The sequence below is a fragment of the Triticum aestivum genome, chromosome 5B, assembly GCF_018294505.1.
Source record: "Triticum aestivum cultivar Chinese Spring chromosome 5B, IWGSC CS RefSeq v2.1, whole genome shotgun sequence".
Lineage (NCBI taxonomy): Eukaryota > Viridiplantae > Streptophyta > Magnoliopsida > Poales > Poaceae > Triticum > Triticum aestivum.
This window is the reverse complement of record NC_057807.1, coordinates 662,618,969-662,679,916: the sequence shown is the minus strand read 5'-3', so window position 1 is coordinate 662,679,916 and position 60,948 is coordinate 662,618,969. Positions and strand designations below refer to the sequence as shown.

The 60,948-nt window shown below is 46.9% G+C and overlaps 1 protein-coding gene and 2 long non-coding RNA genes across 4 annotated transcripts; 2 read left to right on the top strand and 1 right to left on the bottom strand.

Moving 5' to 3' along the window:
* The first annotated feature begins 15,964 nt into the window (after positions 1-15,964).
* On the top strand, positions 15,965-20,036 carry LOC123114003 (uncharacterized). Its single transcript, XM_044535346.1, has 3 exons — positions 15,965-16,398; positions 16,496-18,257; positions 18,982-20,036. Exons 1-3 carry the CDS (start codon positions 15,965-15,967, stop codon positions 19,894-19,896), a joined length of 3,111 nt encoding a protein of 1,036 aa, XP_044391281.1. The 3' UTR covers positions 19,897-20,036.
* On the bottom strand, positions 17,003-20,808 carry LOC123114005 (uncharacterized). Of its 2 annotated transcripts, XR_006456370.1 has the most exons (3): positions 20,359-20,807; positions 19,381-19,653; positions 17,946-18,207 (listed from the first exon to the last, which is right to left on the bottom strand). It is a non-coding gene; the product is annotated as an uncharacterized lncRNA (long non-coding RNA). The 2 variants fall into 2 exon arrangements; XR_006456369.1 differs by lacking the exon at positions 19,381-19,653 and having other exon boundaries at positions 17,003-18,207; positions 20,359-20,808.
* A 95-nt stretch (positions 20,809-20,903) lies between these two features.
* LOC123114004 (uncharacterized) lies at positions 20,904-28,079 on the top strand. Its single transcript, XR_006456368.1, has 3 exons — positions 20,904-21,156; positions 21,535-21,593; positions 27,975-28,079. It is a non-coding gene; the product is annotated as an uncharacterized lncRNA (long non-coding RNA).
* The last annotated feature ends 32,869 nt before the right edge of the window (positions 28,080-60,948 follow it).

Here is a 60,948-nt window from a genome sequence, read left to right as displayed (position 1 = left end):
CATCGTCATAATTATAGTTCATGACTTCATCAATTTGGTCGTCGCGATCGAATATCATATCACCCTCTCCGGTGTTGTTTAGAAATTCGGAGCCGTCATAATCTTCTTCTTCATTCTGATCATCATCTGGCCCGCGTATCATATCGAACATGGTCTGTTCTCCCTCTCTGTCGGTATTGTCTGCCATAGCTTTTATTTAACTAATCCAAAAGAAATATAAAACAATTTAGTATTCAAATTACATCGTCTCGAATAATAGATATAATCTCGAATACATCGTCTTGAATAATAGATATAATCTCGAATACATCGTCTCGAATAATATATAATATTGAATAGTACATCACTGGCTAGGTAGCTAATTAAAGATCGAATACTACAGAAGAATCTAGGACACTCGCGGTTCCTGCGGCGCGGGCGGTGGACACCCAAAGAGAAGGAACCCTCACAGGATCATAGCTGAAGTGAGATTCCCGAAGAAACTGCCAGGTATTGGAGAACCTGCCGCCTTCTAACGCAACCATGTAGCGATGGACGTGCTCGTCCTCCTCCCTGACACGGCGACGTACCACCTCCGGCGGGGCCGGGTCCCTCCGCACCGAAACTGGCCCACGCGAACGCCACCAAACGAGATCAGGGTCGACGACGGGACCCGGGGCCGGGTTCCTCATCAAGCGGCGCGCCCCTCCAGGCAGCACCTCCCAGTGCCAGCCCGGCGGAGCCCAGTCCCGGACATGGGTCAGCCGGACGTCGTCGCGGACGGGTCGACGGCGAGGATGCGGTCCGGGCATCGTCGAGAACAAATACTAGCTATATGCCCGCAAAAAGTAACATTTTTTTAATGATTGGATTTTGATAACTAAAATTTCTAACATTTCTATATAACACTAATTACGCTATCATTGCATATGTCAAAAATCTATATACTATTTCATACTAATTAAGCATCTAACACTAAAAACAGAAAACACAACTTCTATACATCCATTAAAAAACTGAAAAACAACATTATATAAAATATTCCATACTAATTAAACACTAATTATATCCATCTAACATGCATTCATACATATATAATAGTGAAAAAGTAATAATCTAAATAATCTAAACTAATTAAACATACAAAATACGTATATACTAATATATACATGCATTAATTCATACATATGTACGTGTGTGTGTGTGTGTTCATCATGCTTGTGTGTGTGTGTGTATGGGCTCGGGGAGGGGCGACACCCATGATGGCCGCCGGGGGCGAGGGAGAGGGGTTAGAGGGGGAGAGCTCACAGCGGGGCGACGGCGACGGCGAGGCGACGGCCGGGGGCGGTGATCGGCCGGGGCGTGACGCGGGGGCGGCGACGCGGGGACGGCACGACGGGGATGGGCCCGGGGCGGCGACGGGGACGGGGGCGGCGACGAGGACGGGGGCGGTGACGGCGACGGCGTCGATCGATCGGGGCGCGCGGGCGGTGCTTCAATGGGGAAATAGAGGAAGAAACAGAGGGAGAATGAAATTTTCACAAGTGTTGTATATATAGGAGAGGCCTTTAGTACCGGTTGGAGCCACCAACCGGTACTAAAGGCCAGTTTTGGTCAGCCCAAGCGGCGGGAAGCGACCCCCTTTAGTACCGGGTGATGGCACAAACCGGTACTAAAGGCCCCCCCTTTAGTACCGTTTGGTGGTTCCAACCGGTACTAAAGGCCTCGCGCTGCCACCCCAAAGTTTAGTCTCACCTCGCCGGTCGAAGGGCAGCCGCACTGATTTATAAACCCAGCCGCGGCTACCACTTCGAACTCCTCTATGTAGCAGGCTTGTGGGCCTAAACTCTGCGCGCTGCCCTATGAGTCTGCTGGGCCTTCAAGGCCTTTAATTACACACCTGTGGCCTATCAGGCCCACAGGGCAGCGCCCCAATTTTTTTATAGTTTTTTTCTTTTGTGCTTTATTTTCTTCTATTTATTTTTGCGTAGTTTTTTGTAGTTTTCTCTTTTCTGTTATATTTATTTTCTTCTATTTATTTGTGAGTAGTTTTTCATCTAGTTTGCCAAAATTCAACATTTTCAGATTTCATTTTGTAGTGATTTTCAATTTCACGGTCATTTTGTAAAGGATTGAAAAATAGCAAATATAATTTTTTTCTTTTCTGCTTTATTTTTTCTTCTTTTTATTTCTGAGTAGTTTTTTCTTTTCTGCTATATTTATTTTGTTCTATTTATTTCTAAGTAGTTTTTTATATAGTTTTTTTTTCAGCTATAGTTTTTCTTCTTCTCTGCTATTTTTTCTTTTCTGCAAAACTTGATGGTCAAAGTCTGGAGTTATAACTTAAAAAAAAGAAATGTCGACGTGCAATTAGTTTTTGCCATAACAGAAGAAGTCCGGAGTTGTAATAAGTTATTAAAAATAAAAAAGAGGTGCAATGCTCGTTAATTTGCTTCAAGCCTTTCGGAATAGTGTAAACTGCACTGCGCATAGCTCCGTGGAGTCTACCGTATTCCTGAAGGCTTGAAGCTAAGCAACATGAGCATTGAGCCTCTTTTTCATCGTCTCTGCACTCAGGGCTTATAAACCGCTCCTAGTCCCTCTCACTTCGCGAGGTGGGACTAAAAAACAGCTTACGTCTGGTTCATCCATGAACCGGTACTAAAGGTGCTCGTGGGGCCCCAGCCTTACCTGACACAACCTCATTAGTACCGGTTTGTGGTACGAACCGGCACTAAATGATGATGGTGGGGCCATAGCCTGACCGGAGACTGACACAGCCTCTTTAGTACCGGTTCATGGCATGAACCGGTACTAAAGGTTCGCCACGAACCGGTGCTATTGATCGCCGCCACGAACCGGCACTAGTGTACACATTAGTGCCGGCTGAAATTCCAATCGGCACTATTGTGCTTCACATTTGACCCTTCGCCACGACCCGGTACTAAAGGGGGTGCGCTGGCGCAGGTGCGGTGCGGCAAGTTTAGTCCCACCTAGCTAGCCGAGGGGCGACCGCACTGGTTTATAAACCCCCTTGCGGTCGCTCTCTCGAGCTCCTCTCCTAGCAGGCCTACTGGGCCTACGTGTTCTTTGCTGCCCTGTGGGCCCACTTGGCCTTTGCGGGCCTGCATCCTGGCCCAACAACAGGTTGGGTTTCTAGTCGTATGCAGGCCGCTCTGGCCTAGTAGGCGGGCTTTATTTTTATTTTTTTTGCTTTATTTATTTTTGTGTTGTTTTTTTGTGTATTTAGAGTTTCTTTGTGAATATTTTTGCTTTAGGTAAAAAAAATTACAAACTTTCTGTTAGTGCGTGTAGTTTTCAAATTTGAATAGTTTAAATTTTGAATTATTTGAAATTAGTGTGAATCACTAGTTTGTGAATAACTTAACTTTAAAAATCAGTAAAGGCATGAAAGAATTTGTTTGCACATAAAATTTCTTCGCGTTTCAAATGCCAAAACACACAACTACCCTAACTATTACAGAGATTCCCCTCTGGGTGTGAAACACAGAAGAAAGTGATGATAGTGAAGCCGATCACATCCCAGATCTTTGGGTGTGAAACTTTTTCTTCGCGTGTGTCCCTTTGCGCCGTAACCATGGAAAATCTTCATCATTTAACGGGATGCTCGGGTCAATATTCACTGTGAATGGAGCAATTTCATCAGACTTTTCATAATCTTCTAACTTGTCTGTCTTTTCATCCACTCCCACGATGTTTCTCTTCCCAGAAAGAACTATGTGCCGCTTTGGCTCATCGTACGATGCATTCGCTTCTTTATCTTTTCTTTTTCTTGGCTTGGTAGACATGTCCTTCACATAGAAAACCTGTGCCACATCATTGGCTAGGACTAATGGTTCGTCTACATACGCAAGATTATTGAGATCCACTGTTGTCATTCCGTACTGCGGGTCTTCCGTTACCCCGCCTCGTGTCATATTGACCCATTTGCACCGAAACAAAGGGACCTTTAAACCACGTCGATAGTCAAGTTCCCATATGTCCTGTATATAACCATAATATGTTTCCTTTCCCATCTTGGTTTCTGCATCAAAGTGGACACCACTGTTTTGGTTGGTGCTCTTCTTATCTTGGGCGATCGTGTAAAATGTATTACCATTTATCTTGTACCCTTTGAAAGACATTATATTTGAAGATGGTAACTGGGACAGCAAGTACAGGTCATCTTCAATAGAGGTGTCATGCATGGTACGTGTCTGCAACCAGCTGGCAAAACTCTTGGTTTGTTTACGTGTAATCCAGTCATCAGACCGCTCCGGGTGTTTGAAGCGTAGCAAATTCTTGTGTTCATCCATATACGGAGCCACCAAGGCGGAATTCTGTAGAACTGTGTAGTGTGCTTCAGTGAGAGAATGTTCGTCTATACATATTATTTGTTCCCCTCCTAGCGTGCCTTTTCCATCCAGTCTGCCCTTATGCCGCGATTCAGGAACACCAATCGGCTTAAGGTCAGGAATAAAGTCAATACAAAACTCAATGACCTCCTCATTTTGATGGCCCTTGGAGATACTTCCTTCTGGCCTAGCACGGTTATGAACATATTTCTTTAAGACTCCCATGAACCTCTCAAAGGGGAACATATTGTGTAGAAATACAGGACACAAAACGTTAATCTCTTCGCATAGGTGAACTAGGATGTGCGTCATGATGTTGAAGAAGGATGGTGGGAACACCAACTCGAAACTGACAAGACATTGCACCAAATCATTCTGTAACCTTGATATGATTTCTGGATCGATTACCTTCTGAGAGATTGCATTGAGAAATGCACATAGCTTCACAATGGCTAATCGAACATTTTCCGGTAGAAGGCCCCTCAATGCAACCGGAAGCAGTTGTGTCATAATCACGTGGCAGTCATGAGACTTTAGGTTCTGGAACTTTTTCTCTGCCATGTTTATTATTCCCTTTATATTTGATGAGAAGCCAGACGGTACCTTAATACTGAGCAGGCATTCAAAGAAGATTTCCTTCTCTTCTTTGGTAAGAGCGTAGCTTGCATGACCCTGATGTATGCCGTCTTCTCCGTGCATACGTTGCTGGTCCTCCCGTGCCTCAGGTGTATCTTTTGTCTTCCCATACACGCCCAAGAAGCCAAGCAGGGTCACGCAAAGATTCTTCGTCACGTGCATCACGTCGATTGCGGAGCGGACCTCTAGGTCTTTCCAATATGGCAGGTCCCAAAATATAGATTTCTTCTTCCACATGGGTGCGCGTCCGTCAGCGTCCTTCGGAACAGGTTGTCCGCCAGGACCCTTTCCAAATATCACCTTCAAATCCTTGACCATATCATGTACATCAGTACCAGTACGGTGGCGAGGCTTCGTCCAGTGATCTGCCTCACCTTTGAAATGCTTGCCTTTCTTTCTTACGGGATGCCTGCTCGGAAGAAATCGACGATGTCCCAGGTACACATTCTTCTTACAACTATTCAAATATATACTGTCGGTATCATCCAAACAGTGCGTGCATCCGCGGTATCCCTTGTTTGTCTGTCCTGAAAGGTTACTGAGAGTAGGCCAATCATTGATGGTCACGAACAGCAACGCCTTTAGGTCAAATTCTTCCCCCATGTGCTCATCCCACGCACGTACACCTGTTCCATTCCACAGTTGTAAGAGTTCTTCAACTAATGGCCTTAGGTACACATCAATGTCGTTGCCGGGTTGCTTAGGGCCTTGGATGAGCACTGGCATCATAATGAACTTCCGCTTCATGCACAACCAAGGAGGAAGGTTATACAAACATAGAGTCACAGGCCAGGTGCTATGGTTGCTGCTCTGCTCCCCAAAAGGATTAATGCCATCTGTGCTTAGACCAAACCATACGCTCCTTGCGTCATCTGCAAACTCCTTCCCGTACTTTCTTTCGATTTTTCTCCACTGCGACCCGTCAGCGGGTACTCTCAACTTTCCGTCTTTCTTACGGTCTTCTCTCTGCCATCGCATCGCCTTGGCACGCTCTTTGTTTTGGAACAAACGTTTCAACCGTGGTACTATAGGAGAATACCACATCACCTTGGCAGGAATCTTCTTCCTGGGACGCTCGCCCTCGACATCACCATGCTCATCGCGGCTGATCTTATAGCGCAATGCAATCATTAGGGCATGCATGTATCTTCTGCACCTCTAACCCTAGAGGGCAGACAGCCTTCTTTGCTTCGTACGTACTCTCGGGCAATTCGTTGTCCTTTGGAAGCATATCCTTTATCATTACCAGCAACTTTCCAAATCCCTTGTCAGATACACCATTCTCTGCCTTTCATTGCAGCAATTCCAGTGTGGTGCCCAACTTTTTCTTGTCACCTACGCAATTCGGGTACAATAATTTTTTGTGATCCTCTAACATGCGCTGCAACTTCTTCTTCTCCAAATCACTTGCGCAGTTTCTCTTTGCATCGGCAATGGCCTGACCTAGATCATCAACGGGCTCATCTGATGCCTCTTCTTCAGCTTCTTCCCGCATTGCCGGCTCAGCTTCTTCCCGCATTACCGGCTCAGCTTCTTCCCCCATTGTTGTATCATCGTATTCAGGGAACCCATGGCCAGGATAGCTGTCGTCGTCCTCTTCTTCTTCATTGTTTTCCATCATAACCCCTCTTTCTCTGTGCTTGGTCCAAACATTATAGTGGGACATGAAACCGGACTCAAACAGGTGGACGTGAATGGTTCTTGACGTAGAGTAATTGCGATCATTCTTACAGCCAGCACATGGACAAGGCATAAAACCATCCGCCCGCTTGTTTGCCTCAACTGCAAGCAGAAAAGTATGCACGCCGTCAACGAACTAGGGAGAGCATCGGTCATCGTACATCCATTGCCGGCTCATCTTTATTACACAACACCGAATAGACTAAATTAATACAAGTTCATACATAAAGTTCATACAACACTTAAATGCAACAAACAGATAACTCTCTAGCTAAAGCATTTAAATGCAACAACAAATGCGATCAAGATCGCAACTAACGTAACATTGATCCAATAGCATAATGATACCAAGCCTCACTATCAATGGCATATTTTCTAATCTTTCTAATCTTCAAGCGCATTTTCTCCATCTTGATCTTGTGATCATCGACGACATCGGCAACATGCAACTCCAATTCCATCTTCTCCCCCTCAATTCTTTTCAATTTTTCTTTCAAGTACTCATTTTCTCTTTCAACTAAATTTAACCTCTCGACAATAGGGTCGGTTGGAATTTCCGGTTCACATACCTCCTAGATAAAAATATCTATGTCAACTTGATGGGCATAATTTGTCATAAACACGAAATGCAACAAATAGTTTTAAAAGAGAATATACCACATCCAAATCATAACAAGGACGAGGGCCGACGGGGACGGATATCAAAACCATGGCACTATGTATAACAAACAACGTACGGGTAAGATAATTATTATACGAGTAACTATATATCCAAATCACACAAACATCAATTTTTTATATAAAATTTCATGAACAAGAGGCTCACCACAAGGTGGTGCCGGCGACGGGACGGTGCCGGCGATCGACGGTGGTTACGACGGAGATTTAGAAGGCACTAAGTAAACCACACCTACATATGCAAACTAAGTGTTATTTTGACCTCAAATTGCATATAAATCAAATACTACCACATATAATTCCTCCCAAATTACTAAAACCCACAATTAATCACTATATAAACCAATTCAAGAGCTAATCTAGCAATGAGAGATGAAAGGACAAAGTTGCTAACCTTGGTGATCATTTGAATGGATGAGGGCCTGCAAATCTTGACAAATTTGGGGCAAATTTTGTGATGAACTCGAGAGGAAGAAGGGAAGAACAGAGGAGAGGGAGAGGGGAAAGGGGGAAGAACAGAGTGCGGGTGGACGAAGGGTTTATATAGGACGACCTTTAGTACCGGTTCGTGCCACGAACCGGTACTAAAGGTGTTGGAAGGGCCCCACTCTGACAACATCCTACCACCACTTTCTTTAGTACCGGTTCGTGGCATGAACCGGTGCTAAAGATTCGCCACGAACCGGTACTAAAGAGCTCCTCCCGCCTAGCCGTTGGAACCGGCACTAATGGACACATTAGTGCCGGTTCTGTTACAAACCGGGACTAATGTGTCTCACATTTGACCCTTTTTCTACTAGTGTTATGTGTGCCAGGATCAGGATCCACATCAGCTTAATTAAATGCCGGAGGAAAGCCGTACAACATCAAATGGCACCATATCAAAACTGAGTGTCTTGTTACTGCTAACCACCCATGGCTATTTGCTATTCAACATTCCAAGTTTCCAACTAACATATCAAAGGAAGGATACAATAAGACTAGAAGAGGATACCTGCCAGTCGTCGGAGTCATGTGGTCGCTCTCTCTTCCGTTTGGCTCTGGCCGCTGAAGCTGCTGCCCCTGCCACAGCCGCAACATCTTCGACAGCAGCAGGCTCAGCCTCAGCTTCTTTGAGTTTGACAGCAGTAGCTAAACCTATCCAATCCACCTCTTCGCCGGAATCCATCTCTTCGCCGGAATCCATCACCGGCACTGCCCCCACTGCCACCCCCGCAGCTGGTCCGACCTCCAGCACCAACACCTCCCCCACTGCCACCCCCAGCCGCTGGCTCGACCTCCAGCACCAGCCCCCTCCCTCGCCGATGCAGGAGCGAGCAGATTCACACGCCGCACCCCGCGCCCGGGAACCCCTAGCCTCTGGCTGCGGCGCAGCAACGCAACAGCGAGCAGCTTAGGTCGTGACTAGTGAGGAGAGGGGGGGGGAACGAATTGATGGGATTTCTGGATCGAGGAAAGGAGATGTCTGTGTGGGCCTCTCAAGTGGAGAGACATTTGGTTGGGCATGTAGGAGATAGCCCAGTCCACCAGCCCAAATATCTTTCCTCTTACCCATTCGCTCGCTGGCTGCCGCACATACAGAAATGCTGCCGGCGCTGGTTTTCCGATCGCGGTGATGCCTGCCGGAGGAAGATAGGTAGGTCGGGGTCGATCCTCCGCCGCCGGCGACCCGGGGCAGCCGCCCCAGCTCGCCCCAATGGTGGGTCCGTCACTGTGTAGTGCCAAAAACGCTCTTATATTATGGGATGGAGGGAGTACTTATTTGCTTCAGACCTATTGTTGTCACCTCGTAAAGTGTGTGTTTAGTTTTATGGAAAGAGATGTGCTTATGCTTGCTCTGCTTCATAACATTTTTGTGTTGGAGATTTTTTTTGCATGATAATACGTGTCTCCTTAATAAAATAAAGATTCAGTTACAAGCCACGTAAACATCGACATTACAGGACTGTAAAGATAGGATAATCCTATGCAAAAAACCAGCGTCTGTCCCTCTCCACAAAGGAAAAGGAGACAGATCACCACTTCACCTGAGCTCGACGCGGCTCCATCGCTGATCAGCAGCTTTACGGACCTCTAAAGTAGCTTGTTTGAAGCAAAACCATTGCCGTTGAAAGAATCAGACTAGGGCAACATGTCCCTGGACACGCCATCAAACTCCAGAACTGACACCCCCACACGACTATGACACCGGAGGAGGAAACCAGAACTGTGAGCCTTCAACCACAGACTCAGCACAAGATGCACCATCTTCAAGCTGTCACTTGCATAGACAACCATCTGCGCGTACTCCTGGATGACAAAACCTCCCTGCTCCACCATGACGTTGGAGACAACGCCGCAGCAACGGAGACAGAGCAGAAGAAGAGACACACCTGATAGAGTCGCCGCCGCCGCCTCGCCGACACCATCGATGAACCCTAACACCGCCGATCTGAAGGATCAGCAAACACACGATGCCATCAACTCCGAGACACGCCATGATGAGCACCGCCAGTGTGGGAGTGGATTTGAGCAGATTTATTCGCCCGGGCATCGCTCCCACCACCCCAACGACGCACCACGACCTACAAATCCAAATCTTAACTACAAAGCGGAGGAACGGGGTCCCCCCTCCCTCCTGCTGCCGGAGCAGCAGCCGGAGGGAGAGGGGACCAACGTCCTGGATGGTGGAGATCGGTGGAAGAAGATCCGCCTCCCTCGTCGCCTGGTTGTGGCGGCGGCTAGGACAGGGGAAAACGCCTCCTCGAACGAAGCTCACACTTGTTATTGTACAATGTTTGCCCTGTGATTGTGACTGTGAGGGAACAAGAGTGTAGTTATTGAAAAAGTTTCTCAAGGATCCACGTTTTTCTACTTAACAAAACAGAAGATTGTTCTCTGTTCCGGAGCTATGCCTTTCATGATTGCTCAAGTAACTGGGAAGCTATGTCTAGTGGCCTCCTAAATAGCATGTTTATGTATCAAAGGTACTACTATACACGCCGTACGTAACTGCCAATGCGTCGCCAAGCTAGTGCTGCACAAAACGACCTAGAGACATGCTATCTCATGAAAATGAACGACCGAGGACTTTGCCATTATCACTTTTGGAAAACATCACAGATGATTTCTCTGAACACCATCGAATTGGAAGCGGTGGATTTGCGGTGATTTATAAGGTAAGGCAAGTCTCAACTGTCCTTGGTTGATCCGAGAACTCAAGTTGATGTTGACAAGGCATCTTGTTATTTGCGGGGAAAGCTTGAGAATAAGGTTGTTGCTGTGAAGAAACTGTCTCAAATGCTTGATATTTCTGATGATAAATTCAAAGATGAGATTGGTTGTTTGATGAAGGTGAAGCACCAAAACATTGTACGGTTTTTAGGATATTGTGCTAACATACAAGGCGAAATGGTAGGCTACAATGGAGATTTTGTCACGGCAGATGTACGTCAAAGGCTACTCTGCTTCGAGTACGTACCGAAAGGAAATCTTGATGAGTATATGAAAGGTAGGATCACACGGCGTGCAACTTCAGTTTCCAATTTGAATGTATATATTAATGTTTATTTAGTTCTAGACTTCTAGCAGCGGACAAATGTAATGACACTTGCGATGTCATTGTATCTAGTACTCTCTCCGTTCCGATTTACTCGTCGTGGTTTTAGTTCAAGGAGTATTACAAAACTAAACACTCCAGTCTTTGAATATGTCAAGTACTAAAACCACACTTTCTTCAATTCTCCCTCCTTTATAGATGCATCTTGTGGACTTGACTCGATAAAGAGCTACCAGATAATAAAGGGAATTTGTGAGGGTTTACATCACTTCACTAGAATCATATTGTTCACTTAGATCTCAAGCCCGCAGATATTCTACTAGATGACAATATGGTGCCGAAGATTACCGACTTTGGCCTCTCAAGGTGCTTTGATGAGAAGCAAATCCGAGCTATTACCAAAAATATGGCCGTAACGTGGTAACTTGTCAAAGCCTCTGAATCTTTTTTTTTATCTTAGGTAGAAGCTGCATTATTTTCCATTTTTTCCTACATTCGTATGATTACAAAATTTCCTGCAGGGGGTATATGCCACCAGAGTTCCATAGTGGAGACATATGCATAATCACATACAAATCAGACATATATAGTCTTGGTGTCATAATTTTAGAGACGCTGGCAGGAAAAAAGTGGTAGCCTGACGGCCCTGGTGCGCAACGGTGACGACACCAAGATCTGGAGCCGCCACCGCCTGTCAGCGCGGAGAATCACGAATTGAGCATGGTGGATAGGTAGTTCGGAGCAGAGTGCCAGCTGTGAGCGGATAAGGGTTCAGAGAGATGCAATATGGATGAGGTCAGAGCACGGTTAAATAGGCGTGGTGGCCAAGTGAAGGGATAGGAAGCAGGCTTCAATGCGGTGCATCAGCCGGAGTAGGCTTCTCGGTCGTCGTTCTACATTGAAGTGGCAGCGTCCACTCGTCCGGTTCTCGCTCTTTCTGGCATAAATGTCGCAGAGTCACGTCCACCCTGGAGCGGCGCTGACTGGCATGAATGCGCGGCAACCGCTTCGCGCGGAGAGTATTTTTCTGGCATGAGGGTTTTGGGTGGGACCTGGATGGTTGACGCGTGCGTGGCAGCATCCTGGACGCCCACAAAGCCTCCTGGTCCAGACGGATGCAGGCGGTTTAGGAGTCCGCGTTGGAGATTCCATTTGCATCGTATTACAAGATAGATTCAAATGAACCAGGAGCAGAAGAAAATGAGATAAAGTTAAAAACAACACAAGACAACACAACAAGGAGCAGCGCCGAGGAGATCGAACCGCATCAGCCAGCCGAGACCAAACCATGACAATGCACCATCGGCGTGAATCGCAAGGCGACAGGCAACCGAGACTACACAACACCACAACACCATCTATCGCGGGGTACATTTGAAAGGTCATGCGAGACCGAGATGGCGCCACGACACCTTTGTGTCATCGATGTAGTCGAAGGGCATCACCAAGCAAAGATCTCTCAGAGTACACCAAAACATCGCCAGGCCGGGATCAAAACAACGTCATCAATATAGAACACGGCACGGAGCATCGGCGTAGCCTCAGCCAGCAGCAACTGACCGACCATGGATCTTTCCCAATCCCCATTCACATCCCCCACACGATGATCACATCACAGCTGCCAATAGCGTCGGGAAGCGCTAAAATGGGCGACCCCAGATCTAGGAAAATCCAACCGGCGAGGCGTCCCCGGCGAGCAGAGCCACGAACGGCGACAACCCATTGGAAGAGCTGGGAGGTGGAGGGCTCCAATGTCACTGGAGCCGTGATGCCACCTTCGTTGGCGAGTGCACGGAGAGGAACAATGACGACCAAACTCCGGGTGGTGGAGATGGTAGATGTGGCGTTTGGAACTACATGAGGCGGGACGGAGGGTGTCGAGCACGCTAGAGTTGTAGCCGTCGATGTGAGCAGTTGAGGGCGGGCAGTGGCGGAGTCTAGTGCGAAGACGCGGAGTAGGGAAGTGGGCGCAGGGGCCAGCCCTGCAGGCTTCTGCCACTGCCAGATTTGGCGAGGACCAATGCGGATGAAGAGGGGGCCTGCAACGAGCGCATAGGCGGATCCCGCTGCCGCCAGCCGCCGCCGGGCTTTGCTCGGTGTCGTTTGCTGGCGGCAGCAAGGGGGTGGTGGCCGGTGAAGTGGGCTGTGGCAACAGCGTAGCTGAGGCCAGGCAGCCCAGGCAATGGCCTGGGGAAAAAAAATCCTAGCCTTATATTTAGAAAAAAAATCCCTCCCCTACCCTGCCATCCTGGACTTTGGTCAGCGACTCACACACGAAGGTATCCCCCATCTTACGCTATCCCAAATCCCAATTTCATTTGCTAGATGTCTCTGTTTGATTGATTTTTTTTTCAAAACTATCACTTATTTTATAGCAAATTCGGAAACTATAGCACCCAATGGAAAAAATATCAAAACTATGACCCCGTCTACCTCGTGTGGGCCGAAGAGGTTGTTTTCGGTCAGCTTTTGACCGAGAAGAGCTTTCCGGCCTTGCCTTGGCCGAAGAGATGCGTAGCTGGGCCGAAAAGGACCTTTTTGGTCAATAGTGGCCGAAAAGTTATTTTTTGTCAACAGTAGGCCAAAGAGTCCTTGGGCCCCACTTTTTCACGCCAACGTGTGGCCGAAGGTGCATGGCTGCGCTCTTTGACTTATGTTAGGCCGAAATGGTTTTTTTATTTTGACTTATGATTGTTGTGCAACCATTGTCCATCTTAGACATTGGAAAGATATATTTTCGCGCAACCTTTTCCTCATTATTTTCCTGCCAACTCTTTCCCTTCATATGTTCCCACAACCCTTTCCCTCCACATCAGGTGGCTATGACCCCGATAAAACAATCTCGTTAGCAACTTCACTGCCCTGGTCGGGTTCATACCCCCTGTGGAGTTGTACGATATTCTCCTCCTTCGCCACATGTTGTACAAGGGCATATGGGTGAATTTTTCGGTCTTGACAACGTCTTAACAGGGTCAACCAATGTTGGCTCCTATCTATCGGCATCAACTCCCACTTGACATTTTTACAGGATTTGGTCCACAATGCATGAATACTGACGAAACATACTCGAGGATCCAACCAACTAGTTGTCAACCAGTACTTCAACTGTCTGATGTCCAGTCTGTCCGGGTCTGCTAGTGTCATGACGCCATTTTTAAACTGCTAAGATCAACCCCCAACTCATTATATCGAACATTACCAGCGTTGTAGTAAACAGTCAAATTTACTGGTTTAGACATTTTCACCTGTCAGACATTGTCATCTTCTCATTAATCACAACGAACAATATTATTACCCGCTATTGTAACTATGCACTAAAATGCCTCCACAAACATATTAACACTACAATTCGCAATATGACTTATCTACACTAACTAAACTATACAATTCAGAGAAAATTTGTGACTCGACATGGTTATTCCTTCGAAGCGTGTGTCCCTAGCTTCTTGCTCCTCTCTTCCACTCAGCGGCACCGGCCACCTCGCGGAGTACTTGCACCACCGGACAACGACAGCGCCGCCCCCTCGACGACCAGAGGTTCAACTTCGGTCACCCCCCAAGCCGCACCTCCTCCTCACCACCTCCACCTCCACAGCTGCTGCTCCTCCTCACCGCCACCTCCTTCCCAACCACACCTCCTCCACCCCACCATGGCTCCTCCCCCCAAACGCTCAAAAAACTACCCCATAGCAAAAAAAACACCGTAGGCCGTTGGAGAATGCTATGAGCTATCTATTATGTGCCTTGGATGTGAAAATGCGTGCAAACTGGAGGAGATCGGCGCGGGCTTGCGAGGTCTACAAAGAAGAACGAGAGAGAGAGAGAGGAAGAAACAGAGGCAAGCACGAGAGGAAGGAGACGACGGCGTCGGCCTTATCCAGACCTTTTCGGTCAAGGTCTGGCCGAAAAGCTCTTCGGCCTCTGGCAGGCCGAAAACAGCCCATTTCGGTCGCGCGTAGGCCGAAGCTACTATTTCCGGCCAACCCGCCACCGAAGCCACCTCTTCGGCTCAGATGAGCCCTTCTTCGGTCAACTGCTGGACGAAAAGCCCTTTTCGTCCAAGTGCGGACCGAAAACACCCTCTTCGGCCCACACGAGGCCGACGGGGGTCATAGTTTTGATTTATTTTTTTTGCATTGGGTACTATAGTTTCCGAATTTGCTATAAAAAAGTGATAGTTTTGAAGAAAAAAAATCGGTTTGATGCTTGATTGAAACATGATCTTTAATTCTTAATGCCTTCCCCTTTCCATGTTGTTTCCCTTAATTTAGTAATTCTGCAGAGAACTTAAATGTGGAAACTGATTTAGTAAAAAAATCAATGTAAGTAGCTAAATGACCGTGCGTTGCACTGATTTGCATTTCAAAATTAATCTTCTAAGGTTTAGCTTCTTCTATTATTGAAGATGTAATCATGGAAAGTTCGGAGCAATCAATCATTTGATTTGGTACAATATTTTGTATCATCTATGTTATGTATGGTCTTTTAATATCAACACAGATCTTTGGAACATAGGGGCACCAATGCACCTCAAATGGGAAAAACAATTTTAGGAAAATCAAAGAGTCGAAATTTTCTGAAACTTTTTTGTAACAACTATGGTCTAACATAATACTCATGTGAACAGTTTCACGGAGGAATGACTCGTTGTATTCTGGGTGAAAAAAAGCAAACTTGTTACTATATAAAAGTTACTACTCACGGCTTTTTGTAATCGCAAATTTGTTTTCTTGATCCTGGAGTCGGTCGAAGCTATTCCTTCGCGAACATTTTCACAAGACTCATTGGCTATTTCCGTTTCAATATGTCTTATTTTATTAGTTGAACCATCATTGAGCAAATACTGCAATTGAATATTGTGTTAGAGTTCTTATTAGTTATGCAACATTTTTACCAGCTGCAATATGATCCGGATCGGTTGATGTACATCGCCGTCGTGGTCGTGAATACCCATGATTAAGATATCATAGTGGCTGTTGTAAATAATATTTATTTCCAAGTTGGCTATAGAATAGTAACGCAATGAGACAAGAGATGGTATATGAAATTCGTACGCGTTAATACATGGTGGTTGTCTCTGTGATTCTAGGATATATGTATGCGCTTGCATTCCCAATTTCCCAGACAACATTTAGAGCTAAAAAAGACTAGAACACTTGATAGAGGAGAACGAAGCTGCTTGGTTCAACAGACCGCAAGCAGGATGGAGATGGCGGTAGGGGCGGCTTCGAGGGTGGTGGTGCAACTGGTGCGTGGAGTCGTGGTCGTCTTGAAGGATGCACTCCAGCTGCAAGGTGCTCGAGGGCTGGACCTTGAACGGCCAACGAGCGGAGACACGCCCTTGCACCAGGTACCGGAGCTGCCGCTTAACATCTGCATGGTATCCGAGATGTTCCTGCAGATCCTTGCCACGGGGCTCGGCGCCCTCGCCTTGGTCTGGGCGACCGTCGTCCTGCTCGGCGGTTTCTCCACTTATCTACACAAGGCTGATTTCTGGGTCATCACCGCTATCGTCTTCATCCAAACAGCCAGGTACCTCCTCAGTCCTCGCCCTCTTCTTATGACTGTAGATGACTAGTCCTGTACTACAAACAGGTCCAGTAATTAGTTTGCCTCTGTTGAGCAACAGGGTCGTGGGCATAAATGTAAGCCCCGAGGCAGAATTTTTCAACCAAGTTCCACAAGCATTCCTCGAATTGGGCGCCGAGCACTACACGAAATGGGGGCGACGAAGACCCCTGACTGGCCGAGCAACTGGCCAAAACTTCGTTTACTATCTCATGCTGGCACTTGGAAGTGCAAGGGATTTCATAACCATTGTGGCCTTCCTAGCAATATTGGTCCTTGCAGTTCCGATGATCGCAGGGTTAGGCTGCATATCACTTTCCATCTATCGTCTCGTTGCCCTCCTGTCGAGACATCATGGCAATGACAATGTGTTTCGTGCACTCATCTTGTTCTATGCTCTCGTGCTTCTCCAAGGTGGATTGTTCATCTTGTGGTTGTTTCTGAGGCTGTATCGTTCTTATCTTGCAAACCACGTGAGCTTCAAGTATGGACTTGAGGACAAGAGAGAATTGATTGACAAATATATGGGCAAAACCTTGAGCACGGCCATAAAAAATGGGGTGGCAGGTACCATCAACAGGAACCTGGCTTCCTTCGCAGCAGAAATGATGAAATCTGAGTACAGTCAGGACCGCATTGATGCAGTTTTGGTGATGCATAGATTGACATCCCAAGAGGACCATAGAACAAGAACACTATCCCAGATACAATCCTCACCGCTCTGTGTTTCCAGGCTGCTTGACATGGTTACCTCAAACTCAAAGAGCCGCACTGATCAGAGGACAAGAATATGCATCGCAGAAATTGTGGCACATCTTGCTAGCAACTTGTGCCTGGCTGACATATCAGGAGCAACAGAGTCCATATCTTCCATGATTGATCCCTACTTTATGAAAATATTAGCACCAGCTACCAATGTCAACATTGGCCATCAGACAGCTATTGACATCACAACTGACCAGCAGGGGGCTATTCAGTCAGCCAGCGCTACCAATGGAGGAGAAAGCATCGGATTTTGTATTTATCTTAAGAAATTAATGGACATGGTAGCTCCGCATACTGCAGAATTCATCAGAAATAGACAGCAAGAAACTCCTCGATCCTCCAGGACTACCAGTGGAGCTGAAAGCAAACCTCTAATTATCCATGGCCTGTTGATTCTTGCCAAGCTTGCAGTTAACCCGGACAACTGCAAACACATATATGATTACAAGGGTCTCTTCTCCAAGATCATATCCCCAGTCAAAACTAAAGTGTATGAGATCCTCAGAGATGATGGTATCACCATGGAAATAACTGAGAAGGCACTGGAAGTGGTGAGCATGCTTGTCAGTGGCACAGATGAAACCAGTGAAAAGATACGCCGAGATATTTGTAGCAACGGGATAGTAGCACAACATATCTGCTCAATCTTGGAAAAGGACCACATGTACAACAAGCTAAAGGTTCCAGCAACAAAGATCCTAATGGAGCTATCTTTGGATACGTCCACTCAAGCTACCCTTGGACTTGATGGCGTAGCTGAATTCATTAATGACTTGATGGACATCTTCTTTGATGCTGCTAATGAGAGTCAAGAACTCAAGAAGACCGCAGGGGAAGCATTGGCAGTACTGGCAATGGACAATGCCAATTGTATGACGATCACGAATTTCAGCTCAGAGACAAAAACTTCAGTTCAGCTGCTCACAGATATGATTCCTGCGGTAAACGCCAGATTATATCAAACTACCATAGCACAACTGCTGATGCAACTTTGTGCAAGTTTTAACCCTGCAGAAAGGGAGGAGCATCTCGCATCAGTCAAAACAATTCTACATGAGGTAAGAGTACATGTAAATATCCATATTATTTTTCCAATAATCTATTAGTACTCTATATGCTTCACAGATACGAAAGAGCAGTTCGGAATGGTGAATTCACTTATTTATTATATCTCATTCTTTGTCATCTGCATCACATTTTTCAGATAGAGGATATAATTAACATGCGTGATGAAACATAACACAAATTTGTGAACTTGTATCTAAAATTTCAGTAGACTTTTTCTTGAACTAGGTTGATGTAGTATCCAAGTTTGATCTGACACAACGATTCGTAGTCCGGATCTTTATTGTGGTGTGCCACCATGGATCTGTTTGCTACAGTCGAATGTCCAAAGATCTATAGAAGTTCAAATGGGGGCTAGCATAGAGCAGATCCAAACGGAATCTGAAAGTTCAAAAAAAAAATGGATTTCTTTTCTTCACGTGTTTTGGACAGATGCATGCCAAACGGGACACAAAAGTTCGTTGGGACCATGTGTACTCCATAAGCAGAAATCCCAATAAAAAGGCATGAGCCTTAAAAAAATCTTTATACAAAAAAGTAATGACTAATGAATATTATCATATATTGTTTTTTAATTAGTGCACATCATGAGTAGGATATGCACGACCATTTCCCCCTTTTACTTGATGTAACATTGCTGTTGAAATATCTCACATGTACCCTTTGTTCTTAGAATAAGAGGTTTCTTCTTTACTAAATTGTTTTTTGGCATGACAGGTACTCAAAGTTATATGCAACATTGAACAAGCAGCAAATGCAAATCAGGTGGGTTCTCCCCAGCATAACCTGGGCCAGCAACAAGCAGCAAACACAAATCAGGCGGGTTCTCCCCAGCATAACCCGGGCCAGCAACAAGCAGCAACCGCAAATCAGACGGGTTCCCCCCAGCATAACCAAGGCCAGCAACAAGCAGCAAACACAAATCAGGTGGGTTCTCCACAGCATAACTCAGGCCAGCAACAAGCAGCAAACGCAAATCAGGCGGGTTCTCCCCAGCATAACCCAGGCCAGCAACAAGCAGCAAACACAAATCAGGCGGATTCACCACAGCAAAACTGGGGCCGGCCCCCATTTTCTCGGGCATTTTATCGCTTGAACAGTTTTCTCGGGGCTCACCACTCTCACGCTGCTAACAGAAACAATCCCAATGACAATTTGCCGGCTGTTACTCAGCTTGTAGGTGCTAGAAGAAAATCCCTGGCAGCCTTCTTAGGCCTTACATTGGAGATATGTGACAAACTGGAGATCAGTCCAGATGATTTTGATGATGCGCTTGCGCTCATTCCTCTTTCCATGGATGACTTTGTGGATAAACTGAATCATATAATAGAACAGTGCAAGGGCCACTCTGTTGATAGCTTGGAAGGGAAGGGCCCCTCAGTTGAGTATCTGATAATAATCAAGGCAGTGACAAAGTTATGTACATGGATGATGGAAAGCAAGCCAGACTGCATTACAGTATTCCAAAACAAGAACACTAGCACAAAACTGCAAGGTGCCTTGGAGGATATGAGAGACCTGGAACTAGGTATGCTCCTTACCGGCAGTGCAGGGGACATGGCTAATTACCAAACCCTTTCAAACATCGTGGGTGTTGCACGGCAGATGATGGATGCTAATGTGCAAGTTTAAATAGGAATGGGTGGAAAAGAATTACAAGTGTGGGGTTTTCTTTCGGTGCCTACTTTTCAGAGAATTGTTTTCTCCATGTGTCTCCCCACGTGTAAGAATCAAGATAGCTACTTGATTTTTTATCTTCCCGGTTTACAATCTGCTTGATTTTCCGTGGATTAATTGTGCTTGACTTTTGCTGTGTTTGTCAAATAGCCTTTGTATGACCGTTATCCGCATTGTGGTACCGAACTTGTAAAATTAGTCAGATTTGTGTTGTAGACTTTTGTAGGATAGAGAGATGCATCCCACATTCATTAAGCAAGAACAACAAGGAAAGAATATTAAGCAAGAGCAAAATTAAGAACACACGTTGCACCAGGTTTTAGCATTGTTAGAAATCACCGTTCGACTACAATCTCATTTTTATACCTCAGGCACCGCCAACAACAAAACATCCACATAAAAGAAGGGAGAAGGTACCATGTTGCTCTTCGAATAAAATTCCTTCAGTTGAAGCACTGGAACAGCCCGGGCGAGGGCCCTCCAGCGTTCGGCCGCGGCGCCCGTGGCCCTCGGCCGGGCTCCTTCCGACGATTGGCTACGCCATAGCACGACTCCCTCAGTCCCGCCCGAAGCGGCGCACTCCAGCTGCGGCGCCATCCGTCGCGATACGGCGCCGCGATAAGAGCACGAGGCCGAGCCGCTGAGTGGCGGAGGCAGCGCCGGCGTCGAATCGGCCCAACGCGGAGGCTGCTCCCAGCACGCACGGCGGCCTCGGCCCCGTCGCCTCCCCACCCCCACACCCCAGGTGCACGGCGCAGCGGCGTCGCCTCGATCTCCTGGCGGCGGCCTGCGGCGATGTGACGTGGAAAGAGCCAAACGCATTTTTGGAAATTCTATTCAGTTGAGAGCAGCCACAACCACACGATCCTAGGTGGCGTTTGGTTATGTGGCCATCCACCCTGGGACAGGGATAGCCGATTTTTCTGGGGATGCCACCCGTTTGGTTGACCAGCCAGCGGGGATATGGATAACCATATGCCCTCGAATATTCGCCCAAAACCTGGTTAAAGAAAGTTGTGAAATTCTGGCGGACGATGGCAGCCACCCGCGCACGAGTGCCTCTTTTTCCCACGTTGGTCGCCTCCCAGCCCGTGAACCTGTTTCGTTTCCTTCTTATCTCACCCCTCACTCGAGACCCTAGCATCACAACTCCCTCTCACGATAGAAGAAGCGGCGGCGGCGACGCGATTCAGCTTGGATTCCGGTGCAGCGGAGGTACAGATCCTCCTTGTCCTCATTCCCCTCTCTATCCTCTCTGTTCTATGCATCTCCTGGTTGAATCGGACGGCCAGGGCGGGCTGGAAGAGTGGAGCGCTACCGGGAAGAAACGCACGGATCCGGCCATCGGGAACGGGCAGATCCGGCGCGGGGGAGGGGGGGGGGGGGGGGGGGGGGGGGCGCTGGTTTCACTGAAATGGGAGGGTTTGGCAGTGGGGAACGGGATGGTTTGGTAGTGGGGAACGGGAGGGTTGGTCGCTGGATTCACTGAAGCTTGAGCGCCGACGGGAGGAACCTCTCTATTCGTTCGTTTGTAGCATGTATGTTCTGTCCATATATATGTATAATACTTTTCTTCCTCTCCTTTATTTTCAGCGGCTTGGACAGGAGGCAGTCTTTTGCATCTTGTTTGGAACTTCTCTGCCCTTCTGAAGGTATAAATTGATGTACATTCTACCATCAACATATATTTGCTATGTACTTCTGCCATGAGAATACAAGCAAGATTTGAAAGCATTTGTTATATACTTCTGCCAAGAAAATGTACTTGTTATGATATTTCAATTCAGTGGACATTGAGCAGGTTTATATCAATTTATTATTGTTTCAATGTTGCATTGTAGATGGACAACAAGCAAAAGAGGCTAATATTTGCGGTTGTGTCATATATGCTTGTCTCGATGATGACATTAGTAGTTCAGTCTAGAAAAAGAAAAAGGCATGCTATCATACGTTATGGGCCAATAGATGAGAGGGGTAGGATGAGAAATGAGTACCTAGATAATAAAATATGGAGGGATGAAACAACATGTGTGAACATGCTTAGGCTTGGAAGAGGGCTGTCAGTGTCAAAACCGGCGGATCTCGGGTGGGGGTCCCGAACTATGCGTCTAAGGCTAATGGTAACAGGGAGGAGGGGGACACAATGTTTACCCAGGTTCGGGCCCTCTCGATGGAGGTAATACCCTACTTCCTGCTTGATTGATCTTGATGATATGAGTATTACAAGAGTTGATCTACCACGAGATCATAGAGGCTAAACCCTAGAAGCTAGCCTATGATTATGATTGTTGTTGTCCTACGGACTAAACCCTCCAGTTTATATAGACACCGGAGGGGGCTAGGGTTACATAGAGTCGGTTATAGAGAAAGGAATCTTCATATCCTAACCGCCAAGCTTGCCTTCCACGCAAAGGAGAGTCCCATCTAGACACGGGACGAAGTCTTCGATCTTGTATCTTCATGGCCCAACAGTCCGTCATATGCATATAGTCTGGCTGTCCGAGGGCCCCTTAATCCGGGACTCCCTCAGTAGCCCCTGAACCAGACTTCAATGACAATGAGTCTGGCACGCAGATTGTCTTCGACATTGCAAGGCGGGTTCCTTCTCCGAATACTCCAAAGTAGATCTTGAACATAAGAATCATGTCCGGCTCTGCAAAACAAATTCCACATACCACTATAGAGAGTATAATATCCCACGAGTCCAATCTGCTGACAACTCATAGTGTGACATCACGCCATGGCCCGGTCTTTATTCGAACCGCTTTTATCCCGTCCCTCCGTATTTTGAGGCGTTGTTTCATTGGCACGTCTTGTCAAAGCGGAGATCATATCCCCTTATCACGGGATTCTAATCAATGCGGGCATGGGTAACTCAACCGTGCCATATGCATGGTGCTTGGTGAATAGGCGGATTTTAAGGCAAGGGGGGAGGCGCACGACTTTAACTGTCTTTATAAGGGGATAAGGATTCCTCCTCGTTTACCCACGCCTTCTCCTTCCTCTGCCCATTCATCATTAAGCTCCAACGCCCAAGCTATCACCTTCTCTGCCCGAAAACGCACTCCAATCATGTCCGGATCCGGAGCTGGAGGCAAGTGGATGGCCTCCTCTATCAAGAAGGAGGAAATCAAGAAGCTCCGGGAGGCCGGATACTTGTCCAAAGACATCGCTCATCGGCTTCCGGCCAAGCGGCAGATCATCCCTACCCTGGAGCCCCAAGAAAGGGTGGTGTTTCTCTCCCACTTCGTTCGCAGGCTGGGATTCCCCCTCCACCCATTCGTCCGCGGACTGATGTTCTACTACGGGCTGGACTTCCATGACTTGGCCCCCAACTCCATCCTCAACATCTCGGCATTTATTGTCGTGTGCGAGGCCTTCCTCTGCATCCCACCTCACTTCGGCCTATGGCTGAAGATCTTCAATGTGAAGGCAAAGGTGGTGAGCGGCCAACAAGCGGAGTGCGGAGGCGCCATGGTGGGCAAGATGCCCAATGTCACCTGGATCGAAGGCTCCTTTGTGGAGACCGTAAAGGGGTGGCAATCGGGGTGGTTCTACATCACCGAGCCGCGCGGCACCAACTGGGCAGCGACCCCTCGAATTCTGATCCGGAGTCCCCATGCGGCTCACCTCCTAGCAAGAGAAGGGTTTAGCCTGGGGCTCAGTGGAAGAACTGACTGGGCTCCAGACATGTGTCCAGAACATGATAAGCAAGAAAGTCAAGCTTGTCAACGTGGTCCAGGTTATGCTCTTCCGCCGGATTCTTCCGTGCCAGAGCCAGACTTGTAATTTGTGGGAGTTCGACCCGGCCAAGCATCAGACGCTGCTGGAGCTCTTCGATGCGACACATGAAGACATCTTGATGTAGGGCAGAACCCTAGGTGGATGATCTTTCACGTTTGGAGTGGATCCTACGAGGAATCACGAAGAACACGCGGAAGCACAAAGGGGAAAACATGGGGAAAACGAGAGAGAATCACGAAACCGACATAGAATCAATCACACGAGTGCTAGATCACCGAACACATAGAGATACATATGATCCACAATCAACAATGGTAAGGATACAAAGGAGCCGTTCTTCTCCGAGAGGAGGTCTTGAATCCACGAGGGGATCTTCCCATGAGGGGGGTCTTGAATCCGCTTGGGGGATCTTCTCCGAAGAGGTCCTGAACTCCGAGGAGAAGTATCCAAGTGGATGAGCAAGGTCTCTCACACAAATATGAGCTAAACCGTGACACCTCAAAATTTTGACCTTGTTTTGCTAATTAAAATTTTGCCAGGAAACTTAAACTTTTATTTTCTGGATTTCCTTCTGATTTCAGAAACTTTATCTTTCTTATTATTATGGAGTTTTTACCCATTTTCCCCTGAGCTTTATTTCTTTAAATTGGTTTTCCATAAGTTTTAGGGTTCCATTTGCACTGCAACCCTTTGATAAATTTATTTAAAAATCCCACCAAAAATTGGAGATGTCATGTGATGTTTTTGAATCACTTTTGTGCAAAAATATATTTCATTCACTTAATATTTTGAGCTCTACACCAAGTTTTCAAATCTGGTCCAGTGGGAGATTTTACACTACAACCTATTTAAGTATTGCTCTAAAACTTCTACCAAAATTAGGGGAGGTCAGTAGGGGCATATTATTCCACTTTGTGCAAAAACCCATTGATGTTCTTTGAAAAATTTGAGTGAATCAACCCCTTTTGCTTTCTGGTCCAGTTTGGCTATTTCTACTGCAACCCTAGTTAAATTTGCTCTAGTACTCTTGAGCTTTCTCCTGCTTATAGCCCATGCTACAAAACCCTTAAGTCTAGAAGAGTGGACCCATTGGAGGATTTTCAGTGCATGCAACCATGCCTTTTTTTTCTGTCCAAAACTGATGTTTTGCAAAACTTGCACTAACAAGTTTTTGATTTTGTCAAACTAACCTCACCACCCTCTCTTTCAACTAAAGAGACCCTGATCTGGAGAGTTTGTCCACCCCAAGAATTGCCTAGATGCCTTTGGCATTTTGTCAAACACCTTGTGTGCATGGCCAGATTTGGCATGATTCCAAGTTTACATTATGAACTTGAGCCCCTGACCAAACCACCATGTCCCTTGATCCCCTTGCTAACCCTAAACTAGTCCTGTTAACTGCCAGCCCCTCTCAAGCACTCTAGGCTACCCTGGCATATTGTCGAGCACGTAGCGTGCGTGCTCTGGGCGCGCCCAGAGCGCGCGTTTTGCACGTGCGTGCGCTCGGGTCGCCGCGTCACGCCCCGGCCCTTGCTCGCCTGCAGAGCCGCAACCCCCGACCTCATCCGCTCGCAGGAACCAGCCAAGCTCCCCCTGGCGCCCTACAGCGCTGCCGTCAGGTCGGCAACAGCGGCTAGCGGGCGGCCATAGCAGCTTCTGCCATGGACGACACCGCCTGAGACACCAGCGCTCGCCAGCTGCCCCCTTGAGCAGCTCAAGCTCATCCGCAACCTTGTCCACGAGCCCTTGTCGCCGCCACGTCGCCCCAAGCTACAGAACGACGGTCGCCGGCGTTCTTATCCTCGGCCATCGACGGAACCGCCCCCGATCGCTATATAAGGACCCCCGAGCTCACCACACCCTCAAGCAGTCTCCCACACTCCCTCACCGATCCGGCCGTAGCAGTAGAAAGGCCAGAGGGGTCGTCTTCCTCATCTCCGGCAACCACGGCCGCCGCCACTGTCTCGTCCATTCCGGCGCCACTAGAGCCTCCCCCTCCCCACTCTCTTCACCAGAAGCTCTCTCTTCCTCCCGTGGACCCATCCCCCTGCTCGATTTTGATCGGGAACCACCATAGCCCCAAACCCACTTTGCTCCCAAAGCCTCCTCCGCCGCATAGCTCACCGCCGGTGACTCCCTCCACCCTCGCCGACCCAGCGACCACTGGGAGGACCGCCCTGATCTTGCAGATCCACCCCGACCCTCTGGAGCCTGCCGGGAGCCGCCGTTCGCCGGTGTTGATCGCCGTTGCCTCGCCTCCGTTCGGGCAGAGGAAGAGGGGGGAGAGATGGACTGGTCAAACTTGACCAGTGGGCCCCCTGGACCCACTGTCAGAGACCCAGCCCCACCTCCACGTGTTTTAAGTGGAAGCACAAACCCCCCCAGTACGTCTCCCCTACTACGAAAGCGTATTTCTATCTGAAACGTTTTCTTTTTTTGTTTTAATTTAAAAACAGAGTTTGACTGCAACTTTGACTGGCTATAACTTTTTAAATATAAGTCCAAATGAATTGATTCTTTTTCCTACCTCTCTCAAATTTCACCTAGTTTATTTTAAGATTTATTACAAAAATAATTAAGGCAACTTTTTGTACTGTTTTTAAAGTATGTGTTGTTTGCATATTTTCGAAAATAGGATTTTGGAGAGAGAGAAGAGAGCTTTCAAAAAAGTATTGGAGTGCACCTCACCTCTCCACACCTTGTAGGCAAGCATCTTAAACCCTGTCATAACACCACCTTATTTCGGGGAACTCGTTATTTTATGTGGTGACGTGATCATTTGCATGAATGCATATTGGAGATTTCCTTCCTGTTGGAAACAGATATACTTGTGATGATTTTCACCCTCGAATGCCTTCCGTGCATGCCGGAAAGAAACCCGGGAAAGCCTCTGCCTTGGGTAGGCGTGAGCTTGTCTCCGGTCTCCGTCGGGACGGTTATGTCTGGTATGGCATGGTGAGGAATAATGAGTGGTGATCTTGTTGGTTGGAAGTATATTGGTTACACACATCATGCAGGGAATACTTAAACCTCCTGAGTCGACCGTAGATCGAGTCTTGTTCCAGTAACCCCCACACTTGTTTCGTACTACCACTTGTCCCTGCCGTAGGTAGGGCCCGGTTCAGTAAGTTGTCAACCCCTTTCTAGGACACACCGTACAGAGGGGCCGAGATGAGGGTACCATGGCCATGGATTAAAGCCAGTCATCGGTCAGGGGGCATGGGTGTTTCCGGTTGGGACCGAGAGGGGAGGCCACCCCTTAGAGCGTGCGATATAAATTTGATCCCATGCTACGCGAGGTTGTAGCCTCCCCACTTAGAGTTTTACTTGACTGGTGTCGTGGGTGATTCCAGACACCGGTAAGTTAAGCTGGTGTGTGCAAGTCAGGTGTGTTTTCAATTAAAAGACCGTAGACGGAATTAGTCCCGATGGACTAAAGGAATCTGTTATTCGTGGGTAAAGAGTACACCCTCTGCAGAGACTAAATCTATTCGAATATCCGTGTCCATGGTTAAGGACTACAGTCTGGGATGGGTCAAGTGTCGGTCTTAGTGTCGGCCTTCGGAGGAGAAACTACTAAACAAGAATGTGGATCATGACTGATGACTTGTGATAATTGTGTTTATTATTATTATGGACTAACCCATTATATTATTTGGAGTATTGAATGTCCCTGGGACGGTTCTACCTCCTGGATATTCACTATGATTGTTTTTCTTATAAGCCCTTTATGTGGTGTCGCTTAGACGTCCGACTGTGGCATGCTTGTTATTCATTTACTTTATAAGCCCTTTATGTGGTGTCGCTTAGACGCCCGACTGTGGCATGCTTGTTATTTATTTACTTTATAAGCCCTTTATGTGGTGTCGCTTAGACGCCCGACTATGGCATGCTTGTTATTCATTTACTTTATAAGCCCTTTATGTGGTGTCGCTTAGACGCCCGACTGTGGCATGCTTGTTATTTATTTACTTTATAAGCCATTTATGTGGTGTCGCTGAGACGCCCGACTGTGGCATTGCTTGTTATTTAATTTATTTATAAGCCCTTTATGTGGTGTCGCTGAGACGCCCAACTGTGGCATTTTTATTCCCACCCCATTATTGCATATTCATGTTGCATATAAATAACCGGCTTGCATGCATAAAAGATTTTTTATTTTATGACTGACGATGTGATCACAGAATATTTCAGTGCATGATTATCATTTATATTATCCCAGTGTTCATAATGTTTGCGAGTACATTCAAAGTACTCACTAGCTTGTCCCTGGCTATTGTCTTGGCCAGATTTCTTGCTTGGAGAGGAGCGTTGCGACAACAACCCCGGAGACTAAGCAACGGTGATAGCAGCCTCGCGAAGATAGGAGTTAACCTGGTCAGCTGTTCCTGTGTGAAATGGAGTCCCGTAAACGCTGATGATCCACAAACCGCTTCCACCATCAACCACTAGAAACCATTTGTTGTACTCACAGGCCAGAATGGTCTTGTACTACATATTTTGTACTTTGCTTGAAATTTCTGTATCAAGTTGGTGCCTCATCAGCTAACAGTTATCCTGGGGCTGGTGAGCACAATGGCCATTTTCTGGGAAATTAATTACCCGGAAAACCGGTCGTGACAGACTTGGTATCAGAGCCAGACTGACCATTGACTAATCCTATCTTAGCCAGGTCAAAAAACCTAGGTTAACCAACCCACCAGACCCTAACCAAAACCTCGGCCAAGCTTCCCGTGCAAGATAACCACACAGTGAGCCTGACACCTTTTGGCAGTCGGTGCCCAACCTATCAACCTAGCCTGTCGATCACGCGCTAGTGACCGACGCCTGAGACGTCTCATTCACAAGCGTGCGAAGGAAGACTTTGTCCCCTTTTCTATAAAAAGGACACGCTAGCCTCAACCCAACACAGCACAGCCCTACCCAAACCAAGCCATAATGCTTGGCCCCGTCGTGCAGAATGGGACCACAACAACCAACCTTGGAGGCTTTGTGACCATACTCGCAAACCTCACCCGTCGTGCCTATGCGTCAGAAGAGCCTCCAGAATATGTTGTGTACCAAGGACCCATGGGCGGTGAAAGCTGTCAATTCTGGACCACTGTGCATATCTACGGTAGGGGTCTATCTCCAGAACGCCCCTACAGGTTCACCGGAAGGACAACTTCCTTTGAGCCACAAGCCATCCAACTAGCTGCTCGAGAGGCTGTAGTTCAACTCCGGCACTTGTCGCCCAGAGTTGACTGCCGCTCGTTCTACTACTACCCCAGCCATGAAGGGTATGGTAGGCCATCCCAGGTTGCCAACGGAGATCACGAGACGGATCCTGCTTTGCTGCATCTAGCGCGCTATGTAAGTGCGCTAGAGACACTGTTCGATCAAATCACCCTTGATCTGATCGCAACACGTGGAGAACTGGTTCACCGAGCCCCGACGAGAGGAGAAAACAAGCCCGGCGCTGACAATCCAGTCATGCTGTTCGGACACCCGATTGAGTCCCTGAGGTCTGCCCCAGTCACCGACCAAGGCGCTTTGATGACCCCAGAAGTGCTTCATCGCCTTTTGGGAACACGCTCCAACGGGACTGTGGCCAACAATCCCCGAGATGGTCATCATCGCTACCCCGACCCTGCAGCCCCTCAACCCCCTCCAGCTAATCCCGACAGTGAGACCCGAGGAGAAGCCTCGACACCCACAAGGCACGCCCGCTTGGATATAAACGAGGTAGACTAAGTCACCCGAGTAGTGCCGAATCCCTAGTGTATCCTCGCATTGTAATCGTGTGACCTTGTGAATAAACGCAGCCTGTTGTGGTGCCTCTGTTTTTAAATAGTAACCTTGCAAGGATATATCCGCCTGCAGTTGCATATTTTATTCCGGGCACAGCTACCAAGACCAACCCCGACGGCACCCACAGTACCACGTCACTCTTGTGAGATATGTGTATCTGTGGCTTTGACCCCGACCCCAGGAGAGCAGAACCGACAAACTAGTACCCCTCACCGCGGTAGATAACCTAGCCCAGATGCTATATAAAAAGGCCACCTCGTGACCTTGCCAAGCACCCCTCTCCTTGTGCACCATTTCTTGCCATGCCGAGCCCTAGTATTTATCTGAGAACCCTAGATGCAACCCCAGGAAGTTTTGTCAAAATATTGTGGGATCTTACCCGCAGTACCATGGGTTCTACCCAGCCACCCTAGTACGAGCTGTTCAAATCGAGAATCACCCCTTCCACCTCGAAATATTGGGCAGCAGTACACATCCCTCCCGTAGACTCAAACCAAGACCCAACGGAGGTCTCCTTAGTGGGGAAATCTATGCCGACCGCACATATGGCCATAGAAGCTGCCGCATGCGAAGCGCTTGCTCGCCTTCGATTCACGGTACCCTATGCCAGCGAACAAGGGTATTATTACTTCCCGAGCTGTGCAGCACCCGGAGAAGTAACATCCTTCCCCGGTGGACGAATTGAGAGAGACCCAGTGCTGGCCAACCTTGTCCAGTACGTCATGGCTCAAGAGAATTTAACCCAACGTGTGATGGGTTATCTACAGAGCCTCGCGGAGTTAAATCCTCAGATCGCCATCGGCAGACCACTGAGGCCCGACCAGGAGGGGCACATTCATCGACTGGTCAATCCACTTCCCCCGATAGAAGAAGAGTGTGTCCCAGGACCAGAGACGTTTTCTCGGGAACCCGTCCAGTTACCGTTCCCATTTTAGACGTCACTACTCTGTTTATCATTGCAACATTTATTTATGTGTTGTAACTTATGCGCGGTACCCTGAGTTTGTGCGACAAGTCAATTATTTGGCTTCTACTAATATGAGTAGTTTTCATTGTGGTTTATTTTCCTTTAAATTAACCGATTTCCTGGAGTGAGATTTCTTTTCCCGGAGTTGCTGCATCGTATGCCTTCCCACGACATGGGATTTCTCTTATTCTCACAACACCACGGCAGCAGACTCACAACCACGATCACTCGAACACATACACTGCTTGCAAAACCTTGCAACCGTGTTACATCTAACTGAACACCTCCCGACAACAGTTAGCACCCGACACACCCCACCTACTCCTCGTGATCACCACCACCGCGGAGAGCCAACACTCGAGCAGCAGCATCGCGACGATCATCGAGGATCATCGCACACAGGAGCGCAGAGAGCCCCAGCATGGCTGCCAGCCCTCCGCACACCAGGATCACGTACCAGTCCGGCACCACCTCCGCCATTGGAGCCTCACCCCGAGCTGCGACAAACGGGAACAGAGGAGGAGGAAGAAGAAGGAGGAGCGAGGCCAGGTGTAAGGGAGTAGAAAGGAGCACCCGGTCGTTTTATAGCTCGAGATCGGTGTACGGTGGGCAAGGTCCACCAGCGCCGCTCGTCGCTCGACCGCCGGTGTTCGGAGGCGAATCCGCGAGCAGTGCCAACAGCGCGCTGGCCCGCCAGGTGAGTGCACGCTGCACCAGCAGCTAGCACGCCACGCACTACCGCGGTACGGCCTAGATGCCCTACGCGCTAAACGTCGCCGGTGGAGAAAGCGCGGGAAAGCACGCGGGAGAGAGGAAGAAGAGAGAGCCAGAGGAAGAAGAAGAGACTGACAGTGGGCCCTGGGTCCACCTGTCAGCCAGAAGGAGCACTGTGCTCTCGGGTACGACCAACGTATTTAGAATTTAGAATTTATTCTAAATTTTACTGCGTCCGACGTAGTAATCACTCGTTTTTTCCCCAAACCGTGGATTTTTCCACGCAACGCCAGTATGCCACGCGGTAGTTTTGCACCACTTATTGCTCTCTCACTGTAGCCGCATTTTACTGCATAAGTAAAGTAATTGTTTTGATTTGGTAAAAGTAATATTTTCAAAAACAGCCCTTAGCAAATCTCGAGGACGAGATTTTTCTTAAGGGGGGTAGTGTTGTGACACCTCAAAATTTTGACCTTGTTTTGCTAATTAAAATTTTGCCAGGAAACTTAAACTTTTATTTTCTGGATTTCCTTCTGATTTCAGAACCTTTATCTTTCTTATTATTATGGAGTTTTTACCCCTAGTAAAAACTTCTCAGTCATTATGGGACTTATTTCCCCCCTCAACTAAAACAATTCTTGTATCAGTGAATTATCTATATAATTATTTTCCCCCTGAGCTTTATTTCTTTAAATTGGTTTTCCATAAGTTTTAGGGTTCCATTTGCACTACAACCCTTTGATAAATTTATTTAAAAATCCCACCAAAAATTGGAGATGTCATGTGATGTTTTTGAATCACTTTTGTGCAAAAATATATTTCATTCACTTAATATTTTGAGCTCTACACCAAGTTTTCAAATCTGGTCCAGTGGGAGATTTTACACTACAACCTATTTAAGTATTTCTCTAAAACTTCTACCAAAATTAGGGGAGGTCAGTAGGGGCATATTATTCCACTTTGTGCAAAAACCCATTGATGTTCTTTGAAAAATTTGAGTGAATCAACCCCTTTTGCTTTCTGGTCCAGTTTGGCTATTTCTACTGCAACCCTAGTTAAATTTGCTCTAGTACTCTTGAGCTTTCTCCTGCTTATAGCCCATGCTACAAAACCCTTAAGTCCAGAAGAGTGGACCCATTGGAGGATTTTTAGTGCATGCAACCATGCCTTTTTCTTTCTGTCCAAAACTGATGTTTTGCAAAACTTGCACTAACAAGTTTCTGATTTTGTCAAACTAACCTCTCCACCCTCTCTTTCAACTAAAGAGACCCTGATCTGGAGAATTTGGCCACCCCAAGAATTGCCTAGATGCCTTTGGCATTTTGTCAAACACCTTGTGTGCATGGCCAGATTTGGCATGATTCCAAGTTTACATTATGAACTTGAGCCCCTGACCAAACCACCATGTCCCTTGATCCCCTTGCTAACCCTAAACTAGTCCTGTTAACTGCCAGCCCCTCTCAAGCACTCTAGGCTACCCTGGCATATTGTCGAGCACGTAGCGTGCGTGCTCTGGGCGCGCCCAGAGCGCGCGTTTTGCACGTGCGTGTGCTCGGGTCGCCGCGTCGCGCCCCGGCCCTTGCTCGCCTGCAGAGCCGCAACCCCCGACCTCATCCGCTCACAGGAACCAGCCAAGCTCCCCCTGGCGCCCTACAACGCCGCCGTCAGGTCGGTAACAGCGGCTAGCGGGCGGCCACAACAGCTTCTGCCATGGACGGCGCCGCCCGAGCCACCAGCGCTCGCCAGCTGCCCCTTAAGCAGCTCAAGCTCATCCGCAACCTTGTCCACGAGCCCTCGTCGCCGCCACGTTGCCCCAAGCTACAGAACGATGGTCGCCGGCGTTCTTATCCTCGGCCATCGACGGAACCGCCCCCGATCGCTATATAAGGACCCCCGAGCTCACCACACCCTCAAGCAGTCTCCCACACTCCCTCACCGATCCGGCCGTAGCAGTAGAAAGGCCAGAGGGGTCGTCTTCCTCATCTCCGGCAACCACGGCCGCCGCCACTGTCTCGTCCATTCCGGCGCCACCAGAGCCTCCCTCTCTCCACTCTCTTCACCAGAAGCTCTCTCTTCCTCCCGTGCACCCATCCCCCTGGTTGATTTTGATCGAGAACCACCATAGCCCCAAACCCACTTTGCTCCTGAAGCCTCCTCCGTCGCGTAGCTCACCGCCGGCGACTCCCTCCACCCCCGCCGCCCCAGCGACCACCGGAAGGACTGCCCCGGTCTTGCGGATCCACCCCGACCCTCTGGAGCCCGCTGGGAGCCGCCGTTCGCTGGTGTTGATCGCCGTTGCCTCGCCTCCGTTCGGGCAGAGGAAGAGGGGGAGAGATGGACTGATCAAACCTGACCAGTGGGCCCCCTGGACCCATTGTCAGAGACCCAGCCCCGCCTCCACGTGTTTTAAGTGGAAGCACAAACCCCCCAGTACGTCTCCCCTACTACGAAAGTGTATTTCTATCTGAAACGTTTTCTTTTTCTGTTTTAATTTAAAAACAGAGTTTGACTGCAACTTTGACTCGCTATAACTTTTTAAATATAAGTCCAAATGAATTGATTCTTTTTCCTACCTCTCTCAAATTTCACCTAGTTTATTTTAAGATTTATTTCAAAAATAATTAAGGCAACTTTTTGTACTGTTTTTAAAGTATGTGTTGTTTGCATATTTTCGAAAATAGGATTTTGGAGAGAGAGAAGAGAGCTTTCAAAAAGTATTGGAGTGCACCTCACCTCTCCACACCTTGTAGGCAAGCATCTTGAACCCTGGCATAATATATTTGATGTGTTGGATGACACAATTATAACACCACCTTATTTTGGGGAACTCGTTATTTTATGTGGTGACGCGATCATTTGCATGAATGCATATTGGAGATTTCCTTGCTGTTGGAAACAGATATACTTGTGACGATTTTCACCCTCGAATGCCTTGCGTGCATGCCGGAATGAAACCCGGGAAAGCCTCTACCTTGGGTAGGCGTGAGCTTATCTCCGGTCTCCGTCGGGACGGTTATGTCCAGTATGGCATGGTGAGGAATAATGAGTGGTGATCTTGTTGGTTGGAATATATATTGGTTACACACATCATGCAGGGAATACTTAAACCTCCTGAGTCGACCGTAGATCGAGTCTTGTTCCAGTAACCCCCACACTTATTTCGTACTACCACTTGTCCATGCCGTAGGTAGGGCACGGTTCAGTAAGTTGTCAACCCCTTTCTAGCACACACCGTACAGAGGGGCCGGGATGAGGGTACCATGGCCATGGATTAAAGCCAGTCATCCGGTCAGGGGGCATGGGTGTTTCCGGTTGGGACCGAGAGGGGAGGCCACCCCTTAGAGCGCGCGATATAAATTTGATCCCATGCTACGCGAGGTTGTAGCCTCCCCACTTAGAGTTTTACTTGACTGGTGTCGTGGGTGATTCCAGACACCGGTAAGTTAAGCTGGTGTGTGCAAGTTAGGTGTGTTTTCAATTAAAAGACCGTAGACGGAATTAGTCCCGATGGACTAAAGGAATCCGTTACTCGTGGGTAAAGAGTACACCCTCTGCAGAGATTAAATCTATTCGAATAGCCATGTCCATGGTTAAGGACTACAGTCTGGGACGGGTCAAGTGTCGGTCTTAGTGTCGGCCTTCGGAGGAGAAACTACTAAACCAGAACGTGGATCATGACTGATGACTTGTGATAATTGTGTTTATTATTATTATGGACTAACCCATTATATTATTTGGATTATTGAATGTCCCTGGGATGGTTCTACCTCCTGGATATTCACTATGATTGTTTTTCTTATAAGCCCTTTATGTGGTGTCGCTTAGACGCCGACTGTGGCATTCTTGTTATTCATTTACTTTATAAGCCCTTTATGTGGTGTCGCTTAGACGCCCGACTGTGGCATCCTTGTTATTCATTTACTTTATAAGCCCTTTATGTGGTGTCGCCTAGACGCCCGACTGTGGCATGCTTGTTATTTATTTACTTTATAAGCCCTTTATGTGGTGTCGCTTAGACGCCCGACAGTGGCATGCTTGTTATTCATTTACTTTATAAGCCCTTTATGTGGTGTCGCTTAGACGCCCGACTGTGGCATGCTTGTTATTTATTTACTTTATAAGCCCTTTATGTGGTGTCGCTGAGATGCACGACTGTGGCATTGCTTGTTATTTAATTTCTTTATAAGCCCTTTATGTGGTGTCGCTGAGACGCCCGACTGTGGCATTTTTATTCCCACCCCATTATTGCATATTCATGTTGCATATAAATAACCGGCTTGCATGCATAAAAGATTTTTTATTTTATGACTGACGATGTGATCACAGAATATTTCAGTGCACGATTATCATTTATATTATCCTAGTGTTCATAATGTTTGCGAGTACATTCAAAGTACTCACTGGCTTGTCCCTGGCTATTGTCTTGGCCAGATTTCTTGCTTGGAGAGGAGCGTTGCGACGACAACCCCGGAGACTAAGCAACGGTGATAGCAGCCTCGCGAAGATAGGAGTTAACCTGGTCAGCTGTTCCTGTGGGAAATGGAGTCTCGTAAACGCTGATGATCCACAAACCGCTTCCGCCATCAACCAATAGAAACCATTTGTTGTACTCACAGGCTAGAATGGTCTTGTACTACATATTTTGTACTTTGCTTGGAATTTCTGTATCAAGTTGGTGCCTCATCAGCTAACAGTTATCCTGGGGCTGGTGAGCACAATGGCCATTTTCTGGGAAATTAATTACCCGGAAAACCGGTCGTGACATAAACCAATGCTGAACCTAATTAGGAGGTGGGAGAGACCTATTTATAGTCGTAGTGCAAAAGGAGGTCAAAGTGAAGGGGTACAAGGGCTCCAGCCCGCAGGTGCGGTCACTCAGGTGCCGGACGTCCGGAAGGCGTAGGACGTCCGGAGGCTTAGGTCGGTCCGGACATCCGGACGTTCTCGGATGTCCGTAGATTCAGCTCTGTGTGGGCGCGTCGGACGTCCGGAGGGGCTCGGTCGTCCGGAGCTTCGTGGCGGTCCGGACGTCCGTAAGTCGTCGGTCGTCCGTAGATTCGGTTCGGGCGTGCATCGGTTGGACAACCGGTGGCTTCGGTCGTCCGTAGTTTTGGTTCGGGTGCCCAGCTGCCGGACATCCGGAGGGCGTCGGTCGTCCGTGGCCTGGGAGTCGTCGGACGTCCGGGCTTGGTCAGACGTCCGATGCCTGTAGCTTCAGTAGCATCTCTTCTTCTTCTTCAACATGTTTGGGGTCCTCATCATCTTGGCTCTTGCAAGTAGTTGTTCCTTGGCTCACCTCCATGTACCTGATTACACATAGAGTTTCTGAATGAGGTAGTAGCCATGTCTCGTGAGTAGGAAGAGGGAGTTCGGAGAGGAGCGAGTTAACCTTATCTTCGATAGCCATAGCTCGGGCTCGTGTCATGGGTCCAAGTGGTGTTGAGGGAGATGTAGATGCGTCCATGGGGATGAGCGAGGGATGCTCCGCATCATCTCCCCCCCCCTTGGGAGAGATCCGACCTCGGATCAAAAGCTTCATCTCCATTGTAAGGTGCGAGGTCCTTGACGTTGAAGATGTCGCTCACATTGTACTTGCCTCATGGTCGGTCGATCTTGTAGGTGTTGTCGTTGTAGCGTGCTAGCACCTTGAAAGGTCCATCGGCTCGAGGGAGAAGCTTGGACTTGCTTTCGTTGGGGAAGCGGTCCTTGCGAAGGTGTAGCCACACTAGATCACCAATGTTGAAGACCATGGGTTGCTTGTTGACGTTGAGCTTGGTTGCTAGTCATTGTACTTGTCGCTCGATGGTGTGCCTTGTATGTTCGTGCATTTTCTTGATGTAGCTTGCACGAGCACTTGCGTCGAGGTTGGTTCTCTCTTGTAGAGGAAGAGGTAGAATGTCCAATGGGGACAATGGGTTGAAGCCGTAGACGACCTCGAAGGGGGACTTGCCGGTCGTCAAATGTCTTGCGCGGTTGTAGGCGTACTCGACGATGGGTAGACACTCTTCCCACTCCTTGATGTTCCTCTTGATCAACACGCGAAGTAGAGTGGAGAGTGTACGGTTCGTCACCTCCGTTTAGCCGTCGGCTTGAGGATGGTATGCCGAAGAGAACAATAGCTTGATGCCGAGCTTGGCGCATAGGGTCTTCCAAAAGTAACTCAAGAACTTGACGTCGCGGTCCGAGACAATTGTCTTTGGCACTCCATAAAGTCGCAAGATTTCCCTACAAAATAGATTGGCAATATGTGAAGCATCGTCTATCTTGTTGCAAGGAATGAAATGTTCCATCTTAGAAAACCGGTCCACAACAACAAACACGGAATCCTTGCCATTTTGAGTTCTAGGAAAACCAAGTATAAAATCCATGCTAATGTCTTCCCAAGGTTGATAAGGAATAGGAAGAGGCATGTAAAGACCATGAGCTTGAGCTTTAGACTTAGCTTTGCAACATGTAGAGCATCGGGTGGTGAAGCGTGAGACGTCACGGAACATCTTGGGCCAATAATAGTTCTTGGAGAGCGTAGCGAACGTCTTGTCGCGTCCAAAGTGTCCCATGAGTCCGCCTCCATGAGCCTCTTGCAAAAGGAGCAAACGAAGAGAAGACTCGGGAATGCATAGTTTGTTAGATCTCATAAGATATGCATCCTTTAAATAATATTGTTCCCAAGAAGTGTGCATCAAACACTTAGCATAAGGAATAGCAAAAGATGGATCATTAGCATACAAGTCCTTTATGTGCTCAAAGCCAATAACATTCAACTCAAGTTGAGTGACAAATGTGTATATGCGTGAAAGTGCATCCGCAACAACTTTTTCTTTACCCTTAATGTACTTGATCACATATGGGAAAGATTCAATAAATTCACTCCATTTGGCATGACGCTTGTTCAACTTAGTTTGACCTTTTAAGTACTTAAGCGTTTCATGATCGGTATGGATGACAAATTCATGAGGTCTAAGGTAATGTTCCCAAACATGTAGCACACGCACTAAAGCATACAATTCTTTATCATAGATGGGATAGTTAAGTTGAGCACCAGAGAGTTTTTCACTAAAATAAGCAATGGCTCGTTTTTCTTGCATCAAAACTCCGCCAATTCCGGTACCACTTGCATCACAATGAACCTCAAAAGTTTTCTCAAATTTGGGCGAAGCAAGAATCGGAGCATGAGTAAGCAAAGACTTGAGCTCATCAAAAGCGGTGGATTGAAAAGATCCCCAAACAAAAGGCGTATTCTTCTTACTCAAAGCATGTAAAGGAGCGGAAATTGTGCTAAAGTTTTTCACAAAGCGGAGGTAAAATCCTGCAAGACCAAGAAAACTTCTCACTTGTTGCAAATTGGTGGGTTGGGGCCAAGTTTTAATTGCCTTAATCTTAGTTTCATCAACATGGACACCCTTGGAAGAGACAACAAAACCCAAGAAAACCACTTTGTCAACGCCAAAAGTGCATTTTTTCAAGTTCGCATAAAGGCTTCCCTTTCGGAGGGTTTGCAACACAGATTTAACATGAGTAATGTGCTCTTTCATGGTTTTGCTAAACACAAGGATATCATCAAAGTAAACCACAACGAAGACTCCAATGTAAGGTCTAAGCACATGATGCATAAGGCGCACGAAAGTTCCGGGTGCCTCCGATAAACCCATAGGCATCACTAACTACTCATATAAGCCAAATTTGGTTTTGAAAGCAGTTTTCCATTCATCACCTTCTTGAATGCGGATTTGATAATAGCCACTTTTAAGATCGATTTTTGAGAAAAAGTTGGCTCCACTAAGTTCATCAAGCATATCATCTAAGCGAGGAATGGGATGCCTATATCGAACGGTAATGGCATTTATGGGTCTACAATCGGAACATAAGCGGAAACTTCCATCGGGCTTAGGCACAAGTATAACGGGAACGGCACAAGGGCTTAAGCTTTCACGTACATGACCATTGTTGATTAGTTGTTGTACTTGCCGTTGAATCTCCTTGGTTTCTTTGGGATTGACACGGTATGGAGCTTTGTTTGGAAGTGGCGCTCCGGGGATGAGGTCGATTCGATGCTCAATGCCTCGAAGAGGAGGTAGACCCGGAGGTAGCTCATCGGGAAAAACATCTTGGAATTCCTGCAAAAGAGATTGAAACACTAAAGGTAGCTCGTGAGGGGTGTTAGTTGTTGGCTGTCCATCCTTGCACACAAGGACAAAGTGCATCACACTCGATGGATTTTCACACACTTCTCTCATCTCACTTTTTGTGGCAAATAGTATGAGGTTTTTCTCTCTAGGCGAAGATGCGCTCAAGTTTGGCTTGTGGCTCTCACTCACTTTTGGGTGTGTCCCTTTTTCACTCTTCTCTCCATGATTGGTGGCTTGCTTGTCGGCTATCACTTGACTAGGAGACATAGGTCGTAGCACATATTCCTTCCCTTTCATCTTGAAGCTATAGTGATTGGTGTGCCCATTGTGGATGACACCACGATCGAATTGCCATGGTCGACCAAGGAGTAGGTGGCAAACGGTCATTGGGACCACATCACACTCCAAAGTGTCTTCATAAGCACAATTTTGAAGGAAACTTGGACCGTATGCTCGACTCGTATAGTGCCGGAGTCACTTAGCCATTGAACCTTGTAGGGGCGTGGGTGCTTCCTCTTGACCAATGGAAGCTTGGAGCATAGTTCTTCACTTGCCAAGTTGTGACAACTACCTCCATCGATGATGACCTTGACGGACCTTCCATTGATGCCGGCCTTAGTGTGGAAGATGTGGCATCGTTGGTCTTCTTATTGTTGATGTTGAAGTGTCAAGACTTTGGAGACAACGAGAGCGGGGCTCGAATCCTCATCACAAAAGACGTGATCATCTTCATCTTTGTTCACGCGCCGCTGCATGGCCACTTGCTCAAGGGCTTCCATCTCCTCTTCACTCATGGAGTCATATGTACCATCATCGTTGAGGATCATGGTGCGCTTGTTTTTGCATTCATAGGACCTGTGGCCTCGGCGGCCGCAAGTGAAACACTTAAAGGAGCTTGTCTTGATGGTCTCATCGGTTGGATTAGATGATGAAGCACGCGGCTTGAAGTTGCTTGTAGTAGGAGGAAGACGACTTGATCTTGACGAAGTTTTCTTGTAACTTGACTTGTCGTCATTTCTTGGAAAAGGCTGTGTTGATGTAGATGTTGGAGGAGTCGTTGAAGCTTGGGTGTTGGAAAAGCCGTAGGTCTTGGATGAGTACTTGGCGTACTTGAAGTCATCTTGCACTTGACGTTCCGCCTTGGTTGCTTGATGCACGAGCTCAATGAGGTTGGAGTAAGGTTGAAAGTCGGCAATCTTCTTTATGGTATGATTGAGTCCATTCAAGAAACGTGCCATTGTTTGCTCATCATCTTCTGTGACATTGGCTCGAATCATGGAAATCTCCATTTCCTTGTAGTATTCTTCAACACTCTTTGTTCCTTGCTCGAGGAGTTGTAGCTTCTTGAAGAGATCGCGATTGTAGTAGGTTGGCACAAAACGTGCTCGCATGACTTCCTTCATTTGATCCCAAGTGGTGATGGGTGGTTCACCTCTTGCTTGACGGCGTTCAAGTACTTGTTCCCACCATATGAGCACATAATCTTGGAACTCAAGTGATGCCATAGCGATCTTCTTCTCTTCCTCATAGTTGTGTAAGAGGAAAATTTTGTCGACCTTCAATGCCCATGAGAGGTACTCTTCCGGATCATTGCTTCCAGTGAACTTGGGCATTGTGAACTTGATCTTGCCATAGTGTTACTCTTCATTGTGTTGTTGGCGATGGTGATGATGACGTTCTTGACGTGGAAGATAGTCATCCTCATGTTGCTCTTGGCGCGGGGGAAGTCCATGATCAACTTGCTCTTGTTGAACTTGAGGTTGAGGTGGAGCTTGACGAGCTTGTGGAGGAGCTTGTGGAGCTTGACGTTGCACATGCGGTTGGTAGTTCCTCTCTTGGATTTCTTCTCGAAGAGCTTCCTCTTGATTGCGCCGTTCGCGATTGCGGTTGGCGATGGGTCGACTTGATTCTTGAAGGGCACGTTGCGCCTCAAGAGCTTGCGCTTCTCGTTGTTGTTGTTGAAGACGTTGAGCCTCGGCGTCTTGTTCCTCTTGGTGTAGACGCGCTCGTTCTTCCTCTTGGCGTCGTAGTCGTTGCCGTTCTTGAGCTTGAGCAAAAGCGACTTGGTTTGATTGAGGTCGAGGAGCTTGCTCATCAACTTGCTCTTGTGAATGCTTGTCATGTAGCGGGTTGCGAGATGCATGACGATCTTGATGCGCGGCTCGTCGAAGAATGTCCGATGACGGTGTACTTGAGTCGAAGAAGGTGTCGTCGGAGTGTCGACTTGAGTGGCTCCGTCTTGAGGATGAAGAAGTGGAAGGATGTCGGTTTCTCATCAAGGCGCGGATCTCGTCCATTCTTGCATCATTTTCTTGCTTGTGAGAGTCGAACTTGTTGTCGAAGTAGTCTCTTGTACGTTGCTCGGAGAGTCGCAAGTCGGTGGCGAGGTTGTCGATGCGGTCGCTCATAGCTTGTTGCTCTTGGTGTAATGCCCTTTGAGCACCAAAGAGGTGGCTCTTTGTGACGAATGATGACATGTCGTCGCCATTCTCGATGAGAGGTGGATTTGTAGAAGAACTTGGCCTATCCATCATTCCAAACAAAATGTAAGTGGTAGAAGGAAAAGAACGTGTACCAAATGTACCTTGACCGAAGTTGAAGATGAATCAAGTTCACTCAAATGTGGACAATGTACTTTTGGTACCGATTCTTATCGGTTCGCACACCTACACACGTAAAAGCTTATGGTGGAGCTTGGTTAGGATGGTGGCACAAAATTTGATGCAATAGTAAGTGAGCTTCAATAATGTTGGAAAAGATTCACAAATTTGCAAATGCAGCAAGTAGACCGAGCAAGTATGGGTACATGGAAACACACACGCAAATAGATAAATGGGATTGTGCAATCCAAAACTGAGCCAAAATGTGGAAACCACGAAAATGCTCTTGTTGCACAATACTAGAGAGACGCTAGCACGATTGCACAATAGGCGGACACGCAAACTTGTGCACAACCTACTAGGCAAAAATGCAACTATCTCTATCCCACGTATGCTATGTGTATGGTATTTCGGTGCAATGATCCAAGATGATCCAATATGACAATCTTAATGTAGTATGATGCTATGGTTCTTGTTCATAAGCTCTTTGCTTATCTTTCCTCTTTGCTTAAAAGCTTGGGTGGCTCGTTCACTTTTGAGCTCTTTTCTCATGCAAAACTTCACGAACCAAGATAGCAATTGTGTATGATATGTCAACTTTGTGACACACAAGCGAATCCCAAGATATGCACCACTATGGTATGATATGCTATGGAGTATGATCACTAATGTGCACAAGTCACATTGCCGGCAATACTCAATGGCTAGTCTCGATGGGTAAGCTACGCAAAGGTATGGACATGTGGGCTATCAATGCAAATGCAAGTTATGACAAAGATGTCGTCGAAGTTACCGTCCTTGGCGATGATGAGACCCTTGCGAAGATGAGCCGTGGTGGTGATGACATCAACCGTACCTAGATAGCCGAAACACAAAAGGATACGGGATCCACAACTCAAAATCTCAAGGACCAATATATGGCAAAATCGTCATAGGAGGTATCGGGGATGATGGTGGTGTATGTGGGTTTGGAAGATGTGGTGGAATGTGGGGTTGTGGTGGTGGTCGAACTGACAAAGTTTAGTTTCGTCAGTGTTTTACGGACGTCCGGGCTTTTACGGTCGTCCAGACTTCGTCGGACGTCCGGCCTTTTCCGATCGTCCGGAGCCTCGGCGAAAATCGGGCTCGGGAAGAAGAACTGCGAGATTTTGGGGAAGAAGGAGATGGTGAGGTCGAAATCGAGTGATATGGTGGATGGAAAAGGGTGGGGAGGGTGGGGGAAGCTAGATCCACACATAGCAACACAAATCCATGGACCAAATCCAACAAAATCTCAACTCACCAACAAATGACAAAAAAAATTTGGGGCTATTTTTGCTGGGGATTTTCGGATTTAGGACGAAAACAACAAAATCAAGCTAGAAAACAAAGGGTAGGGGCTCCAAAAACGTGATCAACGTGGCTCTTGATACCAATATGATGTAGGGCGGAACCCTAGGTGGACGATCTTTCACATTTGGAGTGGATCCTATGGGGAATCACGAAGAACACGCGGAAGCACAAAGGGGAAAACACGGGGAAAATGAGAGAGAATCACGAAACCGACATAGAATCAATCACACGAGTGCTAGATCACCGAACACATAGAGATACGTATGATCCACAATCAACAATGGTAAGGATACAAAGGAACCGTTCTTCTCCGAGAGGAGGTCTTGAATCCACGAGGGGATCTTCCCACGAGGGGGGTCTTGAATCCGCTTGGGGGATCTTCTTCGAAGAGGTCCTGAACTCCGAGGAGAAGTATCCAAGTGGATGAGCAATGGCTCTCACACAAATATGAGCTAAACCAATGCTAAACCTAATTAGGAGGTGGGAGAGACCTATTTATAGTCGTAGTGCAAAAGAAGGTCAAAGTGAAGGGGTACAAGGGCTCCAGCCCGCAGGTGCGGTCACTCAGGTGCCGGACGTCCGGAAGGCGTCGGACGCCCGGAGGCTCAGGACGGTCCGGACGTCTGGACGTGCTCGGATGTCCGTAGATTCAGCTCTGTCGTGGGCGCGTCGGACGTCCGGAGGGGCTCGGTCGTCCGGAGCTTCGTGGCGGTCCGGACGTCCGTAAGTCGTCGGTCGTCCGTAGATTCGGTTCGGGCGTGCATCGGTCGGATGTCCGGTGGCTTCGGTCGTCCGTAGTTTTGGTTCGGGTGCCCAGCTGCCGGACGTCCGGAGGGTGTCGGTCATCCATGGCCTGGGAGTCGTTGGACGTCTGGGCTTGGTCGGACGTCCGATGCCTGTAGCTTCAGCAGCATCTCTTCTTCTTCTTCAACATGTTTGGGGTCCTCGTCATCTTGGCTCTTGCAAGTAGTTGTTCCTTGGCTCACCTCCATGTACCTGATTACACATAGAGTTTCTGAATGAGGTAGTAGCCATGTCTCGTGAGTAGGAAGAGGGAGTTCAGAGAGGAGCGAGTTCACCTTATCTTCGATAGCCTTAGCTCGGGCTCGTGTCATGGGTCCAAGTGGTGTTGAGGGAGATGTAGATGCGTCCATGGGGATGAGCGAGGGATGCTCTGCATCACATCTGGAAGGTGCTCTTTAAGGCCAGGGAGGTACCCACGATCAAAGACCGCGGGCTTAGCACAAAATGCCGGGTTAATCCGGTAAGTTTTTTTATGTTTGCAACCCTTTACCGGCATATCTGCGGGAGGAACCTAAGCCTCCATGCGAATCTTTCAGGCCTGGGTAACGATAGGGGAGCAGGTTAACTGTATGGCTCCGCTACCCGAAGATCCAGAAACGCCTCTTCTGACAAAGGTGCTGTTTTCGGCGCCTTATGAGGTGCCGGAGAAGAAAACCAAGAAGACAGCCAAGGGGACCAGAGATGGTCTCAGACGCAAGGGTGCCTCGGACGTGACGTCTGAAGACGCCTAGGCGCACTCCTCTACCGAAGACGACGACGAGGAGGAGAAAATCCATTCCCCCCTACTGGGGGGAGAAAGAAGAGGAAGGCTTCCATACATGGGGAGTCCGAGGCGTCCAAGAAGGGAAAAATCTCCCTTCCGGACTACTCCGCCGCAGCCACCAACAACAGCGGGGAGTGGGAGCCCAGGGTCAAGCCCCTGGCCAAATCGTAAGTATCCGGACACGGTAATATTTTTGGCCTTTTCACTTTATCGTTTTTGAATGTGCTAGACCATGCATCTGCAGTCCGGCCCAGTCCAACATCGAGCTATCCTCCTCTTTGGAGGGGTCGCTGGACCCATCGGCGATGAACATCGGGTCCCTTCCGACGGCTTCTTCCCCCAAGGTCGCGGACAACACCGAGTTGTTGTCTCGAAGGATACCAGGCCCAGGGGAGACCATTCCGGTGATGCCGGAGGATAAAACCCCGGTTGCCGAACACATGGGGGAAAGACCCCTACGGACCCCGATGATGGGGGCCGCATCTAGTTTGGCCCTCAGCCGAGTACAGCTCCAGAGATGCAAGTGGCTCCGTATTCAGGCAGGCAGCCTCTCTCGAACGAGGGGGGCTAGCCGCCTCCACCAGTGACCTTTGTCCATCCAGAGGCGCCGGATAGATTGCTGGAAGCGCTACAAGGCGCTTCCATTGTGGAAGAACACCATACTCTTATGAGTATGGTGATTGGGAAAGTCCAATCCGCCAAAAACGGACTGACCAAAGCCTGCATTAGCCTTCTAACAGGCTTTGAGGTAAGTAATATAGTTGTAAAAGAATATTAGCTTGTAGACAGTAGCCCCTGATGCTCCGTTCGGTGTTCGAAAAGAAAAACCGAATAGAGGATCAAAATAATTTTCGCAGGAGTCTAACATAATATGTCTATGTGAATAAGCAGGTGTCGCTGCTGGCTGCTGCCGTTCATACTGTGGAGGTCTCCGGCTTGAAGCAGAATCTGGAGCGGGCCGAGGAAGAACTCGACCTCGTGAAGAGGCAGTTGGAGGACAACCAAGGTACGCACTAACCGGTGCTTTATATTTAGGAAGAATGAAAGGTTCATACTGACTAAAGTGTCATGAACTTTAGTAGGGGCCACGACCGAAGTAGCGGCCTGATATGTCTCTAGTGTATCTATAGTTTTTGATTGTTCCATGCTATTATATTACCTGTTTTGGATGTTTATGGGCTTTACTTTACACTTTTATATCATTTTTGGGACTAACCTACTAACCGGAGGCCCAGCCCGAATTGCTGTTTTTTGCCTATTTCAGTGTTTCGAAGAAAAGGAATATCAAACGGAGTCCAAACGGAATGAAACCTTCGGGAGCGATCTTTTTGGAACAAATGCAACCCAGGAGACTTGGAGTGGACGTCAAGCAGCAAACAAGGCGGCCACGAGGGTGCCCGGCGCGCCCCCACCCTCGTGGGCCCCTCGTGGCTCCATCGACCTACTTCTTCCTCCTATATATATATATCCACGTACCCCGAGAACATCCAGGAGCACCACGAAAACCTAATTCCACCGCCGCAACCTTCTGTATCCGCAAGATCCCATCTTGGAGCCTTCGCCGGCGCTCCACCGGAGGGGGAATCGACCATGGAGGGCCTCTACATCATCTCCAAGGCCTCTCCGATGAGTTGTGAGTAGTTTACCACAGACCTTCGGGTCCATAGTTATTAGCTAGATGGCTTCTTCTCTCTCTTTCAATCTCAATACAAAGTTCTCCTCGATCTTCTTGGAGATCTATTCGATGAAACTCTTTTTGCGGTGTGTTTGTCAGATCCGATGAATTGTGGGTTTATGATCAAGTTTATCTATGAGAAATAATTGAATCTTCTGTGAATTCTTTTATGTGTGATTGGTTAGCTTTGCAAGTTTCTTCGAATTATCAGTTTGGTTTGGCCTACTAGATTGATCTTTCTTGCAATGGGAGAAGTGCTTAGCTTTGGGTTCAATCTTGCGGTGTCCTTTCCCAATGACAGCAGGGGCAGCAAGGCACGTATTGTATTGTTACCATCGAGGATAAAAAGATGGGGTTTATATCATATTGCTTGAGTTTATCCCTCTACATCATGTCATCTTTCTTAATGCGTTACTCTGTTCTTATGAAATTAATACTCTAGATGCAGGCAGGAGTCGGTCGATGTGTGGAGTAATAGTAGTAGATGCATAATCGTTTCGATCTACTTGTTATGGACGTGATGCCTATATACATGATCATGCCTAGATAATCTCATAACTATGCACTTTTCTATCAATTGCTCGACAGTAATTTGTTTACCCACCGTAATACCTATGCTATCTTGAGAGAAGCCACTAGTGAAACCTATGGCCGCCGGGTCTATCTTTTATCATATAAGTTTTCCATCTACTTTTATTTGCATCTTTTACTTTCCAATCTATATCATAAAAATACCAAAAATATTTATCTTATCTTATTATCTCTATCAAATCTCACTTTCACAAGTTACCATGAAGGGATTGACAACCCCTTTATCGCGCTGGTTGCGAGGTTCTTGTTTGTTTCTGTAGGTACGAGGGACTTTTGAGGAGCCTCCTACTGGATTGATACCTTGGTTCTCAAAAATTGAGGGAAATACTTACGCTACTTTGCTGCATCACCCTTTCCTCTTCAAGGGAAAACCAACGCAGTGGTCAAGAGGTAGCAAGAAGGATTTCTGGCACCGTTGTCGGGGAGGTATTCGCTCAAGTCAAGACATACCAAGTACCCATCACAAACTCATGTCCCTCGCATTACATTATTTGACATTTGTCTCTCGTTTTCCTCTCCCCCACTACACCCTTGCCGTTTTATTTGAAGGAAATATGCGCTAGAGGCAATAATAAAGTTATTAATTAATTCCTTATATCATGATAAATGTTTATTATTCATGCTAGAATTGTATTAACCGGAAACATAATACATGTGTGAATACATAGACAAACATAGTGTCACTAGTATGCCTCTACTTGACTAGCTCGTTAATCAAAGATGGTTAAGTTTCCTAACCATAAACATGAGTTGTCATTTGATTAACGGGATCACATCATTAGGAGAATGATGTGATTGACTTGACCCATTCCGTTAGCTTAGCACTTGATCGTTTAGTATGTTGCTATTTCTTTCTTCATGACCTATACATGTTCCTATAACTATGAGATTATGCAACTCCCGTTTACCGGAGGAACACTTTGTGTGCTACCAAACGTCACACGTAACTGGGTGATTGTAAATGTGCTCTATAGGTGTCTCCGAAGGTACTTGTTGGGTTGGCGTATTTTGAGATTAGGATTTGTCACTCCGATTGTCGGAGAGGTATCTCTGGGCCCACTCGGTAAGGCACATCACTATAAGCCTTGCAAGCATTGTAAGTAATGAGTTAGTTATAGGATGATGTATTATGGAACGAGTAAAGAGACTTGCCGGTAACGAGATTGAACTAGGTATTGAGATACCGACAATCGAATCTCGGGCAAGTAACATACCGATGACAAAAGGAACAACGTATGTTGTTATGCAGTTTGACCGATAAAGATCTTCATAGAATATGTGGGAGGCAATATGAGCATCCAGGTTCCGCTATTGGTTATTGACCGGAGACGTGTCTCGGTCATGTCTACATAGTTCTCAAACCCGTAGGGTCCGCACGCTTAAAGTTTGATGACGATTATATTATGAGTTTATGTGTTTTGATGTACCCAAGGTAGTTCGGAGTCCCGGATGAGATCGGGGACATGACGAGGAGTCTCAAAATGGTCGAGACATAAAGATTGATATATTGGATGACTATATTCGGACTTCGGAAAGGTTCCGAGTGATTCGGGTATTTTTCGGAGTACCAGAGAGTTATGGGAATTCGCCGGAGAGTATATGGGCCTTATTGGGCTTTAGGGGAAAGAGAGAGGGGAGGCTGCGCGCCCCCCAAGGCTTAGTCCGAATTGCACTAGGGGGAGGGGCGGCTCCCCCTCCTTCCTTCTCTTCTCTTTTCCCTTTCCTTCTCTCCTACTCCTACTACTTGGAAGGGCTCCTAGTTCTACTAGGAAAGGGGGAATCCTACTCCTGGTGGGAGTAGGACTCCCCTAGGGCGCGCCATAGAGAGGGCCGGCCCTCCCCCTCCTCCACTCCTTTATATACGGGGAGAGGTGCACCCCTTGGAGACACAACAATTGACCATTGATCTCTTAGCCGTGTGCGGTGCCCCCCTCCACCATAGTCCTTGATAATATTGTAGCGGTGCTTAGGCGAAGCCCTATGACGGTAGAACATCATCATCATCACCACGCCGTCGTGCTGACGGAACTCTCCCTCGACACTCGGCTGGATCGGAGTTCGAGGGACATCATCGAGCTGAACGTGTGCAAGAACTCGGAGGTGCCGTGCTTTCGGTGCTTGATCGGTCGGGCCGTGAAGACGTACGATTACATCAACCATGTTATGCTAACGCTTCCGCTTTCGGTCTACGAGGGTACGTGGACAACACTCTCCCCTCTCGTTGCTATGTATCACCATGATCTTGTGTGTGCGTAGGATCTTTTGAAATTACTACGTTCCCCAACATTATTCGCCCTCTCTTTACCGTTCTCCTCTCTCTTTCTCTTGTCTCTTGTGTGCTCATCTTTATGGCTAGTCCCCCTATCCTCGTTATTACTCCCGAACATGAAGTTCTTAATTTTAAGCAAAGGGAGGGAGAAAATCTAAAAGATGCTTGGCATAGAATTTGCAATTCTCAAAATAGATCTACTAGGAAGCTTTCTACTTCCGTTCTTCTTCGTAATTTTTATGTAGGCATTACTTCTTGGAATAGATGCATTCTTGATACCATTACCGGAGGGAATTTTTTGGATAGCCATACCTTTGATACTTATAATGCTATGTTAGATTTGTTTGGCCCACCACCTCTTTTGGTTAATGGAACTGTTTTAACTTTGGAACATGTGATGCAAAGGCTTAAAATTATTGAAAATAAAGTTGCCACTGTTGATTTGATTGAAAATTTGGATAAAAAGATCCATAACCAAATTACCCAATATGGATCTAGGGTTGGAGTTACTTTGAAATTTTTTAAAGAGAAAGAACCTATTGTTAACGAAAGAATAGATTTAGATTCTACGAGAATCGGTAAACTTGAGGATATTATTACCAACTTAGGGCCAGCCTTTTCATCTGTGAATAATACTCCAACTCCTCCTACAAAAACTGCCAAATTTATTTATGTTCCTAGAAATAAGGGTGAATCTTCTAATAAGAAAAATGCGGATCTCAAATCAATAAATGTTCACCCCAATTGTCTCTCTATCATAAATGAACCTTTTGCTTCAAATGAATTTCTTGATTTCTTGCCTAGGAGTTTAATCATTGCTAAAAATAAAGAAACTCCTAAAAGTTATAAGTGCTCTATTGAAGATTTGAATGCCAAAGATGGCAATACTTAGATCTATTCTCGCTTTTATGCCTAGCTAGGGGCGTTAAACGATAGCGCTTGTTGGGAGGCAACCCAATTTTATTTTTGTTTCTTGCTATTTTGCTTATGTTTAGTAATAAATAATTCATATAGCTTCTGTTTAGATGTGGTTTTATGTTTTAATTAGTGTTTGTGCCAAGTAGAACCTATAGGATAACCTACGGTGATAGTTAATTCGATTCTGCTGAAAAACAGAAACTTTTGCACGCACGAGAATAATTTTGATAAATCACTGAAATGTTCTTTTGCGTTCATTCTTTTTGCAGTGGATCAATAGACAAATTTCCCAGGACTTCCTATTTTGGTAGTATTTTTAGAGTTCCATAAGTATTCTAAAGTTACAGATTTCTATAGACTGTTCTGTTTTTAACAGATTCTGTTTTTCATGTGTTGTTTGCTTATTTTGATGCATATATGGCGAGTATTGGGGGGTATGAACCATAGAGAAGTTGTAATACAGTAGATTTAACAACAATATAAATAAAGAATGACTTCATTACAGTACCTTATGTGGTGGTTTTTCTTTCTTGCACTAACGAAGCTTATGAGATTTCCTGTTGAGTTTTATGTTGTGAAGTTTTCAAGTTTTGGGTAAAGATTTGATGAACTATGGAATAAGGAGTGGCAATAGCATAAGATTGGGGATGCCCATGGCACCCCAAGATATTCAAGGACAACCAAAATCCTAAGCTTGGGGATGCCCCGGAAGGCATCCCCTCTTTCGTCTTCGTTTATCGGTAACTTTACTTGGAGCTATATTTTTATTCGCCACATGATATGTGTTTTGCTTGGAGCGTCTTGTATGATATGATTTTTTGATTTTTAGATTACCACAATCATCCTTCTTGTACACACCTTTTTGGAGAGACACACTTGATTTGGAATTTATTAGAATACTCTATGTGCTTCACTTATATCTTTTGAGCTAGATAATTTTTGCTCTAGTGCTTCACTTATATCTTTTAGAGCACGATGGTGGTTTAATTTTGTAGAAATTGTTGATATCTCATGATTCACTTATATTATTTTTAGAGTCTTATAGAACAGCATGGTATTTTCTATGGTTATAAAATTGGTCCTAGAATGATGGGCATCCAAGTTGGGTATAATAAAAACTATCATAGAAAGTGAATTGGATGCTATGATCAATTTGATGCTTGATAATTGTTTTGAGATATGAGTATGGTGATATTAGAGTCATGCTAGTGGAGTAATTATGAATTTGAGGAATACTTGTATTGAAGTTTGTGATTCTCGTAGGATGCACGTATGGTGAACCGCTTTGTGATGGAGTTGGAGAATAATTTATTTATTGATTGTCTACCTTATGAGTGGCGGTCGGGGACGAGCGATGGTCTTTTCCTACCAATCTATCCCCCTAGGAGCATGCGCGTAGTACTTTGTTTGAATGACTTGTAGATTTTTACAATAAGTATATGAGTTCTTTTATGACTAATGTTGAGTCCATGGATTATACGCTCTCTCACCCTTCCACCATTGCTAGCCTCTCTTGTACCGCGCAACTTTTGCCGGTACCATACACCCACCATATACCTTCCTCAAAACAGCCACCATACCTACCTATTATGGCATTTCCATAGCCATTCCGAGATATATTGCCATGCAACTTTCCACTGTTCCGTTTATTATGACACACATCATTATTGTCATATTGCTCCTTGCATGATCATGTAGTTGACATTGTATTTGTGGCAAAGCCACCTTCATAATTCTTCCATACATGTCACTCTTGATTCATTGCATATCCCGGTACACCACCGGAGGCATTCATATAGAGTCATATTTTGTTCTAAGTACCGAGTTGTAAGTAAATAAAAGTGTGATGATCTTCATTATTAGAGCACTGTCCCAAGTGAGGAAAGGATGACGGAGACTATGATTCCCCCACAAGTCGGGATGAGACTTCGGACTTTATAAAAAGAAAAAAAAGGAGAGAAAGGCCAAATAAAAAAAAGAAAGGACAAATAAAAAAAGGAAAAAAAAGAAGAAAGAAAAAAAGAGAAAAAAATGAGAGAAAAAGAGAGAAGCGACAATGCTACTATCCTTTTACCACACTTTTGCTTCAAAGTAGCACCCTGATGTTCATGATAGAGAGTCTTCTATGTTGTCACTTTCATATACTAGTAGGAATTTTTCATTATAGAACTCGGCTTGTATATTCCAATGATGGGCTTCCTCAAAATGCCCTAGGTCTTCGTGAGCAAGCAAGTTGGATGCACACCCACTTAGTTTCTTTTGTTGAGCTTTCATACACTTATAGCTCTAGTGCATCCGTTGCATGGCAATCCCTACTCACTCACATTGGTATCTATTAATGGGCATCTCCATAGCCCGTTGATACGCCTAGTTGATGTGAGACTATCTTCTCCTTTTTTGTCTTCTCCACAACCACCATCCTATTCCACATGTAGTGCTATGTCCATGGCTCACGCTCATGTATTGCGTGAAAGTTGAAAAAGTTTCAGAATACTAAAGTATGAAACAATTGCTTGGCTTGTCATCGGGGTTGTGCATGATTAAATACTTTGTGTGATGAAGATAGAACATAGCCAGATTATATGATTTTGTAGGGATAGCTTTCCTTAGCCATGTTATTTTGAGATGACATGATTGCTTTGTTAGTATGCTTGAAGTATTATTGTTTTTATGTCAATATGAACTTTTATTTTGAATCATTTGGATCTGAACATTCATGCCACAATAAAGAAAATTACATTGAGAATTATGCTAGGTAGCATTCCACATCAAAAATTCTGTTTTTATCATTTACCTACTCGAGGAAGAGCGGGAATTAAGCTTGCGGATGGTTGACACATCTCCAATGTATCTATAATTTTTGATTGTTCCATGCTATTATATTACCCGTTTTGGATGTTTATGGGCTTTATTTTACACTTTTATATCATTTTTGGGACTAACCTACTAACCGGAGGCCCAGCCCGAATTGCTGTTTTTTTGCCTATTTCAGTGTTTCGAAGAAAAGGAATATCAAATGGAGTCCAAACGGGATGAAACCTTCGGGGGCGGTCTTTTTGGAACAAATGCAACCCAGGAGACTTGGAGTGGACATCAAGCAGCAAACGAGGTGGCCACGAGGGTGCCCGGCATGCCCCCCACCCTCGTGGCTCCACCGACCTACTTCTTCCTCCTATATATATCCATGTACCCCAAGAACATCCAGGAGCACCACGAAAACCTAATTCCACCGCCGCAACCTTTTGTATCCGCGATATCCCATCTTGGAGCCTTCGTCGGCGCACCACCAGAGGGGGAATCGATCATGGAGGGCCTCTACATCATCTCCAAGACCTCTCCGATGAGTTGTGAGTAGTTTACCACAGAACTTCTGGTCCATAGTTATTAGCTAGATGGCTTCTTCTCTCCCTTTGAATCTCAATACAAAGTTCTCCTTGATCTTCTTGGAGATCTATTCGATGTCACTCTTTTTGTGGTGTGTTTGTCAAGATCCGATGAATTGTGGGTTTATAATCAAGTTTATCTATGAGAAATATTTGAATCTCCTCTGAATTCTTTTATGTGTGATTAAGTTATCTTTGCAAGTCTCTTCGAATTATTAGTTTGGTTTGACCTACTAGATTGATCTTTCTTGCAATGGGAGAAGTGCTTAGCTTTGGGTTCAATCTTGCGGTGTCCTTTCCCAGTGACAGCAGGGGCAGCAAGGCACGTATTGTATTGTTGCCATCGAGGATAAAAAGATGGGGTTTATATCATATTGCATGAGTTTATCCCTCTACATCATGTCATCTTTCTTAATGCGTTACTATGTTCTTATGAACTTAATACTCTAGATGCAGGCAGGAGTCGGTCGATGTGTGGAGTAATAGTAGTAGATGCAGAATCGTTTCGATCTACTTGTTACGGACGTGATGCCTATATACACGATCATGCCTAGATAATCTCATAACTATGCACTTTTCTATCAATTGCTCGACAGTAATTTGTTTGCCCACCGTAATACTTATGCTATCTTGAGAGAAGCCACTAGTGAAACCTATGGGCCCCGGGTCTATCTTTTATCATATAAGTTTTCCATCTACTTTTATTTGCATCTTTTACTTTCCAATCTACATCATAAAAATACCAAAAATATATATCTTATCTTATTATCTCTATCGGATCTCACTTTTGCAAGTTACCGTGAAGGGATTGCCAACCCCTTCATCGTGTTGGTTGCGAGGTTCTTGTTTGTTTGTGTAGGTATGAGGGACTTTTGAGGAGCCTCCTATTGGATTGATACCTTGGTTCTCAAAAACTGAGGGAAATACTTAAGCTACTTTCCTCTTTGAGGGAAAACCAACGCAGTGCTCAAGAGGTAGCATGGCCCTCAAGAAGGCGTTAGCCGAGGCCGAGGACAAAGTGGCTAAGGAACGCGTCGCGCGCGAGAAGAAGGAGGCCCGGGTCAGCGAGGTCTAGCAAGAGCTCCAGGACACCGTCAAAAAGTACGAGTCCTTGGAGCGTGATTCTAAGACTCAAGAGTCCAAACTTGCGAAGGCCCGCCAGAGAGCACAAGATGCTCGAGCCGAAGCCCAGAGCGCCCTCCAAGAAATCCAGGCGGCCAAGAAGATCACGGCGGGTAAGGCTTTTATTATGCAAAGCAAGTATGTGAAGGAAACATTCCTTTTACTTACCCGAATTTGTAGTCCTCCTAGAGCGTTTGCGGATCTGCCGCGCAGCGTATCAGATGCTGCAGAGTTCTTCCGAGCCAAAGAAGGGAGCTCTACGGAGAAGTTGTTCTAGTCTCAATACCTTGGACAAGAACATCCGGTGCCCTTTAGCGACCAGCTAAAACAGTTGGTCGAGCTGCACAAGGCGGCCAAACTGGCCATGAAGGACCTAATAGTCTGGCTATGGCCTGCCGAGCCCATGCCTAGTAGCTACTTCAGACTCGTGAAGCGGCTGGTCAGTGCCTGCCCTCGGTTTGATGCCATCAAGCGGTCGATCTGCATTAAAGGTGCGCGGATGGCTTTCGCCTGCGCCAAAATGCACTGGGCGAAGATGGATGCCACGAAGTTGATGACCGAGGGTCCACCCATGGGCAAGGAGCATCGCAAGCCCGAGATGTACTATGACAGTATCATGGAGGGATCCCGCCTTGTAGCGGATCAATGTGCCAAGGATATTATTTTCCCGTGAAAGCATTATTTTGTCCTGTCCTGTAATATGGAACAAGGTCTTTATGTAATATAATGCTTGTTATTTAAAATTTTACCTCCTATGCTGCCGCTTATGAAATCTGAGAGTTGGCCAGTCGTCAGCTTCTGCCCACATGTAGCTAGTACAGGGGTGTTCGGGATAAATCTAAACACTCTTTATCCAAATTTTTGGTCCTTTAAGGAGGTGTTTAGCGCAACGAACAAGGCAATCGGACTATACAGCTTTATCACCCTCACTTAGCCATAGGAGTTGTATAATTTTAAATTTTGGCGTAGCCCCTGGTATTCGGAAGGCCGAAGTTAGGGCGCTATACACGCCTAATCGGATAAAAATCGATTCCTCGCATAAAGCAAAAAAAATCTCTAAGGATTTGAAAACCTCTCGAACAGCTGACCAGCTCTCGCCGCATCATGACAGTCAGTTTCTGGCTTTCTCTACTAAGGTGCTCGTCGGAAAGAACCGGGACACAATCACAGTAGTTCTCCCTTTACTACCCTAGCCGATATAGCGGAACGTAAGGTAGCAAGCACAGGAGCCGGGCAACCCAACTATTGACCAAAGACATGATTCAGAGCCGATGCATATAATTCTATAAGTTCAGGGTGCCGAACTATACTGTAAAAGTGTTCGGACTTTCTTGTCGTGTTATGGGGTACAAGGAAGCCCCTGGTGAATTAAGGCATACCAGAATATGCGGGTGCAATTGAAAAATAGACAAGGAAAAATTAAGTAATGAGCAGGAGCTGCAAATTATTTTTCATTGTAATTTGATTAATATGGCAAGGCGTATGTGTACAAGTAGTGCAATAAGCAAATAAGGCTATTTAACATGCCACGACCAAGAGGGAGCTGTGTGCTGGTATTTAAAATAGGTATGACGATCATTAGCAGAGACCACCTGGGTATTCCCTTGTACGTCCGAGCCCCTAGCTTTCTTGGTGTATCTGTCCCACTATGGGTCCAATGAGCAGGTTTATCCGAAAAGGCCTCGAGAAGAGAAAAAACCTGAAAGAAAGAGAAAAAGTGAAGGTATGCGGATCCAGGAGCAGTTGAGCCGCATTGTGGCTTTCTGTCTAGTTGTGCCTCCGTCCATGTCCATGGTATTTTAAGTGCGTAGTTGTGTACGCGTGGCATGAATTTTACCGCTTTATTGGGGCTGGGACGAAGGCCAGATTGCTAGCTGAGCTCTGGACGAGCCAGACAGTCCTGTTGCAGATTAGGTCGGACTCGCTTGACGGTGTCTGGAGGCTTTATTGCCGAATTGAGGTTTTGCCTAAGAAGGCTATTCTGTACTTCTGCTACAAGGGCTGCGATGTGCTCCTCAGTACGGAGGGAGCGCTCCGTATTTCCATTGACTGTTATAACACCGCGAGGTCCGGGCATATTGAGCTTAAGGTAGGCATAGTGTGGCACCGCATTGAAACGAGCAAATGCGGTTCGTCCAAGAAGTGCGTGATAACCACTGCGAAAGGGGACGATATCGAAGATTAATTATTCGCTTCGGAAATTATCCGGGGATCCGAAGACCACTTCTAGTGTGATTGAGCCCGTACAGCAGGCCTCTACACCTGGTATGACACCTTTAAAGGTGGTTTTGATGGGTTGATCCTTGAGGATCAATACCGATTTTGCGCATTGTATCCTGATAGAGCAGGTTCAGGCTGCTACCACCGTCCGTGAGGACGCGTGTGAGGTGGAATCCGTCAATGATAGGGTCTAGCACCAGTGCGGCTGAACCGCCATGACGGATACTAGTCGGATGGTCCCTTCGATCGAATCGAACAGGAGGACCACATGTTGTATTTCGGGGTGACTGGCTCCATCACGTAGACGTCCCTTAGTGCATGTTCCCGCTCTCTTTTGAGGATATGGGTAGCATATATCATGTTCACCGTTTTAACTTGGGGAGGAAACTTCTTCTGTCCCCCTGTGTTCGATGGCCGTGGTTCCTCATCGTCATCGCTTTGCGGTCCCTTTTCCTTGTTTTCGGCATTTAACTTGCCGGTCTATTTAACAATCCAACATTCTTTGTTGGTATGATTGGCTGGTGAAAGTGCAACTATCCCTAGGTGGTTTTGGTAATTCATAACAACATATAGCTGATTGAGCTAATGCTATTCCAAGACTATTATTTCAGGAAAGCTCAATGAATGGCATGGCATGGATGATGAAAGTGGATCCCTCAAAATACTAAGGACAAAGGATTGGCTCAAACTCAAAAGCTCAAGACTCTTCATTTTATATTTTAGTGATCCAAGATCACATTGAGTCCATAGGAAAAGCCAATACTATCAAGGAGGGATGAGGTGTTGCTTAATGATCCTCTTGCTTCATGTGCTTAGTGATATGCTCCAAAACCCTCAGCTATTTTCTCACATCCACAAATGACCTAAACCCTAAGCCAAAATCGGTCACACCGATTCTTCCTACCCGGCGCCACCGATTTCAAAAGTCATAGCCACTGCCACAAACCCTAGGCAAATCGGTTCTACCGATAGGGATCTCGGTCTCACCGAGATGGGATTGTAATCTCTCTGTTTCCCTTCGTAACGTTTCGGTCTAACCGAAGTGAGCGATCGGTCCCACGGAGATTGGAATGTAAACTCTCTGTTTCCCTTTTGTAACATTTTAGTCTAACCAAAATGAGCAAATCGGTCCCACCGAGTTTACCTGACCAACTCTCTGGAAAGCTTATTACCAAAATCGGCCTCACCGAGTTTTTGTAATCGGTCTTACCGAGATTACATTATGCCCTAACCTTAACCGAATCAGTCTCACCGAGTTGCATGTCAGTCCCACCAAAAATCACTAGCGGTCACTAGGTTTACTAAATCGGTCCGACCGAGTCTGTTGAATCGGTCCCACCGAGTTTGGTAAATCGGTCTTACCGAGATTACGTTATGCCCTAACCCTAACCATATCGGTCCTACCGAGTTGCATTTCGGTCCTACCAAAAATCCTAACGGGCACTAGATTTGCTGAATCGGTCCGACCGAGTTAACCAATTCGGTCGCACCGAGTTTGGCAAGTTGTGTGTAACGGTTAGATTTTGTGTGGAGGCTATATATACCCCTCCACCTCCTCTTCATTTGTGGAGAGACCATCAGAACAAACCTACACTTCCAACTTACCATTTCTGAGGGAGAACCACCTACTCATGTGTTGAGGCCAAGATATTCCATTCCTACCATATGAATCTTGATCTCTAGCCTTCCCCAAGTTGCTTTCCACTCAAATTTTCTTTCCTCCAGATCCAAAACCTATGAGAGAGAGTTGAGTGTTGGGGAGACTATCATTTGAAGCACAAGAGCAAGGAGTTCATCATCAACGCACCATTTGTTACTTCTTGGAGAGTGGTGTCTCCTAGATTGGCTAGGTGTCACTTGGGAGCCTCCGACAAGATTGTGGAGTTGAACCAAGGAGTTTGTAAGGGCAAGGAGATCGCCTACTTCGTGAAGATCTACCGCTAGTGAGGCAAGTCCTTCGTGGGCGACGGCCATGGTGGGATAGACAAGGTTGCTTCTTCGTGGACCCTTCGTGGGTGGAGCCCTCCGTGGACTCGCACAACCGTTACCCTTCGTGGGTTGAAGTCTCCATCAACGTGGATGTACAATAGCACCACCTATCGGAACCAAGCCAAAAACATCCGTGTATCCAATTGCGTTTGAATCCTTGTCGGTGTCAAAACCGACGGATCTCGGGTAGGGGGTCCCAAACTGTGCGTCTAGGCGGATGGTAACAGGAGACAAGGGACACGATGTTTTTACCCAGGTCCGGGCCCTCTCGGTGGAGGTAAAACCCTACTCCTGCTTGATTAGTATTGATGATATGGGTAGTACAAGAGTTGATCTACCACGAGATCAGAGAGGCTAAACCCTAGAATCTAGCCTATGGTATGATTGTTGTTCGTCCTACAGACTAAAACTCTCTGGTTTATATAGACACCGGAGAGGGCTAGGGTTACACAGAGTCGGTTACAATGGGAGGAGATCTTCATATCGTATCGCCAAGCTTGCCTTCCACGCCAAGGAAAGTCCCTATCCGGACACGGGACGAAGTCTTCAATCTTGTATCTTCATAGTCCGGGAGTCCGGCCAAAGGTCATAGTCCGGCCATCCGGACACCCCCTAATCCAGGACTCCCTCAGTAGCCCCCGAACCAGGCTTCAATGATGACGAGTCCGGAGTGCAAATTGTCTTCGGCATTGCAAGGCGGGTTCTTCTCCAGCTCCATATACTTGTAGAATAGTGTCCGGCTTCTGATAAATGCTGCGCTCCTTGGCTTCCACGTCCAATAAAGGCCATCTTCCACGTGTCGAACGAATGCGAAAAGCCAGGGTATTTTTACATTTCCCCCCTAGCTGCTCAAATAAGCTGCCTATATAAAAAGAGACAAGGATCTAGATCCGAACCACACCATCTCCCCTTCGCAAGCTTTCATCAGAGCGCTTCTGACCAGAACATCCATTCCATCATGGACAGCCGACGCGACTCCTCTTCTCGCGCTCCCAGCCCCAAGCCTGGGGATTGGGAGAGATGCTCCGTCCCACATAGCAAGCTAGTAGTGCTTCAATCCAAGGGGATACTCCCCCCGGCATATATGGTCCCAGTTCGATCCGGGATTGCCACCTATGGCGGCGGAGAGCAGGCGGAGTGCATCCCCAATCCCTCTCAAGGAGAGCGGGTGTGCCTAGTACCTTATTTAATAAGGGGACTCGGATTTCCAATTCATCCGTTTCTCCGAGGTCTACTGGAGTTCTACGGCCTCCAGCTACACAACCTCACACCTGCCTCCATACTGCACGTTGCGGGCTTTGTGGCCCTCTGCGAGCTATTTTTGGGCATCGAGGCCCATTTTGCACTGTGGAAGAGGTTGTTCTGCCTTGTGCCCCGCTCTCAGGAGGGGTCAACTTATCAAGTGGGTGGAGCCGAACTATGGCGCATCGCCGGGACCGGATACCTATCCGGTACCCCTAAGAAGGCGTCCGAGGACTGGCCTTCGGAATGGTTTTATATGGATGACGTCCCCCTGCCGGACCCTGTGCGGATCGGCCTCCCTAAGTTTAACAACGCTCATGGCCACATGCATTATGCGGGGGGTGCAGCCGCTTCAGTACAGAGGCCACCCCATGTGGGATTTCAACGGGGAGGACGACACCACCCGGTGCGGTCGCAAGGGACCAGATTCGGCTGCCACTCTAACGAAGATCTTATCCACTTTGTACAAGGGAGAAGAAGAGTAATTCATCCGTGTCAACCCACGGGGCGGATTCTCCATGTATAACCCTCCGAGCTGGGTAAGCTAACACTTTCACTTATCTACCCGCTTTCGAAATTCTCATAATTGAGTACTTAGTCTGGCGATGTTAACGCAGGAGCTACGCCAGACGGTGAAGGAGATCAACATCCCTCCCCCACAGCCCGCGGACCCAGAACGGTCCCTCGATCCGGATTCCCAAGAGGACCCGGACTTATGTTTGGAGTTAATTGATGGGGTGTTTCATCAATTGAGTAAG

What these genes read in the sequence shown, in the direction of transcription:
- LOC123114003 (XM_044535346.1), top strand. Translation starts at nt 15,965, where the DNA reads ATGCGCTTGCATTCCCAATTTCCCAGACAACATTTAGAGCTAAAAAAG. An exon ending in GTCTTCATCCAAACAGCCAG is followed by an intron (nt 16,399 to 16,495) that starts GTACCTCCTCAG and finishes GTTGAGCAACAG; the next exon opens with GGTCGTGGGCATAAATGTAA. An exon ending in TCAAAACAATTCTACATGAG is followed by an intron (nt 18,258 to 18,981) that starts GTAAGAGTACAT and finishes TTGGCATGACAG; the next exon opens with GTACTCAAAGTTATATGCAA.